The sequence below is a fragment of the Rhinoderma darwinii genome, chromosome 1 (assembly GCF_050947455.1).
Source record: "Rhinoderma darwinii isolate aRhiDar2 chromosome 1, aRhiDar2.hap1, whole genome shotgun sequence".
NCBI lineage: Eukaryota > Metazoa > Chordata > Amphibia > Anura > Rhinodermatidae > Rhinoderma > Rhinoderma darwinii.
Window position 1 is genome coordinate 657,103,984 of NC_134687.1, and position 71,563 is coordinate 657,175,546.

The 71,563-nt window shown below is 43.3% G+C and overlaps 2 protein-coding genes across 2 annotated transcripts; one reads left to right on the forward strand and one right to left on the reverse strand.

Annotated features, from left to right (window-relative positions):
* Positions 1–19,247: 19,247 nt before the first annotated feature.
* LOC142664236 (zinc finger protein 266-like) lies at positions 19,248–26,799 on the reverse strand. The gene is made up of 2 exons (XM_075843250.1): positions 26,528–26,799; positions 19,248–20,390 (listed from the first exon to the last, which is right to left on the reverse strand). Exon 2 carries the CDS (start codon positions 20,250–20,252, stop codon positions 19,890–19,892), a length of 363 nt encoding a protein of 120 aa, XP_075699365.1. The 5' UTR covers positions 20,253–20,390; positions 26,528–26,799; the 3' UTR covers positions 19,248–19,889.
* A 2,975-nt stretch (positions 26,800–29,774) lies between these two features.
* LOC142664042 (uncharacterized) lies at positions 29,775–60,132 on the forward strand. The gene is made up of 4 exons (XM_075842937.1): positions 29,775–29,931; positions 30,843–31,019; positions 31,104–31,227; positions 58,988–60,132. Exons 1-4 carry the CDS (start codon positions 29,854–29,856, stop codon positions 60,043–60,045), a joined length of 1,437 nt encoding a protein of 478 aa, XP_075699052.1. The 5' UTR covers positions 29,775–29,853; the 3' UTR covers positions 60,046–60,132.
* The last annotated feature ends 11,431 nt before the right edge of the window (positions 60,133–71,563 follow it).

Here is a 71,563-nt window from a genome sequence, read left to right on the forward strand (position 1 = left end):
TTTCAAAAGCGTATCTGACTATTTGGGGGATTTTGAACCACTCTAACCTTCTATGTGTTGAAAGATGGGAGGCGGATTTATCTTTGCCTCCGGGCAGTGTGGATTGGGATGCCACTTTTTCTCTGGCCTCTCAGTTGTCCAACTCCACTCATCATTTAGAAGCCTCTAGGAAAGTACTATATAGATGGTACCTGACACCTCACCGCCTTTCCCTCATCTATCCTAATTCCTCCAATGTGTGCTGGCGATGTTGCGCGGAAGTGGGTACTCTTAAACATATTTTTTGGTATTGTTCAGCTCTTAGACCCTTTTGGAAGAAAATAGATAAATTATTATCCAATGTCCTACAATTCCCACTAGAGTGTACCCCGGAACTGGCCTTACTTAATGTGGGATTGAGTGATTTTCATTCTCATGATAAGACAATAATCTTCCATGTGTTGTGCTCCGCAAGAATACTTATCACTAAGTATTGGAAGAAGACCTCCACTCCTACGCTGCCTGAGGTGATTCAATATGTTAATTTAAATTGTATCATGGAGCGTACGATTCTCCAGCAGAGAACCCTTGCAGTACAATGTCTTCCTTGGGACAAATGGACCGATTCTCGCTACTATGTCGACTCTCTTCACACATAAGTCATCTATCCTTACCAATATATGATCCTGTGAGTTAGGTTTAGTTTTGTTTTGTTTAATTTTATTTGGTTCTGTTTGTTTCTTTAACTGGATTTTTATCAAAAATTTGGTTGCATAATCTTCCTTCTAAGGGAGTACATATGTTTTCAGTCTTTTAGAATTCATTGACCATCCAATACACAATGCTTTGTATGCCTAAGTATTACAATTTTGTATGTTATGACTAACCTTGAACGTTATAAAGTATGTTCTTTCTTTATGGTTGTCAGTGGGGGTTGTCCCGCTATACATTTATATATTGCAATGTATGTACACCATATGTTTTTCTCAATAAAAATCTTATGTTTTAAAAGGATGAATGTGATGTGTGTGATTTGCACAGAAATTACTATACGCACTGTTTTTAACACTTTCAGCACTCACAGGCACCGTGTTTATCCATTGTTTATATAAATATCAGGAATTAGATACCAATCGAAAAGAAAAACTGCCAGTCGCCTTGAGAAGTACAGGGCATAAAATTGGGGGAAAATTGTTCTAAAGATTTTTCTTGGTGGCGTGCACAGTACCCTCAAGAGATACGCCAAAATTGGTGATTGACCATGACGGGCAACCTTGTATGACCAAAAAGCAGGCCAATTTTATCAGCGTGTATTTCAAACGTGACAGATTCAAAACAGCTTGTCAGATTCATGCTGCTCTGATGGAAATGGGGAAAAAAAATCTGTATCAATTGTGATTGTCAAATGCCGCATTGTGGCTTGAAGGGAAACCGTTGCTTAGGCCTATTAATAAAAAGTGGCTATTGTGGGCTGTAACGATGGCGCTCTGCACTCCTTGACGTACTACCTCTCCCAGGATACCTTTGATTCACATACCTATAGGTGATCCATATAATGTAATGATGGTTTAACCCCTTGAGTACCCAGCTCATTTTGGCCTTGAGGACCAGACCCATTTTTTCAAATCTGACATGTGTCACTTTATGTGGTAATAACTCTGGAATGCTTTTACCTATCCAATTGATTCTGAGATTGTTTTCTCGTGAGCATATTGTACTTTATGTTAGTGAAAAAATTTGGTCGATAAATTCATTGCTTATTTGTGAAAAACACGAAAATGTAGAGAAAATTTGAAGAAATTTGGATTTTTCCAATTTTAAATGTATCTGCTTGTAAGACGGATAGTAATACCACACAAAATAGTTACTAATTAACATTTCCCATATGTCTACTTTATGTTTGCATGGTTTTTTGAACATCCTTTTATTTTTCTAGGACGTTACAAGACTTAGAACTTTAGCAGCAATTTATCATATTTTTGTAACGACGGGGGTAGGGAAACGAACAAGTGAGCCCTAATCTACCCGCCACTCTGTCCCTGCCTACTTGCAACGACCCGCCCTAGGCGACGGGGTACAACTGGGCGGCAGTCCCTACGCTCAGTAAGTGCACGAGACAAACATACAAGGGAATACAAAGCGAAGGGAAAGGGGCAGTTGCCCACGGCAACACCGTGAGCAACAGAGTGGTGAACGAGCCAAGTCAAACCAGGAGAGCACGAGGTACCAAACGCAGAGCAGAAGAGTAGTCAGTAAGCCAGGGTCAGTATGGAGCAGGATCAAATAGTTAGGAGCTGTAGCTGGGTCAGGAAACCACACGGAAAGAATCACAAGCAAGGGAGAAACAGGAAAGGCAGGTATAAATAGACAGAGGGCGGGAGCTAGCTCCGTCTGGCCAGGCTGCGATAGGCTCTCCCACTCCTAAGCCTGCCATCCTGAGTGGTGGAAGAAGGAGTCAGTCTCAGAGACGTAGATTCAGGTGTAGACTGATTACCTATGGGAGTTAACCCCGAAGCTGTGCCTGGCAGATCCTTTACAATTTTTAAGAAAATTTCAAAAAGCTATTTTTTTCAGGGACGAGTTCAGTTCTGAAGTGGTTTTGAGTACCCTATATATAAAACACCCCATTTTGAAAACTGCACCCCTCAAAGTATCCAAAACAGCATTCAGAAAGTGTTTCAACCCTTTAGGCGTTTTACAGGAATTGAAGGAATGTAGAGCTGAAATTTTCAAATTTCTTTTTTTTTTACAAAATTCATTTGTAATAAAAAAAAATCTGTACCACAGAAGGTTTTACCTGAGAAACGCATCTCAATTTTTATTGCCCAGGTTCTGCAGTTTTTATAAATATCCCACATGTGGCCCTAGTGTGCTAATGGACTGAAACACAGGCCTCAGAAGCAAAGGAGCACCTCGTGGATTTTGGGGCCTCCTTTTTTCAGAATATATTTTAGGCACCATGTCAGGTTTGAAGAGGTCTTGTGGTGCCAAAACAGTGGAAACCCCCAAAAGTGACCCCCATTTTTTTAACTACACCCCTCAGGGAATTTATCTAGGGTTATAGTTAGCATTTTGACCCCACAGGTATTTTGCTATATTTATTGGAGTTAGTCTGTGAAAATGAATATCTAATTTTTTTCGGGAAAAACTAATTTTTGCAAGAAATAAAGGAGAAAAAGCACCCCAATATTTGTAAAGCAATTTCTCCCGATTACGGAAATACCCCATATGTGGTAATAAACTGCTGTTTGGACCTACAGCAGGGCTCAGAACGGAAGGAGCGCCATTTGGATTTTGGAGCTCCGATTTTACTGGAATGGTTTTCGGTGCCGTGTCACGTTTGCAACGCCCTGGAGGGACCTAAACACTGGAATCCCCCCAAAAGTTACCCCATTTTGGAAACTATACCCCTCAAGGAATTTTTCTAGTGGTATAGTTAGCATTTTGGCACCACAGGTTTTTTGCTGAATTTATTGGAATTAGTCTGTGAAGATGAAAAGAGACTTTTTTTTTGGAAAAAAAACCTGAATTTTCTTATTTTTATAAGGAATAAAGGAGAAAAAGCACCTCAACATTTGTAAAGCAATTTCTCCTGATTACGGTAATACCCCATTATGTGGTAATAAACTGCTGTTCAGAAGGGACGGAGCACCATTTGGATTTTGCAGCTCAAATTTTGCTGAATTGGTTTCTGGGGGCCATGTCGCATTTGCAGAGTCCCTGAAGTACCAGTACAGTAGAAATTCCCCAGGTGTGATCCCAATTTGGAGACTATACCCCTGAAAGAATTAAATTAGAGGCGTAGTGAGCATTTTGAGCCCTCAGGTGTTTTATAGATTTTATTAGAATTGGTCCGTGAAAATGGCATAAATTTTGCAACCATCAGAACCCCGCGATTTTTCACGGGGGGGGGGGGGGCAATGGGGTGCAGAGGGAGCCCCCGCCCTCTGTATCAATCACTTAAATGCCGCTGTCGCTATTGACAGCGGCATTTAAGGGGTTATACTACAGCGATCGGAGAGGACAGTGATCGCTGTAGTTGCAGTGGGATGTCGGCTATATATTACAGCCAACGCCCGATGAAGATAGAGCTAGCACAGCTCCTGTGCCCGCTTCATCCTCAGGGTGTTACTATACGCCCATTTTCGGGAAGGCGTTAATAAAAATAGTGGGTTTTTTTTTCTTACACAGCTTTCTCTGATCTCCTCATGGATCTCACAGAAATGAGGAGATCAGAGAAAGTGACAGGAGCTTTCTCCTGTAGACGACGTCACAGACGGCTGTGATTGGTCAGTCTTCAGAGACTGACCAATCACAGCAATCGCCAGCATGGGGGACTGCTAATTGGTCCCCAGGCCGGTAACATAGACGGTTAGCTGTCAATGACAGCTGCCGCCGCTGTTATATCACTATGTGATTTCACATAGTGACAGTTTATTCCTTCTCCGCAATAGTACGGCGAAGGTACGCTGCAATGAGCGGCCTGCGATGTACTATTGCGGAGAAGGTACGCAAGGTGTTAAACTCCCAAGCATATATCAAACCAAATAAGACCCACATAGGAGCATAGAAACCAAAACAATCTTCATGAATATATTTAATAATTAGTAATTTTAATTCCACATCGTTATAACAATATAAATACAAAAAATATATAAAAAATGTGTAGCAGAGACAAAGTCAACGAGAAAAAAGCAGGAGGCTTTATTTGTTTTGCAGAAGGGAATAGATCTATTTGCGGAATGTCCCATGGATGATATCGACATAGACCCCTTGGTTTAAGGGCCACTCTGCTGGATCCAGAAGGCGTGTGATGGCCTCCAGAGGCGCAGTACACACGCAAAAACCATTTAGCTACAGAAGTAAGTAGGTTCTTGTAACGTCTGCGGTCCGTCGTCCTTACTCATCCAACGGCCAAGACCCCAGACCTGTGTTCTGGCCAGGGTCTCCCTCCTAAGAGATGCCAGCACTCGCGGCCGCTCTGTTCGGCAGTGTTCTCTATGGTGAAAATAATTACAAATTATCCCCAGATCAACCAGGACTATAAGAAGGGCTCTGCCCTTCCACTCCTTGCCTGAGCATTGTTGTGTATTCCCATGTTAGTCTTAGAAAATGGTTCCTTAGTGTTATCCTGTTCCCAGTGTTCCCGTGCCCGTTTACATGTATCCTGTTTGTTCCTGTGCCTCTTCTAGTGTTGGAGCCACATCTGTTGTCATACACCACGTCTGGTGTCATCTGCCACGCCTGGTATCATCCGCCTTGTGTGGCGTCATCTACCTACAAGTTCCATCTGTGCCTAAGCCTCTGCTACTGTCTGGACTATTACAGATACTCTTGTGCTAGGACTTTACATAGACTGTTGTTTGGCCTATGAATGAATACTACTCAAACCCCTACTGGAGGATCTGGAGCAAAACATTTTGGTATGGAAGAAACTCCCACTGTCAATGGTGGATAGATTAGCTCTTATTAAGATAGTGCTCCTGCCAAAAATCTTGTTTATTTCTAACACACCAATATGGATAAAGAAGAATTTCTTTAAAATTATAAACTCCATATTTACAACTCTCATTTGGAAAGATAAGAAGTCTTGTATGGCTCTTAAGAAATTATATATGGGAGGTGCAGATGGCGGTCTAGGGGTTCCAGATGTTAAACGTTACTATCCTTAAACAAGTAAAAGGTTTGGGGGGGGGGGGTGTCTATGAATATATACTTTTTGGATCAAATAGTACCTATAGGATATAGTACTATATTTCAAATTCGGGATTCAAATTCAGAGTCTGGGATTACGCCCATAACTTGGCCAAAAATGAACGTTTTTTTTAAAAAAACACGTTGCTGTTATCTACATTGCAGCGCCGATCACATGCAATAGGAGATATACTCTCCATTATAGAGCGGGTCTCATTGATTCACATACAGATGTCCCTAATAGATATATGTAGGATATGTCTGTAGAGTTTTTGTACATAATCCAGCAACAAAGATGAATTATAAAGGAAAGAAGACAGACCGCTGTATTAGATGTCCTAATAGTGCTAACCTAGTGTTTGCAATAGCACCCCCAGAGCAGCATCATGAAGTCTCTATTGTGGGGGAAAGGGAGAGCAAAAGTAACAGAAAGTAACCATGAATTATCGGGTGACTCGGGGACATGTTCATTTGCATACAGTGATATATCTTTTGGGTAATATCAGAAATTATATCACGTATAGTTTACTTTTAATTCAGGCCCATTTGTACATTACCAAAGAGCCTATTTGAGAATTTACAGGTTAAAGAAGCTGTCACCAGTTTATAAGTGCCCTATCTCCTACTTAATCTGATAAGCGCTGCAATGTAGATAACATTTGTTTTTTTTTAGTTGTTTTTTAAAAAACGTTTATTTTTGACCGAGTTATGAGGATTTTTCGTTTCATGCAAATTTGTTCTAAATGCCCAACTGGGCGTTTTATTTTACTTTTGACCAAGTGGGCGTTGTAAAGAGAAGTGTATGACGCTGACCAATCAGCATCATACACTTCCCTTCATTCATGTCCAGCTGTATTCACGAGATGACGCTGTGCTGTCACTCCCACAGTAACTTTACCGGAGTATGACCAGCTGGGCATGAATGAAGGGAAGTGTATGATGCAGATTGGTCTGCGTCATACACTTCTCTTTACAACGCCCACTTGGTGAAAAGTAAAAAAAACGGCCAGTTGGGCATTTAGAACAAATTTGCATAAAACTAAAAATCCTCATAACTCGGTCAAAAATAAACGTTTAAATAAAACAAAAAAAAACTGTTATCTATATTGCAGCGCCTATCAAATGAGGTTGGAGATAGGGAACTTATAAACTGGTGACGGAGCCTCTTTAAGCTAAAAAATAACATACAACATGAAATACTATAATATGCAATGAATAATCACATTACACCCACATGGGGTTTTGCCTGTGCTCACATGTTTTTTGGCATGGTACCTATAACAAAGAAGATTTATTTTTTATTCTTTCTGTTAAACTATATGCACAAAGGGAAAAAAAGAAATAAATATATACACTACGAAAAAAAAAACATGGCCTCTGATATCACCTTAATAACAGTCTCAACATGCTGGGAGTTGTAGTTCTCTCCTATTATACTCCTCTGATATAACATAACAGCCTAGACATGCTGGGAGTTGTAGTTCTCTCCTATTATACTCCTCCCTGTAATGTCCTTTGATATCACATAATAACAGCCTAGGCATTGTAACGTCTATGGCCACGGTCCGTCGTTCGGTCGTTAACCTCGACGGCTGTGGCCATGGACATCTTACCTCGCTGCAGCGTCGTCCTCCTGTGAGGCGCCGGCACTCACTTCCGGACTTCGAGTGTCTCCCCGTGGGCGCGCGTGTACGGCCTTTGCGTGCATTTTTGCAGGAAGTCTGCAATCTAGCCCAGGATGCCCTGGGCTATAAAAAGGGCTCTGTCCTCTTGCTCTTTGCCAGAGCGTTGTTTGTTACCCATCGTTTGTCGTGCTTATGGTCTCCAAAGTGTCTTCCAGTTTCCCAGTGTACCTTGCTCCTGTATGCCGTATCCTGTTTCCGTGCTACCCTGTTCTAGTGCCGTGCTATTGCCGTGCTGTGCTACAGTCTACGCTTGATCTGCTACGCCTCACCTGACGACTTCCCAACACCTGGTCCTGGACGTGCCTGCCTCGCTACTGCCTACGATTACTTCAGGTACCCTCGCTGAACTAATTGAACGCTGTACTTACCTATTTGGCCAGTGGCTCCACGTCCCGCATCGTGACAGACATGCTGGGAGTTATAGTTCTATCATATTATACTCCTCCCTGTAATGTCCTCTGATATCACATAATAACAGTCTGGACATGCTGGGAGTTGTAGTTCTCTATTATACTCCTCCCTGTAATGTCCTCTGATGTCACATAATAATAAAACTTCCCTCAATGCTATAATAAAGACTATCCATCCAATATAGCACAAAAATACAAAATTCTTTATTAACCCCTTAATGACCAGCCTATTTTAGACCTTAATGACCAAGCCATTTTTTAAGTTTTTCCATCGTCTCATAGACCTATAACTTTTTTATTTTCCGTCGACATAGCTGTATAAGGTCTTGTTTTTTGCGGGACAAGTTGTAATTTTTAATAGCACCATTTTGGGGTACATAGATTTTATTGATTAACTTTTATTAACTTTTTTTGGGAGGGGGGGGGGAATAGAAAAAAAAACTACAATTTCGCCACACTTTTTTGCGTCCTAAATTTACGCTGTTTACCATGTGGTATAAATAACACAATAACTTTATTCAGCGGCTTGTTGCTATTGCAACGATACCAAATTTATAGATTTTGTATGTTTTACTACCTTTACTTTATCAACAATTTTATTAGAATATAAAACAGAGCATATAAAACATCTCACATCATTTCAACATTTTGCACGCAGTGCAATAAAAACAAGCTGTATAAAGACTTTTACAGAGACATAAGAATAATTGTAGGATGTAGCCTCCCAGACATAAAAAAAAGAACAACATAATAATAGCCAATAGCAAGTAGCGGCACAATAACCATAACCAAGAGTAGTGCAATATGTAGGGAACCAGTCCCAGAAAACGAATGGCAATGACATTTTAAGTGTTAAATTTTATACAAAGTTACACAAACACAGAGACAAGACAACAAAGGGAAACACAAACAGACAAAAGCGGCATAGAATTGGCGATATGAGCGTTCAAAAGAGGCCATCCAAACAGAGAGTAAAATCAGCACCACCCCGAAACCCTGACCAAGTTTAAACAAATATTTTGGATTTACCCCGATCAGCAGACATCAACTCATCCATTCTCATAATCCCGTTCATTTCAGTTACCCATTCCTGCAAAGAAGCCACATTAATGGACTTCCAATGACGTGGTTTGACAGTTCTAGCTGAAGTCAGAAATGCCTAAGGGTATGTTCACACGATGAGAGGCATTTACGTGTGAAAAGACAGACTGTTAACAGCTGCCTCGTTTCACAGGTAAATGCTCCTCCTCGCATTTTGCGAGGCGGCTGAGACGCTCGTAAATCTTGAGCTGTGCTTCATTGAGTTCAATGAAGAACAGCTCAAATTACGTGGCAAAGAAGTGCCCTGCACTTCTTTGCCGAGGCAGTCCATTTACGCGTCGTCGTTTGACAGCTGTCAAACGACGACGCGTAAATTACAGGTTGTCTGCACAGTACGTTGGCAAACCCATTCAAATGAATGGGCAGATGTTTGCCGACGTATTGCAGCCCTATTTTCAGACATAAAACGAGGCATAATACGCCTCGTTTACGTCTGAAATAGGTAGTGTGAACCCAGCCTAAAGATGCCCTTTTTGAGGTGTGGGAGTGATCCAGGAACCATTGAAAGCAATCCAATAGAAGTAGAAGTAGGAACATCAGTGTCAAAAAGATGGTTTCCGAGATCAAACATTTTTCCCCAAAAGGGACGGAGCTTAGGGCAATCTCACCAAATGTGCAACATGGTTCCAGGAGCCTCCCCACACCTCCAACAAACAGCAGAGACATCAGGAAATATCCTATGTAAAAAGGAAGGGCAACGGTACCATCTTGTAAGAATTTTATAATTTTTCTCTTGAGCAAAACAGGAAGTCGGCAATTTATGGGCCAAGAGGAAAGAAGTCCCCCAATCCTCCTCAGAGTGTTGAACCCCCATTTCCTCATCCCAAGCCGTGGTGAACGCCAACTGAGAATAAGAATAACCAGGTTGGAGGATCCCATGTAGATAGAACAGCATATGAGAAGAAGCAGAAGACAAGGACAGATAATGTTCCAAAGGAGTCTTATCCTGTAGCAACGTAAGACAATCACCCATGGAAGAGAAATATGACCGCAACTGAAAATAATACCACCACATTGATCGTCTCCCCGGGCAGGCCTCAGAGATAACAGCAACAAAATTTCACCATCAGGTGTAAGTGTCTGAGCCATGTATCCATCCTGTCTCCCCCAACAGAGGAATGTGTCCACACCCACCGCCAAAGGGAAGGAAGGGTTGATCAAAAAGAGGAGTAAAAGGACCCGGACGGTGAGCAAGGTTCAGAGCACCAATGATCCTTTCCCAAACTACACGAAACTGACGTGTGAAGAAAGGCAGAGAAGACATTGGTCGCTGTGAACCAGTCAACCAAGGCAAAGAGGACAATGCAAGAGAGGACATACCTTTCTCAATGCGCACCCATTGCTTACTCGCATCTGAGCAGAACCAGTCCACCAATCTAATGAGGATCGCAGCTTGATCGTAACGTTTAAAGTCCGGCAAACCCACCCCCCGCTCCAGTTTAGGCCGGCTAAGGACAGAAAATCTAATGCGAGGCTTAGATGAGCCCCATACAAATTTGGTTATGACCCTATGTAATGTCCTGAAGAAGACAGCAGGTACCACAATAGGGACAGTCTGAAATATGCACAAAAATGTGGGTAATATATCAATTTTAACGGCGTTAATACGCCTAAACCACGACATGCGCCCACTCCCATACGCCTCCAAATCTCACAAGGTGTACGCTGTAGGACAGGGGTGTAATTCAGGGTAAATAGATCTGACAAATGTGTGGGGATATGTATCCCCAAATATTTTAAAGACGTGGACTGCCACTTAAACGGGAAAACCTGAGTGAGATGAGCAGCAAGAGGAGCGTCTAGAGATCTATTCAACGCCTCCAATTTAGAGTAATTGACTTTAAAATTACTCAAATTACCAAATCGCTCAAACTCCACAGTCAAAGATGGCAAGGAAATCATAGGATCCGTGATGTACACGCAGGGGTGAACCTAGCCCGTCTGCCGCCTGAGGCGAACTATAAAAAAGGCGCCCCCCCCCCCCCAAATCTATCAGAGTTTTCTCATTCCTAGCTGTACACATCAAACACGCAATATATACATTTTTTAAATAGGAAAACATTTGATGTTTATTTGTTAGGCCCTGTTCACACAGAGTATTTTGACGAGTTTTTGGGCACGGAAACCGCTCCGCAAAACTCGACAAAAACCGGCCGAAAATGCCTCCCGAGAAAGAAGGGACATGCCCTATCTTCGCACGTTTACGCCTCTGACCACCTATTGACATCAATGGGAGGCAGAGAAATGGTATTTCGCAGAGTTTGTTGCCCGTAGCACTCAATGGCCGTGAGCGAAAAACGCGGTGAAAATCGCGGCAAACGACGTGCAGGAAGGACAAAATCTGCCTCAAAATCCCAAACAGAATTTTGAGGCAGAATTTTCCTCCTGCAAAAAACTAAGTGTGAACATAGCCTTAGGCTATGTTCACACGGAGTATTTTGCCGAGTTTTTTGACGCGGAAACCGCGTCGCAAAACTCGGCAAAAACGGCCCGAAAATGCCTGCGAAAAACTCCGCGAAAATCGGCGTGCATGGAGAGGAAAATCTGCCTCAAACTTCCAAACTGAATTTTGAGGCAGATATTCCTCCTGCAAAATACTCCGTGTGAACATAGCCTTAAAGTGCTGTTTGAAGTATGGAAAATATTTAAAGAATTATTCTTACTGCCAATCAGTGCAGTGCAAATAGTAGTCTGCACGGCCCCATATCTTTCCTCGGCAGCCAGTCTCATTTGCGGCGTCACTCTCTGCAATTACATTCAGGCCAGTCCAGGACGGATCGCGCTTAGCGCTGTTTTGAAGCGGCACATCCTGGGCCGGTTTCTTTTCTCTACCTGCTGTATTGTTGTGGTCTGCCTGTGCTGGCTCGATGCCAGTGGTGGATTAATATGATCCTAGGCCCTGGGCTGTACACAAGTTATGGGCCCACATCCCACACGTAAGTCTCACCTACATGTCAAAGTACATCACATGCCACTCTGCAGACTGTCTCTTAGCCTGATCATCTGCTGCCACTCACACTTCCCCACAGACCCCACCACAGTAATTTACATAGATTGTAAGACCAAAATTACCAATAATACCTCCATACTGTTACTGAATAATACCTCCATACTGTTACTGAATAATACCTCCATACTGATACTGAATACCCCCATACTGTTACTGAATAATACCTCCATACTGTTACTGAATAATACCCCCATACTGTTATTGAATAATACCTCCATACTGTTACTGAATAATACCTCCATACTGTTACTGAATAATACCTCCATACTGTTACTGAATAATACCTCCATACTGTTACTGAATAATACCCCCATACTGTTACTGAATAATACCCCCATACTGTTACTGAATAATACCTCCATACTGTTACTGAATAATACCTCCATACTGATACTGAATAATACCTCCATACTGTTACTGAATAATACATTTATACTGTTACTGAATAATACCTCCATACTGTTACTGAATAATATCCCCATACCGTTACTGAATAATACCCCCATACCGTTACTGAATAATACCTCCATACCGTTACTGAATAATACCGCCACACCGTTACTGAATAATACCCCCATACTGTTACTAAATAATACCTCCATACTGATACTGAATAATACCCCATACTGTTACTGAATAATACCTCGATACTGTTACTGAATAATACCCCCATACTGTTACTGAATACCTCCATACTGTTACTGAATAATACCCCCATACTGTTACTGAATAATACCTCCATACCGTTACTGAATAATACCGCCACACTGTTACTGAATAATACCCCCATACTGTTACTGAATAATACCCCCATACAGTGACTGAATACCACCTCCATACTGTTACTGAATAATACCCCCATACTGTTACTAAATAATACCTCCATACTGATACTGAATAATACCTCCATACTGTTACTGAATAATACCCCCATACTGTTACTGAATAATACCTCCATACTGTTACTGAATAATACCCCCATACTGTTACTGAATAATACCTCCATACTGTTACTGAATAATACCTCCATACTGTTATTGAATAATACCTCCATACGGTTACTGATTAAAACTACCAAACCATGATCACATATTACTACAACATTGTGTCAGAAAAACCCCACCATACTGTTAGTGAATAAATCACACTATATATAGACCAATATTACCACCATATAGTGACCTTATAGAGGTAGATGCCAGTTATACACAAGATATCTGCAAACTATATAAGTGATTACAGTATAGTTATATTGAGTGACTATTGTGGCAAATTTTTAAGTTTTTTAAAAAAAATGTAAAATTTTTTTTGGTAGGTTCCGCTGGAGCGTTTGGACTACGTCGTAGATTCATTGGACTACTCCGATGATCTACTTTTAAAAAAAAATATAAAATGGTGAAAGAGGATTGCATGGGGGAGTTTAGATTTCAATAAAAGTTTTTCTTGTCTGCTTGCTTGTCTGTTGGCCTTAGTAATGGCTGCTGTCTGATTGAGAGCGTCCATTACTAAGAAGGGGCTTAGTGTTAGCCAGGAAAAAGGCTATCACTAACCCCTATTATTACCCCGGTTCTCACTGCCGCGAGGGGAGTACGATCCAGTACCCAACCATCTGAAGCGCCGGTAAGGCAGCAGGGCGGTCACAGGCTGGTTTTACCAGGCTGGGAAGGGATAAAAAAAAAAACGTGGCCCTTCCCACCCTGGGGATGCTAGGCTGCAGCTGCTTTATTGTATCTGGCTGGTTGTGAAAAATAGCGGGAACCCCACATCTTTTAAAAAAAAAAAAATAGAAAAAAAATTACATGAGATCCCCCTCCATTTTTCATAACCAGCCAAATACAATAAAGCAGCAGCAGCCTAGCATTACCAGGGTGGGAACTAGCATTACCAGGGTGGGAAGGGCCATGGTTTTTGGCCATTCCGAGCCTGATATTACCAGCCTGCAGCCATGCCAGTACCCACCCTTCTCTTCAGTCGGGTGCTGGATCGTACCCAGCTCTTCCCGGTACTCCTGGTGGCGGTGGGTACCGGGGTAATAATAGGGGTTAGTGATAGCCTTATTACTGGCTAACACTAAGCCCCTTCTTAGTAATGGACGCTCTCAATCAGACAGCTGCCATTACTAAGGCGGTAATGAAGTATTCAAAAACAGATTGTAAGTATGGCCTTTTTCGGTGTTTTTTTTATTCAAAAACAGAGACAAAGAAATTTATTTTATTGAAATGACAACTCTTCCACACAATCCACTTTAACCATTTTATTAAAAAAAAAAGAAATAAAGCTTAAATCAGCGAAGTAGTCCAACGAATCTACGACGTAGTCCAAATGGTCCAGCGGAACCTGCAAAACAAAAATTAGCAGTATGAAAAATAAAAATAAAGCTGGCTGCCCCCACAGACGTACAAACATATGAATAAATAGCTCCCTTCGGGAACAGATTAAAATAATTAGAAAAATTAGGCCCATAAAATAAAACATATCAAATAAAAAAAAATAATTAGAACACCTTTCTTTTAAAGAGAACCTTTCACCTCCCCATACATGTGCAGCTGAGTGCAGCTGAGTGCAGCATGTAATGGGGAGGGCCGCACAAACTCTGGGGCACTTTACATTTTTTTCCTAGCCTCCTTCGTTATTTAGATATCGGCGCTGTAATATTTGGCGCCCGATATTTAAATAACCCCATGAACTGTCAATGGGGAGGTAATTGGCAAGGGGGCGTGTAACATCGCTGTGACACTGTCCAATCAGCTACGGTCAGCGTTACAGCAAGAGCTGGAGAGAGCGCGTGCGCGCAGCTCCGCCACCACTAAGGAACACAAGAGGAGAAGAAGAGTGTGAATTCTTCTTCTTCTGTTCCATGGCATCGGAGCTGTGCGCGCACGCACGCTCTCACTCTTTAGCTCTCGGCAGACAAGGACGACAAGACTGATCTCTCACCTGAGATCACAGTCTTGTACTTGCCTGCCGAGAGCTGAAGAGTGAGAGCGTGCGTGCGCACATGATCTCCTCTCTCCAGCTCATGCTGTTGACATTGTCTGTAGCGGATTGTGTCACAGCGATGTTACACGTCCCCTTGCCAATTACCGCCCCATTGGCAGTTTATGGGGTTATTTAAATATCGGGCGTCAAGTATTACAGCACCAATATCTAAGTAAGGAAAGAGGGTAGGACATTTTTTTTAAAGTGCCCCAGAGTTTGTGCAGCCCTGACCATTACATGCTGCACTCAAATGCAAATCTGTGGGCAGGTGAAAGGTTCTCTTTAAAGTGTAACAACTTTTTAAAAAACTTTTGACATGTCAGAAGTTTTGATCAGTGGGGTCCGAACACTGAGACCCCCCACTAGTCGCTAAAACGAAGCAGCAGAAGTGCTCGGGTGAACGGTGTGCCGCTTCAATTCTGTTTGGCTTTCCTTGGAGCAGTGTATGGGCTCAATAGAAAGTCTAGGAGTCCGTACACCGCTCACTCGGCTGAAAGTCGATCATAAATGAAGCGGCACAGCGCTCACCCGAGCACTTCTGCTGCTTCGTTTTAGCGATTGGTGGGGGCCTCAGTGCTCGGTCCCCCACCGATGAAAACTTCGGACATGTCAGTATGATATATAAAGATATCTATTATTTCGATTGGTGCAAGTTTTAATTACTTTTTATTGAAAATGATTTGCACTTTTTGAGATACAGCTGCTTTGTATCCTGTATACAGAGCAGCTGTATATTGCGCTGAGACCTGAATCCATTAGGTCGCCTATTACCGATCACATCTAAGTTATGAACTTAGATATGATCGGTAACAGCTCGATCCTGCAGGACTCGCTGATACTGAATCAGTCAGTCCCACTGACCTGACGGATACAGGATACAGCGCTATATACATTATATAATATATTTATTTTAATTAGCGGGGGCAGGTTTATGGGGAAGGATTAGGGCCTGTTCACATCAGTGTTGGCTTTCCGTTCCGGGGTTCTGTGGGAGGTTTCCGTCGGGTGAACGCCGCAACGGAAAGTCAAACTGAAACCACAGCTTCCATTTCAGTCACTATTGAAATCAATGGTGACGGAAACATTGCTAATGGTTTCCGTTCGTCACCATTCCGGCAGGTTTCCGTTTTTGTGACGGAATCAATAGCGCAGTTGACTGCGCTAATGGTGACGGAAACGGAAGCTGTGGTTTCAGCTTGACTTTCCGTTGCGGGGTTACCTCCAACGGAACCCAAGAACGGAAAGCCAACGCTGATGTGAACAGGCCCTAAGGCTTCTTTCACACTAGCATTAATATACGTTTACCTCTCTTCCGTCAGAGGAAGAGAGGATCGATACGTTAAACGGAAAGCAACGGTTCCATTAGAATTACCATTGCTTTCAATGGTAATTCTTTTGTATCAGTTGCTTTCCGTTTGTCTCCGTTCGCTAAGTTTCCGTTTTTTTTAAAGGAAACAAAAGTGCAGTCTGCAGAACTTTTATTTCCGTTCAAAAGAACGGAAACCTAGCGAACGGAGACAAACGGAAAGCAACTGATACAAAAGAATTACCATTGAAAGCAAAGGTAATTCTAATGGAACCGTTGCTTTCCGTTTAACGTATCGATCCTCTCTTCTTCTGACGGAAGAGGTAAACGTATATTAATGCTAGTGTGAACAAAGCCCAATACAAGATATAAAAAAAAAAAAAAACAGCTGGGATTTGAACCAGCAACCTTCATGTGTAAGGCAGACAAGCTAACCACTACTCTATAGAAGCTGTCATAGTCAATGCCTGTGAAACTGTAGTAGTTGAGGGTTTACTATCAGTCTCTCCTGTCTCTCTGCTGCGTGTGGGTGGTGACTGGTCAGAGACTCACAGTCAGACTGGCTGCCACAGCTGCTGCATGCAGTGTGCACTGGGAGTGACTGTGAGACTCACCAGTCACAGCCCTGATTGTAGCTTTCCCACGCTAATTAAGCACAGGAAAGCTACAAAGCCTAAAGCTACAAAGCCAGGAGTATACTGCAAGGGGGGGGGGGGGGGGGGGGGGGGCGTTTTACTGACAGCAGAGGGCTCTATAGGGGGGAATTATCCCCCCACCATAGAGCCCTGACTAGTTACTATACTGAAAGGTTAGGGGGGTCTGAGCATCTGACTGACTGCTCTAAAGGGGGGGGGGGGAGAATCCCCCCCTATAGAGCTCTCTGCAGTAAGTCAGACGCTCAGACCCTCCCCCACCCACACTAATCGTTGCATTAAAGTGATGTGAGGGCTCTATGGGGTGGATTATTCCAGCCCCATAGAGCCCTCTGCTGTCGGTAAAATGCCCAGACACCCCCTTGCAGTATACTCACGTCACGGGTCCCGGTCCCAGCAAGGCAGGAACTTACCTCGTGCTTCTGGTGCTGCTCGTCGCTCCTCCTGCAGACTTGCTCCTCTCTGGCTGCATGTGCTGTGTACAGCGTCAGAGAGGAGGAGTGTTACAGACGTTCGGCACGTCTGCTATGTGCGTCTGCATGGCCCCTCCCCCCGGTCCAGTCCGCCCCGGGCTGAAAATGTCGCCCCCCCCCCCTTTGGGTAGGTGGTGCCGCCTGAGGCCGTCGGCTTACCTGGCCTCATGGCAGATGCGGCACTGTGTACACGAGAAGATCAGCAGCATAGAGTGCTAACTTGTCATGTCGTACACCAACACAAATGCCATTAATCATAGGGTTATTCCGCAGTGCCACAGCCAGGTGCTGCCTGACAAACATATAACAGAGGCGAGAGTGGACACCCCTGTCTCGTATCATTAGTAACAGGCAGTGAGGCAGACAAAAGACCATTAACTCGAACCCGAGCTGTAGGCCTGTGATATAGTGCCATAATCTTATCCACCATGTTAGAGCCAAATCCAACCTGAGTCAAGACACTACGGAGAAACACCCAGTGAACCCTATCAAAAGCCTTTTCGGCATTAACAGAAAGTAAACTCATCGGTATCTTGCGTGTCTGGCAACATGATGTTAAAAGAAGGGTCTTGTTAGTATTATCCCGGGCTTCTCTACCACATACAAAACCCACCTGGCCATCCATGCCCAAGTCAGTCAATAACGGAGAAAGGCGAGAGGCAATCAATTTCGCAAAGAGTTTCACATCCACATGAATCAACGAAATGGGCCTAAAGATTGCGCATGTCGTTGGATCCTTACCCGGTTTTGTGTTTTACTACTTTTACACAGTGAAAACACTTTTTTTCAAAATTATTTGTTTTGGTGTCTCCATATTTCAAGAGCCATAACTTTTTATTTTTTCGCCGATGCAGTTGTGTGAGGGCTTTTTTTTTGCGGGACGACTTGTAGTTTTTATCGGTACCACTTTGGAGTGAATGCGACTTTTTGATCACTTTTTATCACATTTTTTTTTTAAAGGCTGGATTCAAAAGAAAACAGCAATTTTTGCATGGTTTTTTATTTTATTTTTTACGACGTTCACCATGCGGGTTAAATTATGTAATAACTTTATAGTCGGGGTCGTTATGGACGCGGCGATACCAAATATGTGTAACTTTTTTTACTTTATTTTTATTTTTTATAATAAAGCAGCTTGTAAGGGGAAAAAGTGGGCTTAGAATTATTTTTTTTCCACTTTTTATGAAACTTTTTTTTTACTTTTTTGCTAGTCCCATTAGGGGACTTCACTATGTGATCACCCGATCGCATTTATAATACACTGCAATACTTTTGTATTGCAGTGTATTATGCCTGTCCGTGTAAAACGGACAGGCATCTGCTAGGACATGCCACAGGTATGATCTAGCAGGCATACACTAAGGGCAGACCTGGGGGCCTTTATTAGGCCCCCGGCTGCCATCAGAGACACAGAAACTTCGCGATCTTATTGCCGGGTGTCAGTGGGATGAGAGGGAGCTCCCTCCCTCTCTCCAAAACCACTCAGATGTGGCGCTCACTATTGAGCGCTGCATCTGAGGGTTAAACAGGTGATATCAATACTAATATCGATCTCACACGTTCGAGCATGGATGCCCCCAGCCCTCAGCTACCTCTAGTAGCTGAGAGTAGCGAGATTTAATGGCTCCCTGCTCCGTTTATTTATTCCGATGCAGCGCAGTAAAAAGGCTTATGAATCGGAATAAAGCCTGTTAGTGGCCGCCGTAAAAACACTATGGGGTGGTCACTAAAGGGTTAAGACACAAAACAGTTGTACATACCATTTAAATAGAAGCCATAGAACCAAAATGTACATAAAATAATACAAAAAGAGGACAGTGTATAATCGTAAAGCAGGATATATATCGTGGTAACATAGGTCAAGATCACTCAATATCATGACTCTTCAAACACAAAACTGAGTCTTTGAGACAAAATGGATTCCAAATATCCAAGATGGAGTCCACACAATGTACTTATTTAAACATATGTTAATCACTTTCCCATACACTTAATTATAAGAACGCAGTGACAGATCATTTCGGTTTCCTTAGACTTAATTCTTCTTTTGCTCTTCTGGTGAAATAACGAGAAGCAGATCAGCTAGGGCAATTATATCCCTGACGAATAGGTCCGTTCTGTCCCTGAAATGCGTTGGAGCTTTATTGTCCATGCCGATACCCCATACTACTATCTTTTACATTACAGTTTAGTTTTTGAACACTAACTACACCAGTTGGGGTGCCACCACAGTACAAGCAATCCTGTAAAATCAACAAAGAACCAGGATGTGGTGCCAACTCCTGAGCATGAGAGAATAGCCCAACCGATCCTCAACAACATGCCCAAGAGGCGAGTTTTCTGGTATCTTATTATTTTTAGATGTATTAGCTTGCTTACCTACTGCATGAAATACTTAGTGAGTGAAGTTGTGTGGACTGTAGGACTTTGACAAGATGAAGTATCCCTTTTTCCTGGTCCATGGTGTAGGACTGTCCCCTGGATGAGCAATCCCTAGAATCTTATTTCTCACATTCCAAACAAGAATATGGTTTGTTTTTAACTTCTCTGCGTTTAAAAAAACGTATTTCCTTGTAAAATATATTCCACATATAGAGCATCAAAACAGCTTCTCTCCGGTGTGACTTCTCTGATGAGACCTAAGTTTGCCTTTAGTAATAAAACATTTCCCACATTCCAAACATGAATACGGCTTCTCTCCTGTGTGACTTCTCTCATGTACAGCAAGATGTGATTTTTGTGTAAAACATTTCCCACATTCTGAACATGAATATGGCTTCTCTCCTGCTTGAATTTTGTGTGTAAAAATACCTAAGATATTTGTGAACTGTTTACCACAGTGAAACCTTTTACCCCCTTGCTGAGCTGTACTTGTGGGTAACAATCTGTGATTGGTCAGAAGGTTCTTCGTGATTAGGGGAAATATATGATAGATCTGTACTGTGAAGTACTGGATGTACATCAAGGGTAATGAACTCCAGAAGATTGCTGCATGATATCTTCATCTTCTACTTTATAATTTATCGATAGAATGAAGTTTCCCTAAGACTTCTTGCTGGAGTTTTCTGTTAGGATTAGGATGAATTTCAATCATCTTTTTCTAAACCACAAAGTAGACAAAATTGATAACATTTATTTCAGACAAACACAAATGCAGTTTTGAGGCAGTTTTTTTCTTTTTTTAAATTAAAGCCAAAAGTGGATCAAGCTGGAAGAAGTATAAGTAACTGGTTTTGATTCTACTCCTGGCTTTGGCTTAAAGAGAAAAAAATTGATGACAAAATAAAATATATCGATGATAAAGTCCAGGTTTCTGGTCTATTCCTAGTCACCGATATTATTACATAAACCTTAACTTAATAAAACAAAAATGTGAGCGCCACCTTACCTGGCAATCAAGCCTTTCTTCTACCAACACATTTGGTCCTTCAATACCAATTAGAAATCACTTTAATACTACAACTTAACCCCTTAGTGACCAGCCCATTTTAGGCCCTAATGACCAAGCTATTTTATTCGTTTTGCTATAGTCGCATTCAAATCGCTAGAACTTTTTTATTTTTTCGTCTACATAGCTGTATGAGGACTTGTTTTTTGTGGGATTAGTTGTACTATTTAATAGCACCATTTTTGGGTACATATAATTTTTTTATTAACTTTTATTAACTTTTTTTGGGGGATTATAAAAAAAAAACTGAAATTCCGCCATTGTTCTATGCTTTTTTAAATTGACGCCGTTCACTGTGCGGCGTAAATAACACGTTACCTTTATTCTATGGGTCGGTACGATTACGGCGATACCACATATGTAGAGGTTTTTTATGTTTTACGACTTTTGCACAATAAAAACACTTTTGAACTAAAATTATTTGTTTTTGCATCGTTGCTTTCCAAGAGCCGTAACTTTTTTATTTTTCCGTCAATGTAGTGATTTTTCCGACTTGTTTTTTGCGGGACGAAACGTAGTTTTGATTGGTACTGTTTTGGGTGCATGGGACTTATTGTTTCATTTTTATTATGACTTTTTTGGGGGGCAATGGAAAAAAATTGCAATTTCGCCATAGTTTTTTGCGTTTTTTTTTTTACGGTGTTCACCTTGCGGTTTAAATTACATATTAACTTTATTAATGGAGTCATTACGGTCGCGGCGATAGCATATATGTGTACTTTTATTTATTTTTTACACTTTTACTAAATAAAACCACTTTTTATGGAAAAAAAATGGATTTTTTTTTTTACTGTAATTTTTATTAATAATCTTTATTTCACTTTGATGACTGATTTTATTAGTCCCACTAGGAGACTTTACTGTGCGATCTTCAGATCGCTGCTATAATGCTCTGGTATACTTCGTATACCAGAGCATTATTGCCTGTCAGTGTAAATCTGACAGGCAATCTGTTAGGACGTGCCTCCGGCGCGTCCTAACAGGCATATGTCCAGGGCAGACCTGGGGGCTTTTATCAAGCCCCCGGCTGCCATAACACCCCATCGGAGACCCGCGATTGCATTTGCGGGCCGCCGATGGGTGACAGGGGGAGCTCACTCCCTCTGTAAACAAAGTTAAATGCCGCGGTCGCTATTGACGGCGGCATTTAACGGGTTAAACGGCCGCGATCGAAGTAAACTTTGATTGCGGGCGTTGGAGCAGGAGCTCAGCTGATGACAGCTGAGCCCCGGCTCCAGCCTGCACGAGAGACCCGTGCAGGACTTAGACTAGGCAAACGTGAAAAGGCGTCAGCCTAGCCTAAGGCCCCTCTGTCTGTTAGTGTCCTATGACCCTTAGTCTTCTCCATCTAAACTTTTGGTGAAATTTACCTCTTTGGTCTTGATGTTCCCTCTCTGCTATTTAGAGTGTATAACAGTTATCTCATCCTTCACCTCCCGCTACCTAAGGATTAACATGGAGCAAACTGAATTATCTTTACCCCATTTCACTCACCCCCCCCCCCCTTACCAGAACTATCAATCACAGTTAATGGCTCCACACTTTTCTCCGTCTCACAGGTCCGCTGCATTTGGATAACCCTTAATTTCAAATGGCACAGCCAAGCACTTCTCACTTCTTGCTGCCTCCACCTCATAAACCCTCTAGAAGTCAGTCTTTCCTCACCCTCGAGCAGACATAAATAGTAGTACATATGCCCTCATCATCCACCGTCTAGACTACTCCACCATCCTCCTCTGTGGCTTTCCATCTAACACTATTACACCCTCCTACCCATTCTCATCTCTGCTGGGCGGGTAAATCTACCTCTCCCCTCATTCCACCTCTGTGGTCACTGGCTGCCCATTACCTACTAAATTAAGTTAAAAATATTAAAAATGACATGCAAGACTGTCAACATCCTGTCCCCTCCATACATCTCTGCCCTAATCTCCCGATACCTACCCAGACGTAATCTCCAAATACATACACAGACGTAATCTCCAGTCCACAACCTGTCCCCTCCATACATCTCTGCCCTAATCTCCCACATATCCGTGACCGGAGCATCTACTTTCAGCATGGACGTCTGGTACCCGGAGGCAGCCGGAGCGGATGATCGGTGCAGACCGGGTGTCAGACCCCCTCAGATCATATACTGATGACCTATCCGGTGGAGATCATCACTTGTCCTATGTCCCCTATAATGTCCTAGGAAAGAGAAAAAACAATTGTGGGCTGGAATAGCGGAAAAAGCAGCGATTCCTGTTGTTTTTTGTTTTGTTTTTGCGGCGTTCACCATGCGGTAAAAATGACTTGTTACCTTTATTCTCCGGGTCAATACAATTACGACGACACCAAATTTATATATTTATCTTCCGTGGGGGGTTTTATATTTCCGGTGATTGCGCGGTGTGGGGGGGTTATATTTCCGGTGATTGCGTGGTGTGAGGGGTTTTATATTTCCGGTGATTGCGCGGTGTGGGGGGGGGGGGTTATATTTCCAGTGATTGCGCGGTGTGGGGGTTATATTTCCGGTGATTGCACGGTGTGAGGGGTTTTATATTTCCGGCGATTGCGCGGTGTGAGAGGTTTTATATTTCCGGTGATTGCACGGTGTGGGGGGGTTTATATTTCCGGTGATTGCGCGGTGTGAGGGGTTTTATATTTCCGGCGATTGCGCGGTGTGAGGGGTTTTATATTTCCGGCGATTGCGCGGTGTGAGGGGTTTTAGATTTCCGGCGATTGCGCGGTGTGAGGGGTTTTATATTTCCGGTGATTGCGCGGTGTGGGGGGGGGTTTTATATCTCCGGTGATTACGCGGTGTGAGGGGTTTTATATTTCCGGTGATTGCGCGGTGTGGGGGGGGTTTATATTTCCGGTGATTGCGCGGTGTGAGGGGTTTTATATTTCCGGTGATTGCGCGGTGTGAGGGGTTTTATATTTCCGGTGATTGCGCGGTGTGGGGGGTTTATATTTCCGGTGATTGCGCGGTGTGGGGGGTTTTATATTTCCGGTGATTGCGCGGTGTGAGGGGTTTTATATTTCCGGTGATTGCGCGGTGTGAGGGGTTTTATATTTCCGGTGGTTGCGCAGTGTGAGGGCTTTTATATTTCCGGTGATTGCGCGGTGTGAGGGGTTTTATATTTCCGGTGATTGCGCGGTGTGAGGGGTTTATATTTCCGGTGATTGTGCGGTGTGAGGGGTTTATATTTCCGGTGATTGCGCAGTGTGGGGGGTTTTATATTTCCGGTGATTGCGCGGCGTGAGGGGTTTTATATTTCCGGTGATTGCGCGGTGTGAGGGGTTTTATATTTCCGGTGATTGCGCGGTGTGAGGGGTTTTATATTTCCGGTAATTGCGCGGTGTGAGGGGTTTTATATTTCCGGTGATTGCGCGGTGTGGGGGGGGTTTATATTTCCGGTGATTGCGCAGTGTGGGGGGTTTATATTTCCGGTGATTGCGCGGTGTGGGGGGGGGGTTTTATATTTCCGGTGATTGTGCGGTGTGAGGGGTTTTATATTTCCGGTGATTGCGCGGTGTGAGGGGTTTTATATTTCCGGTGGTTGCGCAGTGTGAGGGCTTTTATATTTCCGGTGATTGCGCGGTGTGAGGGGTTTTATATTTCCGGTGATTGCGCGGTGTGAGGGGTTTATATTTCCGGTGATTGTGCGGTGTGAGGGGTTTATATTTCCGGTGATTGCGCAGTGTGGGGGGTTTTATATTTCCGGTGATTGCGCGGTGTGAGGGCTTTTATATTTCCGGTGATTGCGCAGTGTGAGGGGTTTATATTTCCGGTGATTGCGCGGTGTGAGGGGTTTTATATTTCCGGTGATTGCGCGGTGTGAGGGGTTTTATATTTCCGGTGATTGCGCGGTGTGAGGGGGTTTTATATTTCCGGTGATTGCGCGGTGTGAGGGGTTTTATATTTCCGCCCATTGCGCGGTGTGAGGGGTTTTATATTTCCAGTGATTGCGCGGTGTGGGGGGGTTTTATATTTCCGGTTATTGCACGGTGTGGGGGGTTTATATTTCCGGTGATTGCGCGGTGTGAGGGGTTTTATATTTCCGGTGATTGCGCAGTGTGGGGGGTTTATATTTCCGGTGATTGCGCGGTGTGAGGGGTTTTATATTTCCGGTGATTGCGCGGTGTGAGGGGTTTTATATTTCCGGTGATTGCGCGGTGTGAGGGGTTTATATTTCCGGTGATTGCGCGGTGTGAGGGGTTTTATATTTCCGGTGATTGCGCGGTGTGAGGGGTTTTATATTTCCGGTGATTGCGCGGTGTGAGGGGTTTTATATTTCCGGTGATTGCGCGGTGTGAGGGGTTTATATTTCCGGTGATTGCGCGGTGTGAGGGGTTTATATTTCCGGTGATTGCGCGGTGTGAGGGGTTTTATATTTCCGGTGTTTGCGCGGTGTGAGGAGGTTTATATTTCCGGTGATTGCGCGGTGTGAGGAGGTTTATATTTCCGGTGATTGCACGGTGTGAGAGGTTTTATATTTCCGGTGATTGCGCGGTGTGGGGGGGGATTATATTTCCGGTGATTGCGCGGTGTGAGGGGTTTTATATTTCCGGTGATTGCGCGGTGTGGGGGGGGGTTATATTTCCGGTGATTGCGCGGTGTGAGGGGTTATATATTTCCGGTGATTGCGCGGTGTGAGGGGTTTTATATTTCCGGTGATTGCGCGGTGTGAGGGGTTTTATATTTCCGGTGATTGCGCGGTGTGAGGGGGTTTATATTTCCGGTGATTGCGCGGTGTGAAGGGTTTATATTTCCGGTGATTGCGCGGTGTGTGAGGGGTTTATATTTCCGGTGATTGCGCGGTGTGAGGGGTTTATATTTCCGGTGATTGCGCGGTGTGAGGGGTTTTATATTTCCGGTGATTGCGCGGTGTGAGGGGGTTTATATTTCCGGTGATTGCGCGGTGTGGGGGGTTATATATTTCCGGTGATTGCGCGGTGTGGGGGGGGGTTATATTTCCGGTGATTGCGCGGTGTGAGGGGTTATATATTTCCGGTGATTGCGCGGTGTGAGGGGGTTTATATTTCCGGTGATTGTGCGGTGTGAGGGGGTTTTATATTTCCGGTGATTGCGCGGTGTGGGGGGGGGGGGTTTATATTTCCGGTGATTGCGCGGTGTGGGTGGGGGGGTTTATATTTCCGGTGATTGCGCGGTGTGGGGGGGGGTTATATTTCCGGTGATTGCGCGGTGTGGGGGGGGGGTTTATATTTCCGGTGAGATGTAGATTTTGTGGGTGACATTTTGGGGACTTTTTATTCCATATGTTGGAGAATCGCGGCGACCAAAAACAGCGACGTTCAGATGTGAATTATTTCTGCCGGTTATAATTTGATACTTTAATAATTTGGACATAACGGATGCGGCGATTACGTTACTTATTTTTAACATTTAGATCCTTTATTGTAAAAGAAACAAAACAAAAAACGTCTTACAATGTATTACTATGGTAACCGGTCGACATCGCGCAGTTTCTTCGGAGGACAGAGGAAGCCGCTATCTCTAACTGATCAGATGTCGCGGTCGCTATTGATCACGGCATCTGAAGGGTTACACGGCTGGGATTGCGCGGTCTTGGCGGCGGTCAGAAGTCCTGTACGGTGCCGGCTCCGCTCCTTCTAGTGTGACGGCGCACGTCCAACATAATACTATAGATCTGATGTCACCAAGGGGTTAAACCTCCTGTATTTCATATTTACAGCGCTAATAATAAATAATAATAATCACCAGCACTGTGCCAGACAAAAACGCACCAAAACCGCAAAGAAACGACCTCATGTAACCTTACCTTACTACTGCACCACGGGAAATACACGGAAACAGCTGAAGGACCTGTGAAGATGTCACCACCATGTGACCGGGACTTCTCTCCGCCTCTCATGCCACGTTAGGTCCTTCATACATCCTCAATCTTTCCACTTCTAAGCTCCGCCCCTGATGCCGCAGTCACGTGGTCCTGATATAATCACAGGGGATTCATATGTCCTCAAACTCTCCACTGATAGGCTCCACCCCTTCTGATCTGGTCACATGGTGGTGAGGTCGTCATCACAGCTGATTCATCCACCACGTCTCTCCACTGATAAGCTCCACCCCTCCTACCCCGGTCACGTGGTGGTGACGTCATCACAGGTCCTTCAGCTATTGCCGTGTATGAGGTAGAGAGCAGCGCTGGCCGCGTGTTCTCTCTGTTATCAGTCATCCCTGTATGAGTGTGTATACAGAGAGCTGTCAATCATTGAGTGACCCCGCCCACTGGACTCCTAGCCGGGATTTAACCCCTCCAGTGCCGGCCTCTTTGGGGTAAATTGTTATTTCGGATGTTTTGCGGGACGAGTCGTGTTTTGTAATGACATAATATTCGGGACATACAACTTATTCACTGACTTTTATACATTTCTTGTTAATGTCGTTCACCGTGCGGTTTAAGGGAATGTTCACACGCAGCGAATACGACCCACAACACGCAAGGAAATCCCCCCGAATATTCACCCCAAATGGTGGACGTATAATCCTCCCGAATATCTACTCCAGAAATACAACAAGGCCGATCCTCACCTCTCCCAGCGTTACCATAGCAACACGTCCCTGCTCTTCCGGCTGTGTCCAGGTGACCCCTATAATGACATGTGACCTCTCCGGCCTGTGATTGGCTGCAGGGGTCACATGACGCCTTCTTTTTTATATAAGTGTAACCTGCAGCGTTGCTGTGAACACGCGGTGGAGCCGCAGAGGATTCTGGGAACAATGGCGTTTGTTGCGGAACTTGACTTTCCCATTGAACTTAATGGGGAAATTCTGCAACAAATGCGCAGCGAATCCGCGGTATAAATCGGATATCCTGCGTGTTTATAATCCGCAGCGCCGGTTAACCCCTTCACCACCAGGCCAGCTTCTGTTTCCGGTCCCCCCTCCGTCTTCTCTGATCTATAACGTTTTTATTATTCCGTGGATGGCGCGGAGTGAGGATTAGATTTTGCGGGACGAGTTGTAGATTTTGACATTTTTTTTAGACCAATAAACAGCGATTGTAGTGATTGTTTGTTTTTTATTGTGTTGGCCGTGCGGGTAAATAAAGTTGTAATTCTGACTTTTACGGACGCCGAGATTCCAGTTTTGTTTATCATTTTGTTTTTTTGTTGCTTTAGAGAAAAAATGGGAAAAGGTTTTATTAAAAAAAAAAAAAAAAAAAAATCTAATTTTTATTTTTTTTGTACATAACTAAAAAGTGTGACTACTTTTAACAAATTGTATTACACTCCTGGGGGACGTGAACCGGTGCTGATTAGATCGCTGGTACAATACACTATAATACTAATGTATCGCAGTATATCGTGATTAAGATTAAGGGGTTAATAGGAGCAGAAAGATGGCGGGCCTTCATTACCCCCCAGGCTGCCATGACGACCATTCCTACCCCGTGATCGCGTCGCGAGGGGCCGATGAGCTGTCAGAGAGGACCCCCCTCTTTCTTACAGCTTAGATTCTGCAGTGACGCTTGATCGCAGCATCTAAGTAGTTAAATGTCCGGGATCGGCGTTCTCTCTGATCCTGGCGGTTAGTGCGAGTGGTCAGCTGTAATACACCCGCAGCGTGTAGAGCGGGCTCAGCCTGTAAACCCTCTCCGTACTTCTCCCCCCGCACTATGACGTTCAGTGTTGTCATGGGGATGGCCGCCTTTGGACATGACTGATGGATTACTGGCGTCTTTCTTGTTACTCTCTAGAAGAGGTTTATGTATTCGCACCATTAATGTTGTACAACCGACATATTGACCCTGACATTGTAGAGAGCGGATGAGATAAATGACGTGATGTGTTATAATCTATATCTGTCTTACTAGGGACACCCTGTTATCTGTACAAGACGAATAACTATTTGTAGCTTTGTTATAATTCCAGGATCGGCTTTTTATGACCACGGTGGAAATAACCTTCAGTGGTGAGACAAGTCTGACTCCGTATTTCACTCTCACATAAACTCGGGGGAGACGTTGTCCTCGTGTTGGGGTCTCTCTGGAATAACTCGTACACCATCCCGAATAATGTCATCCAGTCCTGACCGCAAATGGGAAGACACTTTACAATAATGTTTCTGAGCTCCTTATACTTCACGCCGAAAGAAGTCGTAAAATATCATCATTTATAAGTGAAATAGTTAATCGTTTATAGTTCAAAAACATCCAGAATAAAACGCTTTGTAAGGTGAAGTTTTTATCACTTCAAAAATAATGACCGGACTTATAAATGATGATATTTTAGGTTTTATTTTTTTTTACACAATTGAAATTGACAACTTATCATAAATCCACAATCTCGAGGTGAGGATGATCTTACAGAGGAGCCCCCTCCCAAACACTTAGGTGAGAAGAGATCACACTGCATGTTCTCTATATAATGTCACCTCAGCTGCTGCAGAACCTCACAGTTCATATCAAGCACTGACTGCATAGTGTGCACCACGTCTTGTCAGATGTCATCAATGTCACCTCAGCTGCTGCAGAACCTCACACCTCATATCAAACACTGACTGCATAGTGTGCACCACGTCTTGTGAGATGTCAGCAATGTCTCCCCGGTATCCGCCATGTGTCAGGAGTCAGGTCTTCATTGTCTGGGGGGAAATGTCTTCATTTTACTCTTCTCACCTGAGAGATGTGCCATAAATGTCTGATATATGGGGGTCCCACCTCTATGTGGAGAACTGGGGTCCCCCGACCCGCCTAGTGAGGTGATGACTACATCCAGGTGGAGAGTGAATGGAGAGGTGACCACACATGTGCACGACTCTCTCCATTCACTTGTATAGGAGTTCCAGAAACAGCCGAGCACGGCCAGAGGTGGAGCCGCATCTATCAGACATTTCTGGCATATCCTGGGGAGAAATGTCCGTGTTGGGAATACCCCTTTATTCCATGTGGTGACGGCTCTGAGAAGATGTTTCTCTCTATGATGAATAAGTGAGGTTCTGTATGTCACACATGATGTTATCCCCTGTATGATTTCCATCTTCTCCTCTCTTCATAAAGACGTCTGCAGTACTAGATCCTGCAGTTCCTCCAGTTTTCTCATCTTCTCCTCCACAACGTTCCTTCTCCTGAATGACCCACCAAGGATGGACAAGGACAGGAATGAGATGAGCAGAAGAATATTAGACTTCACCTTGGAGATCATCTACCTGTTGAGCGGAGAGGTAAACTTTTCTACATTATAGAACAAGTCACACATAGGGAAGGGACAATACATAATAGGAAGAATCCAGTGTCCTGTATAAGGGTATGTTCACACGGCCAAATTTCAGACGTATACGAGGCGTATTATGCCTCGTTTTACGTCTGAAAATACGGCTCCAATACATCGGCAAACATCTGCCCATTCATTTGAATGGGTTTGCCGACGTACTGTGCAGACGACCTGTTATTTACGCGTCGTCGTTTGACAGCTGTCAAACGACGACGCGTAAAAATACAGCCTCGTCAAAAGAAGTGCAGGACACTTCTTTGGACGTTTTTGGAGCTGTTTTCTCATAGACTCCAATGAAAACAGCTCCAAAAACGGACGTAAAAAACGCCGCGAAAACGGCGCGAAAAACGCCGCGAAAAATGCGAGTTGGTAAAAAAACGTCTGAAAAGCAGGCTCTGTTTTCCCTTGAAAACAGCTCTGGATTTTCAGACGTTTTTGTTGACTACGTGTGAACATACCCTAACAGCGTCCAGACCTTCCAAGTGACGTCAAGAAGTCAACAGCAGAAAAGCTGAAGGTCAGCCACCAATATGGTCAGTTATGTGTCATGTCACCAATGCAGCAATAGTAATGATGTAGAGCAATGAGAATGACCAGGAACCAGGAGGATCAGGATGACCTCTATATAGAAACATAGAAGATGACGGCAGGAGGAGAGCACATGGTCCATCTAGTCCCCCCAATATTATTTCCTTCTTAGTTTTGGCCTCGTTCTATTTTCTCAATGTCTTTTTGTAGGTGAGGTCTCCAGTATTACAGATGTGGGGTCACTAGAGCTCTATACAGCGGGGTCACAATCTCCTTCTTTCTACTGAGGGGGGAATACTGTGTTCAGTTCTCTGTGTCTCTCTCCATACACAGGAGTACACAATAGTGAAGAAGACATCGGGTGACTGTACGACTCCCATCATCCATGAGTCAGGAGGAGGATGGAGCAGTAGTCAGAGCCCCATCACAGAGCCTCCCCCTCACTCCCGGATACATGAGAAGAAGATCTTAGAACTGATCTACAAGATGACTGAGCTGCTGACTGGAGAGGTGACACTGCTGGGAATGCTGGGAAATTCTACAGTAACAGCACTGGAGGTGTCTGGGTGATGACTGTATCATTGTGTGTGTCAGGTTCCTATAAGGTGTCAGGATGTCACTGTCTATTTCTCCATGGAGGAGTGGGGGTATCTAGAAGGACACAAGGATCTGTACGAGGAGGTCATGATGGAGGACTACCGGCCGCGCACATCACAAGGTAAGATATAGATATATCATTTATATATTATTATTTCTTTGTTGAAGTGTTAATATCTTCATGTGCAGTATATACAGACATGTGATTCCTGATCTCCGATCACACGTTCCTCGCTTTGCTGCAGTCAGTGGTGTAGCTATAGGGTTGCAGTGGTCGCAATTGCGACCAGGCCCCGAAGCCAGGGGGCCTTCGGCCCCCTGCACAACATTAATAAGAAAAAGTTACTATAGTAACTCTGTCCGCGGGCCCCTGTTACTATAGTAACTGACAGTACTTACCTTCCTGGTTCTGGAGCGCAGCAGTGGTCCTGACGTCACAGCACTTTGCGCAGCGCACGACGTCACAACGCTATGCGCCGCGCACAACATTGTAATCCTGGATAGAGTCAGGACAGAACTTCCGCCACGGCTGAAGAGCAGGGTAAGATTACTATCCCTGTCTGCTGAATCTGATTGGCGGGGTCCGACTCCCGGGAGCACGCCAATCAGCTGTTTTGAAGGGGCCGCAGCACTCATACGAGAGCTGCTTCCCCTTCATTCCGGTCACTTCATTCGGTGTCGGCGAGTGCTGCGGCCCCTTCAAAACAGCTGATTGGCGACTCCCGGGAGTCGGACTCCGACACATCAGCTATTGATGGCCTATCCTGAGGATAGACCATCAGTGTTTAGGGACTGGACAACCCCTTTAAGCCTACGATGTAGCAGGCTTAGAGGGCCCATGAGACCGGATCACAGATTGTGTGATGCTGTCTGCTGGGCCCCGTATTTAAGCCAATCACATGGTTGGCTTAGATATATGGCCCATGTGTGATCCTGTCTGATGGGCCCTGTATTTAAGCCTACCACACGGTAGGTTTAGATACGGGGCCCCAGCACACAGTAACCTTGTGGTAGGCTTAGATACAGGGTCCCACAGACAGTATCACACATGGGCCCTGTATCTAAGCCTAACACATGTAAATCGTAGTAAATCTTTTTTTGGTGTTTTCTTACAGGTTCTGTCATTGGACTATGTCGGATTCCAGGACTACTTCGATGACTGCTTTTTTTATTATCAATAAAATTGTTAATGAGGGTTGTGTGTTTTTTTTTTATTTCAATAAAATGTTTTTTCTATGTCTTTGTTTTTTGTTTTTTTAAACTACCTGTATATTACTTACGCCTTAGTAATGGCCGCCGGCTCATAAACAGCATCCATTGCTAAGGCGGGGCTTTATTGTTAGCCGGTGCAGAGGCGAACACTAACACCCATTATTACCTTGGTAGCCACCGCCACCAGGGGTGCTGGGAAGAGCCGAGTACGATCCAGTACTTGACCATCTGTAGTGATGGTTGGGCAATGGGGTGGCCGCAGGCTAGTATTATCAGGATGGGAAAGACCAGAAACAGCAGCCCTTCCCATCCTGGTAATGCTGCCTGCTGCTGCTATGTTCTATCTGGCGGGTTTTGGGGGGGGACCCCACGGCATTTAAAAAAAAATAATAATTGGAAAGAACGATGTGGGGTCCCCCCCTAATTTTCATAACCAGCCAGATACAACACAGCAGCAGGCAACATTACCAGGGTGGGAAGGGACACTGTTTTTGGCCTTCCCCAGCCTAATGCTACCAGCCTGCGGCCGCCCCGGTGCCTAACCGTCACTACAAATGGTCGGGTACTGTTTCGTACCTGGCACCCCTGGTGGCGGTGGGTACCGGGGTAATAATGGGCGTTAGTGTTAGGCCTTATTCACACAAACGTGTCCATTTTGCGTCCGCAAAAAATGCTGCGTTGTGCAAATGTTCAGTGTGGCATCTGTATATGGTGCGTGGCTGCGTGATTTTCGCGGAGCCGGCATCATTATGACACTTTGTTTTTAAGTTTACAAACAAAAACAGGAGGTGCTTTTCTGTTTTCATTCATTTCTTTTACTACAGTAGTGCCTCCGTGTGCCGAGCGCGATTTTCACGCACCCATTGACTTCACCCATGACTTCAATGGGTGCGTGCTGCGCGAAACACGGGCAAGTATAGGACATGTAGTGAGTTTTACGCAGCGGACATACGCTGCGTGAATATCACGACCTGTCAGAATGGCCCCATTGATTTATAGAAGTCTGTTCGACGCGCGTGATTTCCACGAGCGTAGCACGGACCTAATACACGTTCGTGTGAATAAGGCCTTAGCCTCTGCACCTGCTAACATTAAGCCCCACCTTAGTTATCGAGGTTGTCAATCAGCCAGCGGCCATTACTAAGGCGGTAATAATAAAGTTTAAAAAAATACAAGCACATAGAAAAAATATTTTATTGAAATAAAAAAACAACCCCCATTAACCATTTTATTGTGAATAAAAAAAGCGCTGTCATTAAAGTCGTCCTCGAATCCGACGTAGTCAACAACTGAACTTGTAAAAACACAAACACACAAAAACAATGAGTAACACATAAAGAAACAACACAAGTATTATTCTTACCTTTCCTGGGTCCAGCGCTGGAGCCGCAATGTCAGCGAGCTGGGCCCTGTATCTAATCCAATCATGTGTGATACTGTCTGCTGAGTGCTGTATCTAATCCAATCATGTGTGATACTGTCTGCTGAGTGCTGTATCTAATCCTATAATGTGTGATACTGTCTGCTGAGCTACTGTATCTAATCCCATCATGTGTGATACTGTCTGCTGGGCCTTATATCTAATCCTATCATGTGTGATACTGTCTGCTGGGCCTTATATCTAATCCTTTCATGTGTGATACTGTCTGCTGAGCCACTGTATCTAATTCTATCCAAAGTTTATAGGGTCATAGTGCTATAGATATTCTGTCTCCTATACACACACACACACATTTTCTTGGGGGGAACATATGTATTGGGGCTATTTCCCCTGACATTTTAAGTCCTTAGTGACGCCCCCGGCTGCTAGTGCTGCATTGTTGGGTCACTTAGGAGACCCAGCGATGCAGCTGAAAGCTGCGGACCGTCGGCCATGAGAAGTTTGCGGGTGGGGGGATAAGAACGTTTGCATCGGGGCCCATGAGCCTTTAGCTACGCCCCTGGCTGCAGTGCTCCACTAGGCGATGGTCACAGATTTGTTGTAGAAGTTTCCATATAACTGAATGTTGTTGTTTCTGCAGCAAGTACATGAATTTCTACTAACCACAATCAGTTGAGTGGGACAGTCACTTCTGGGTGTGAACATAGTCTTATATAACCAGTGACTGATCTGCGCTGCTCCTATAATCTCTCCAGCTGAGTGTAAAGTTCTACCACAATCATCTGGAGATATAACAAGGGTTAAATATCTTCCTTGTGAGACACAATATACAGGGTCACTGGTAGTAATGTAGAATGTGGATCCAGGAGGGGCGTGGCCTGACCTAGCATGTAGCCGGACGTGTGCTGTAGGAGCTCCCGCCATACATCCTGAATACTTCTACTTTCTACTTACCAGAAGCTTTCTTTTGGAGATTTACTGTTCTATACCGGCTTTCTGAGTGTCTCTGGGACCGAGTCGTGCAGTGCCTTTCTCGTTTGCATACTTACCTGCTGTGCTGTTTGTCTCGCCCTGCTGCGGGAGTTGGAGTAGTCGGGCACCATCTTGCAGCCACGAGGTGTGGCAGTTGCTGTTCGGTCCCCTTCTGTGCCTGGACGGACTCGGAGGGTCTTTGCCTCTGTGCGGTGCTGCTGACTTGTGCCGTGTCTACATCGTTTACTGGATGTCTTGTCAAGAGGAGATCCTGAGTACATGCTATCCCTGCTAACACCAGGAACGAGAACTCGACGTGGCTCTATAGGAGGGTCTCTCCTCAGTTCTCGTAGCTACCATATCTCCCTTTCCAGTTTCACACAGGACATTGATATGTCTATGAAAAGCAGGGGTGGACAGAGTGCTAGGGAAAAAGGCATTCCAGAGGGTAGCTGTGGCTGTTAAAGAACCCAGGAAGCCTGATATGCAACGGGAGATTGAAGCCTGTCTTGACCAATTTGCTCACTCTTTGCCTGTACCATTACCTGATGAATCACCTATGGATGCTGTTAACCCTGTAAATGTTGATGCTTTGCCTGTGGGTCTGTTGGTTGAGGACAATATATCTGGAACTCAGGCAGTTGCACAGGGATTGATAGAAACTGCTAGTATGCCGCGTGCCGAGACTCCTACACAACCTGAGGTTATTGCTGAACCTACGCTTACAGATGTGTTCATGGCGGTCAAACAATGCAATTCTGTGCTTTGTACCCTTCAGCTGCAAGTGAGGGGCATTTTGGAATCTCTGGCTATTACCAAACATGACATACAGAAGGTCACGGAGCGTACGACAGCAATGGAGGGTCGGATATCAGTGCTGGAGGATACTGTGACGCCATTGGTCAGAGAGACTTGACAACATGCACAAGAAATTGCGGCGCTGAAGGCGAAAGCTGATGATCTTGAGAACAGGTCGCGTCGTAACAACATCAGATTGGTGAGCGTCCCTGAAAGAGCTGAAGGTACTCAGCCCGACGACTATTTCCTGGTTGCAGGAGAAAATTGGCCGCACTAATTTGTCGCCGTTATTTGCCATTGAAAGGGCTCACAGGGTCCCGACCAGGCCTTTACCACCAGGGGCTCATCCTCGTCCCATTTTAATCAAAATGTTGCATTACAGGGACAGAGACATGGTCTTACGTAAAGCACCTGATCACGCTGATCTTACTATCCAAGGTGCTAATGTATCTATTTATCCTGATTACTCAGCGGATGTGCAGTGCAGAAAAGCTATGTTTCTTGAAGTCAAACGCAAATTATGTCTTTTAAATGTGACGTATGGTATGTTATATCCGGCCAAGCTACGTGTTGCTGCTCTTGGTGAGACTCACTTTTTCATTACGCCAGGAGAGGCGATGTCCTGGATTGAGCGGCATGAGAGACGGCTGTGCCAAGACAGAAGAGAAGATCCTTGAAAGTGTACTTTACATGACGTTTTTGCTGAAGCATGTTTTCCTGCTCAGTGATGGAGTAAATTGGTCCTGGACTGTGGAAAGCTTCACTTCTACAAGCTGGTTGCTGAACTGAGTTATTTTGCAAATTATATTGTATTATATGCTTGTTATTTTGTATACTGAATGTGCGATACTGGTAGTTCGTATCCTACTGATGGTGAGGGAACTGCATTGGACCTATTGTCCTGGTTTATGTTTCGCATGTTTTTTGATACTAGCATTACAGATTTACAGTGGGGTGGTTTATGGCTGCTCTGTTGCTTTATATTCCTAGATGCTGGTTCGTCTGGGGTACTGCACTGTTTCAAACGCATGGTCGCTGGATATGGCTTTGTTTCAATACCCCCCGCCTTCTCGAGTAGAAGGCTGAATTTGATGTCTAATGTTTTTTTTTTCTTGTTGGGTCTGTTTGTCGGGGGGGGGGGGGGATAACTGGGTTTGCTGGGAAGTACTATGCACTTATCGGGAAATTATTGCTTGTCTCATTCGGAGATAGGGATGTCCTTTGCTGGCCACTTTCTACCTGTTTCTATGGCGGGAAAAGTTAATTTTCTAACGTGGAATGTCCGTGGCTTAAATGATACTATAAACGTTATGCAATCTTTACTACCTTACGGGACTATCTGCCCGCTCTATGTTTACAGGAAAAGCATCTGTTGCCTGACTCTGTGCACTTACTTAAACGGACATGCATTGACCATATGTTTCATTCCACGTTTTACTCCTATTCGAGAGGTGTTAGTATTCTAGTTTATAGAAGTCTGCCATTTGAATGTCTCAGGTCGGAAGTGGACAAGGAGGGAAGATATGTTTGCCTATATTTTAAAACTTTATGGGATTCTGTGTAATGTCATTGCCATTTATGTTCGACCACCATTTTCAGGTGCTCTAATCAGCTTTGGGTTTCCTGGTGGTTGCTCCGGAGGCTCTATTGGTCATCTTAGGTGATTTTAATACATTTCTTGAACCATTCTTAGATAAGTTCCCGATGGTGGCTGCGCCTATTTCCTCCGGGGCTACTAGATTCGGTCATTTCTTACGTGAGTTGGATCTGCATGACCTCTGGAGACTCCGGGCGCCGGACCTGCGACAGTATTCTTGTTTTTCTGCTTCTCATAATTCATTATCTCGTATAGACCTGTGTTTGGGAAATACTCGCATGTTGCCCTATGTTGAAGGTGTTAGGTATCTTCCGCGCTCTTTATCTGATCACACTCCTGTCTTATTAACTTTGGGGTTACAGGTTGTAGCTCCTAATAGGCGTCCAGGCTGGAAACTTAATCCATTCTGGTTGAAGTTGGTGGGCGGGGGTATACTAGATGGATTGAAGGAGTATTTCCAAGAAAATGTGGGCTCTGCGTCTATACTGGTGGTTTTGGATGCCATGAAAGCCTTCTTACGGAGACTCTATACAAGAGGTGTCTAGAGTTAAAAGGAAGACTAGGGAATTAGGAGTGCTGAAACAGTCTTGACTGCAGGAAACAGAGGGGAGATATATACTAGACCCTACGCATGAAAATTTGAGCTCATGGAGGGAGGCGCAAGATGCACTCACGGCGCATGATAAACAAAGAGCAGAGAATAAACGCATGTTTATGAGACAGAGATACTTTGAGGAGGGGAGCGTACTGGACATCTGTTGGCTATTATTGCTAGAACGCAGCAGGCCGCTAATTTTGTGGCAGGTATTCGGAACGGGCAAGGCGAGCTTTTCACTGACTCAGGTATTTTGACTCAAATTTGTGAATATTATAGGCTGTTATATGCTTCCAAGGTTGTGGTCTCCGACGAGGCTATCAATAGTTATGTCAATGGTATTACCTTGCCGTCTTTGTCGTCGGAGCAATGCGGTTTCTCTAGAGTCGCCTATTACGCTGGAGGAGTTAGAGGAGGCAGTATCACAGTTGGCTAATGATAAGGCTCCTGGGCTTGATGGGTTCCCTGTTGAACTTTACAAAACCTATGGTGCCTTGTTATTGCCTCAGATGTTGTCAATGTTGCAGGTGGCAGGAGAGGACGGCTGCCTGCCCTATTCAATGATGGAGGCGCTCATAGTCATTATTTTAAAACCGGATAAAGATCCAGAGTATCCTGATTCCTATCATCCCATATCTCTACTTCCAACTGATATTAAAATTTTGGCTAAAGTCCTGACGCTCAGATTGGGAAAGGTGGTAACATCACTTGTACATAATGATCAAGTGGGCTTTATGCCATCTACACCGCATTCCAAATTATTATGCAAATGTTATTTTTCGCTGATTTTGCTATATAGTCGATGCAAATGACAGTCAGTATAATCTTCAAGCCATCAACCGTTGGAGTATAATGCTAATTTTATTGAACAAATCTCCTAATGATAACAGATTTTATTTTAGAAGTAAAAAACTCAAAATGCACTGTTTCGAATTATTATGCACAACAGAGATCAAAACCTTTTAAAGGTTGTAAAGAGAACTAAAATTGTAATTTGTTGAATTTGCAGCATCAGGAGGTCATATTTACAGAAATCAAAAGCTCATCCAATAAAAAAAAACTTAACAGGCCAAGTTACATGTTAACATAGGACCCCTTCTTTGATATCACCTTCACAATTCTTGCATCCATTGAATTTGTGAGTATTTGGACAGTTTCTGCTTGAATATCTTTGCAGGATGTCAGAATAACCTCTCAGAGCTTCTGTTTTGATGTGAACTGCCTCCGACCCTCATAGATATTTTGCTTGAGGATGCTCCAAAGGTTCTCAATAGGGTTGAGGTCAGAGGAACATGGGGGCCACACCATGAGTTTCTCTCCTTTTATGCCCATAGCAGCCAATGACACATAGGTATTCTTTGCAGAATGAGATGGTGCATTGTCATGCATGAAGATAATTTTGCTACAGAAGGCACGGTTCTTCTTTTTGTACTACGGAAGAAAGTGGTCAGTCATAAAATCTACGTACTTTGCAGAGGTCACTTTCACACCATCAGGGAACCTAAAGGGGCCTACCAGCTCTCTCCCCATGATTCCAGCCCAAAACATGACTCCGCCACCTCCTTGCTGACGTCGCAGCCTTGTTGGGACATGGTGGCCATTCACCAACCATCCACTACTCCATCCATCTGGACCATCCAGGGTTGCACGGCACTCATCAGTAAACAACACGGTTTGAAAATTAATCTTCATGTATTTCTGAGCCCACTGCAACCGTTTCTGCTTGTGAGCATTGTTTAGGGGTCCCGAATAATAGCTTTATGCACACTTGCAAACCTCTGGAGGATCCTACATCTTGAGGTTCGCGGGACTCCAGAGGCACCAGCGGCTTCAAATACCTGTTTGCTGCTTTGCAATTACATATTAGCAGCTGCTCTCCTAATCCTATTAATTTATCTGGCAGAAACCTTCCTCATTATGCCTTTATCTAAACGAACCCGCCTGTGCTCTGAATTAGCCACAAATATTTTCACAGTACGATGATCACACTTAAGTTTTCTTGAAATATCCAATGTTTTCATACCTTGTCCAAGGTATTGCACTATTTCACGCTTTTCGGCAGCAGAGAGATCTATTTTCTTTCCCATATTGCTTGAAACCTGTGGCCTGCTTAATAATGTGGAACGTCCTTCTTAAGTCGTTTTCCTTTGATTGGGCACACCTGGCAAACTAATTATCCCAGGTGTCTGAGATTGATTACAATGATCCAAAGAGCCCTAAGACACAATACCATCCATGAGTTTAATTGAAAAACTAATAATTAAATGTTTATGGCACTTAAATCCAATGTGCATAATAATTTGGAACACCGTGTAAATTCACTGCGATCAATGTTAGACATCTGTTCCTGAATCTCCAGGCGGTCCCGGATAATCCTGGGAACAGAGTTGTGTTATCTCTAGATGCTGCTAAAGCATTTGACAGTGTGGAATGGGCTTATCTGTGGGCCATCCCGGAGAGGATGGGATTTGGACCCCAATATCTCTCCTGGCTGAGATTACTGTATAATATGCCTAGAGCTCGTGTAAGGGTTAATAATTTGGTGTCTGATGTTTTTACTCTGAAAAGGGGTATGCGACAGGGCTGCCCATTGTCACGTTTGCTCTTCGCGCTGGCAATTGAACCTTTGGCTAGTAAGATTAGGATGACTCAGGAATTTGTAGGGTTTAAATATGGGGGGTTGGAAAAGAAGGTGGCATTATATGCTGATGATATCCTCTTGTTTCTGGGGGATGTGCAGGAGTCCTTGTCTCAGGCTGTTCAAACTATCACTATGTTTGGTGCTTACTCTGGTCTTGCTATCAATTGGACTAAGTCAGCCCTACTTCCAGCGGATCCGTTGGTGGATCCTTTGCTGCCTGATATGGCTATGGTCCCGGTTACAACACCGTTTAAATACTTGGGGATACAGATTACTCGAACAGTAATGGACTTCATTCCTCTGAACATCTTGGCGCCCCTGGGCAAATTTAAAATGAAGACTAAGGCCTGGGATAAATTGCCATTGGGATTGGTGGGCAGTGTTGGCTTAATAAAAATTATCTTGATGCCACAACTACTTTATATTTTGCATAACTCTCCAGTATGGATTCCCAAATCTTTGTTTCACAGAATTAATCAAATCTTTAGGGGGTTCATTTGAGGGTGGGGAACTCCTAGAATTAAGTTGGGGACTTTGCAGTTGGCTACTGATGAGGGAGGTCTGGCGGTCCCTAATCCTCAAATATATTTTTTGGCGGTGCAATTGCAACATTTTAAAGGTTGGGGAGGTTCAGATCATGGGAGTTTGGGCGGAGCCATATTGTCTCATTTGTTAGGTCAGGGGACCTTATTGTCCCTGCTTGAAGCACATCGTTTTAGACTTCCTCCCAGTCCTATGCCGACGGTTTCTTTGCTTCATAAGATTTGGTGGAAGACCCGGGATTTACAAATATAACGGGGATTACTAAATTCACCCCTCTGTGGCATAATGTGCGGTTGTGGGAGTTGTATCACTTACAGGGGTTTGACCTGTGGGATAATCTTGGGGTAAGGGTATGTTGCGCAATTATATAAAGATGGTGTCCTTAAGTCCTTTCAACAATTGCAGGAGGAGTTTACTTTACCCAATTACTTTACTTTTTATCAGTATTTACAATTGCGACATGCCCTAAATGCACAATATGGTGACTCTCCTCCGGAGGTACAGACTTTAGTAGTTATACGCGTGCTTGAGACTGCAGGTAGTGTGAAGGGTGTCATTTCGTTCTTGTATGGTCAATCTGCCTTCTGTGTCGCAATCACCTTTGGATAAGTTGAGAGTGAAGTGGTCGCGTGATGTAGGCCCTATCTCTGAGGAGGTTTGGAAAAGTATTTTAGCGGATGTCCCGTTGATTTCACTTAATGAGGCTCACCGCAGGTCTCCGCTCTTTTTACTTCATCGAGTTTATCGCACCCCGGTGCTTTTGCAGAAAATTGGTCTCCGGACTGATGCGGGGTGTCCAAGATGTTCGGAGGAACAGGCCGACCTTATCCATATGATGTGGGGCTGTCCTGCTTTGCAGAGGTATTGGGAAGGGATTTTTGTATTGATAGAGGGGGTGTTTAGTCTCCAGATGTCACGGGATCCACTGATAGGGGTTCTGGGTTCTGTGGACGATCTCAAAGCTACTGCTCTCCAAAATTTGGCCATTAAAAAAGTACTGTATCCGGCTCGTAAGCTGATATCTACATGGTGGTTGGACTCTTCTGCACCTCCTTATGGTGAATTAGTTAATAATATGAATAGAATTATACGGATGGAGAGGGCAATTTAAAACGTAAAAAATTTGAGGGTCAGTGGACTGAGTGGTTGCGGACACCAGGGTTGCCATCGATGTCTCTTCTGAATACGGTATCTGTAGGGCTAGGGGGGCTAGGTTGGGTATTATTTTGTTAGAGGATGACGGGTTGGTAGTGGAATATTGGAATGTTCAATGTAAGTTGATAAGATGATAAAGTGCATAGTACTCTTTGCCAGGGGGTGGGATGGGGCAGGGAGGTGGGCGGGGTGTTCATGTTTCATGTGATTTTTGTTTGTTCTATCTGAAAATTTGGTTAATAAAAACTATTTGATTAAAAAAAAAAAAAGAATGTGGATCCAGGGATCTGTCCGATTGTCAGCCGGGGCAAGGAGGTATTTTTCACTTTATGTAGAATTGGGTCTCTGTCTTGTGGTGATTGGTTTTTACCTTCCTCTGCATCTACTGGGATTCGTTATGTATATTAAGTACTTTTGTTTCCCATATCTTAACAATTATAAATCACCTTTTCTTAGAACTTTGCATTGCGCTGTTCCTCTATTATTACTCCTAGAAGCGTATGAATTATATGACATCTAGGTGTTACCAACTGTCACGTAGGGTTCGTGGACCCACTGGGCCGTACCGTCTTGGCGGTAAGGCAGCTGGCCGACAGGACGTAGGTCAAAGTCTAGAGTTCATATAGGGTACCTGTGGCAGATCGGACAGTAGCAAGGCAGGAACTTGACAGCAGGTGGACGTCAGGTGTGGAGAAGCAGGACAGGCGTTGAATACAGCACACTACGGCTACAGCTAAGCACGGCACTAGGATATAGGTTACAAGAACAGGAAACACTGGGAGCAGGAAACACTAGGGGACCATTTGCAAGACAGACTAGGAATACAACAACAAAGCTCATACATAGAACTAGGGAGCTGGACCCCTGTTATGGTCCCTACGGGATCCGGCAGTGGTGAGTAGACGCGAGCGCTGGCTTCCCCTGAGGAGGAGGCTGGGGCCAGCGCTTGCCGACTCGTGGCTGCGGCTCTCAGCGGGAGAACGGAGCTGACAGCCCACAGCCACGGACATGACACCAGCCAGGGGCATGACCATACAGTCTGACAATGTCCAATCAGTGCTGAAAATATCAGAAGGTGTAAGGACACGACTCTTTTACAAGCAGAATGGTAACACTCTTTTCTCAATTTAATCTTACATTTCCAGTAAGAATAACAGAGGAACGGCATAATGCAGAGTTCTAAGAAAAGATGCTCCAGAGTTGTTGATTCATGGGGAATACAAGGATTTACTATACAGACGTGTGAGGAGAGCCGACAAGTCCTCTATAAAGAGTGTTTTTTGCCTTCCTCTGGATGAACTGGGGTTTGTAAGTCTAAAAAGTTTGAACGTGATGGACTTAGACCTTGTTTAACCTACTAACTATGTAACTATGTAAAATGTCTCTCTCTGCCTATCCCGATCAGTCCTAACATTAACACCACCTGCCTAATATTGTGTAGGTCGCCCCCGTGATGCCAAAACAGCTCTGACCCATGGAGACATGGCATCTCCATGGTATGTGGCACAAGACGTTAGCAGATCCTTCAAGTCCTGTAAGTTGTGAGGTGCGGCCCCCATGGATCCGACTTGTTTTTCCAGCACATTCCACAGATAATCGATCGGGTTGAGATCTGGGGTATTTGGAGCCAAGTCAACCCCTTGAACCGTTCCTGATCAATATTTGCAGTGTGGCGGGGGCATCATCCTGCTGAAAGAGGGAACTGCCGTTAGGAATAACGCTGCCATAAGGGGCTACTTGTCTGCAGCAATGTTTAGGTAGGTGGTACCTGTCACATTTACATGAATGCCAGGACCAGCAGAACATTACCCAGATCATCACATTGCCTCTGCCCGCTTGACTTCTTTCAATAATGCATCCTGCTGCCATCTCTTCACCAGGTAAGCGACGCAGCCGGCCGTCCACATGATGTAAAAGAAAACGGGAATTATCGGACCAGGCCAACATCTTCAATTGCCCAGTTCTGATACTGCCTATTGTAGGTTCTTTTGGTGGTGTCAGCATGGGCGCTCTGACTGGTCTGAGGCTACACAGCTCCATACGCAGTAAGCTGCAATGCTCTGCGTGACCTGACACCTTTCTATTACAGCTAGCAGTAAAATTTTCAGTAATGTGTTATACAGTAACTCTTCTGTGGGCTGGGACCAGATGAGCTCCACACTCACATTGAGTCTTGACCGCCAATCGCCCTGTTGCCGGTACACCGGTTGTCCTTCCTTGGAGCACTTTTGGTAGGTACGAACCTTTACATACCAGAAACACCCTACAAGACTGACAGTTTTGGGGATGCTCTGATTAATTTGTCCCTTGTCATTTTATACTTCTCCATGTTTCAAACACATTAACTTAAAGAACTGACTGTTCACTTGCTGTCTAATATCCCCCCCCCCCCCTCTTGTCAGGAGCCATTGTGACGAGATCATCAATGTTCTTCACTCCACGTGTCAGTGGTTTTAATGTTACGGCTGATCGGTGTGTATATATGGAGGAGGACAGTAGGTGTTGTCTCTCTCATGGTGCTGTCATGGTCTCAAAGAAAACCAATTACCGGTAAATGTACTGATAAATATTATTTTTGATATAATATTATTCGCCATAACAGCACCAGGGAAAGGAAACTTGGAGTTATATAACCGTAGAGCTTCCTCCAACACCTCAGTGGTTTCCCATCCCCTGTAGAGAGGAAACTTGGAGTAGTTGTTTTCCTTACTACATGTACTTTGTCTGACTGTGGGTTCCCTCCCGTAAATTTTTTAGCAGGGGGTATTGTTCCTGGGCAAAGACCTGGTACACTTTTAGTTGGCATGGGGCTCTTATAATAGGACCCTTGCGTCCTGCCGATTTCACGTGTATTCACCACCTTAGGATGCAATTGAGTGCTATGGTGGATCAGAAAGCCGTTAGTTCCCCACCATTCACTCTGGTAGGCCATAATAGGCCTGCGGCTTACAGGGTGCAGGAACAGCGGCACAGGCAGTGAGGACCTCAACATTGTAATTTCGGCTCTGATCAGTAAACATAGAAGTGTAGCTTGAAGTGTCTGATATATAGACAGATATACAGTAGAAATGTATTCAGTCACTGTGTGTTTCCTACAGATGGATCCAGTAGAAGAAATCCACCAGAGAGATGTCCCAGTCCTCTGTATTCCCACGACTGTCCAGAGGAAAATCACAATGTCCCAGAGAATCATAAGGTAGATGAAGCTGAGCCCTATACCAGATCTATATAGGGGGTGTGGAGCTTTTTGGTGCTGCGGTCATAGATTTTGGTGGTTTCTTATATTGATCTGTTAGATTCTTCGCCTTCTCTGTTGTTGTAACGGCAGGGGGTAGGGAGACGGACAAGTGAGCCCTAATCTACCCGCCACTCTGTCCCTGCCTACTTGCAACGACCCGCCCTAGCGACGGGGTACAACTGGGCGGCGGTCCCTGCGCTCAGTAAGTGCACGACAAACACGACAAACATACAAGGAACACAAGCAAGGAAAAGGGGCCGTTGCCCACGGCAACACCGTGAGCAACCAGAGTGGTGAACGAGCCGAGTCAAGCCAGGAGTGTGCGAGGTACAAAACGAAAAGCAGAAGAGTAGTCGGTAAGCCAGGGTCGGTATGGAGCAGGATCAAAAATAGCAGGAGCTGTAGCTGGGCCAGGAACCACAAGGAAAGAAACAAAAGCAATAACAAGCACCGAGGGACAGGAAGTGCAGGCTTAAATAGACCGAGGGCGGGAGCTAGCTGAGTCTGGCCAGGTTACGATAGGCTCTCCCACTCCTAAGCCTGCCAGCCTGAATGGTGGAAGCAGGAGTCAGTCTCAGGGATGTATTCTCAGGTGCTGACTGATTAGTTCTGGGAGTTAACCCCGCTGTGCCTGGCAGATCCTTTACAGTACCCCCCCTTTTATGAGGGGCCACCGGACCCTTTCTAAGTGGACCTGGCTTACTGGGGAAACGCAGGTGGAACCTCCTGACCAATACCCCAGCGTGAACATCCCGGGCGGGTACCCAAGTCCTCTCCTCGGGCCCGAATCCTCTCCAATGGACCAGGTACTGGAGGGAGCCTTGGACCATCTTGCTGTCCACAATCCTGGCCACCTCGAATTCCACCCCCTCCGGGGTGAGGATGGGAACAGGAGGTCTCCTCGAGGGAGCCAAGGACGGGGAGCAGCGTTTGAGGAGGGAGGCATGAAACACGTCGTGTATCCGAAAAGACGGGGGTAACTCCAGCCGGAAGGAGACAGGATTGAGGACCTCAATGACCTTATACGGCCCAATAAACCGGGGAGCAAACTTCTTGGACGGAACCTTGAGACGCAAGTTCCTAGACGACAACCACACCAGATCCCCGACCATAAACAGGGGGTTAGCAGAACGTTTTTTATCAGCCTGAGTTTTTTGTACGCTCTGGGACACTTCTAGGTTTTTCTGAACCTGGGCCCAGACTGTGCACAGTTCCCGATGAACGACCTCTACCTCAGGATTGTTGGAACTACCAGGTGAAACGGAGGAGAACCGTGGATTAAACCCAAAATTACAAAAAAAAGGAGAGACCCCTGACGAGTTACTGACCCGGTTATTAAGGGAAAATTCGGCGAGGGGAATGAAAGAGACCCAATCAAATTGACAGTCAGAGACAAAACACCTTAAGTATTGTTCTAGAGACTGATTAGTCCTCTCCGTTTGGCCATTGGTTTCAGGATGGAAGGCAGAGGAGAAGGACAGATCAATCCCCAACTTCATACAGAAGGCTCTCCAAAACAATGAAACAAATTGTACCCCTCTGTCCGAAACAATATTGACAGGGACCCCATGGAGACGCAGGATGTGTTTGACAAACAAGGTAGCCAACGTTTTGGCGTTGGGTAGTTTCTTGAGGGGCACAAAGTGGCACATCTTACTGAAGCGGTCCACCACCACCCACACCACCGACTTGCCTTGGGATGGAGGCAAATCGGTGATAAAATCCATGGAGATATGTGTCCAAGGTCTCTGGGGAATGGGCAACGAACGCAGTAAGCCCGCTGGTCGGGACCTGGGAGTCTTGGACCTAGCACAAACCTCACAAGCGGCGACGTAGGCCTTAACGTCTTTAGGCAACCCAGGCCACCAATAATTTCTGTTAATGAGGTGTTTGGTACCCAGGATGCCTGGATGGCCAGATAGTGCGGAGTCATGATTTTCCCTAAGTACCCTTAGCCGGAATTGCAGGGGAACAAACAGCTTGTTCTCAGGAAGGTTCCCGGGAGCTGCACCTTAATCAGCAGCAATTTCAGAGACTAAATCAGAATCGATCGAGGAAATGATTATACCTGGAGGCAAAATACAAGCAGGATCTTCCTCCGAAGGAGGGCTGGCCATGAAGCTACGCGACAGTGCATCAGCCTTAATATTTTTAGACCCAGCCCTATAGGTAACCAAAAAATTGAATCTGGTAAAAAATAACGCCCATCGAGCTTGTCTCGGGTTTAGCCTCCGGGCAGATTCTAGGAACACCAGATTCTTGTGGTCGGTAAGGACCGTTACCTGGTGCCTAGCCCCCTCCAGGAAGTGGCGCCACTCTTCAAATGCCCATTTAATGGCTAAGAGTTCGCGGTTGCCAATATCATAGTTACTTTCAGTTGGCGAAAACTTCCTGGAGAAGTAGGCACAGGGGCGGAGATGAGTGAGGGACCTGGTACCCTGGGACAAGACAGCCCCCACTCCCACCTCAGATGCGTCAACTTCCACGATAAATGGCTCCATTTGGTTGGGCTGAACCAGCACCGGGGCCGAGACAAAGCACTTCTTAAGGACCTCAAAAGCCTGGACAGCCTCAGGAGGCCAGTGGAGGAGATCAGCACCTTTGCGAGTGAGGTCCGTAAGGGGCTTAGCGATGACCGAGAAGTTAGCAATAAATCTCCTGTAATAATTAGCAAACCCCAAAAAACACTGTAACGCCTTCAGGGAGGCAGGTTGGACCCATTCCGCCACAGCCTGAACCTTGGCGGGGTCCATGCGGAATTCATGAGGAGTGAGGATTTGACCCAAAAATGGAATCTCCTGTACCCCAAACACACATTTTTCGGTTTTGGCAAACAGTTTATTTTCCCGAAGGACCTGGAGCACCTTCCTGACATGCTCCACGTGGGAGGACCAGTCCTTGGAAAACACCAGTATGTCATCAAGGTACACTACCAGAAAAATCCCCAGGTAATTTCTCAAAATCTCATTTATGAAATTCTGGAAGACCGCAGGGGCATTACACAACCCAAAGGGCATGACGAGGTATTCGAAATGGCCTTCGGGCGTGTTAAACGCAGTCTTCCACTCATCCCCCTCTTTGATGCGAATAAGGTTATACGCCCCCCGTAGATCCAATTTAGAAAACCATTGGGCCCCCTGAACCTGATTAAAGAGATCAGGAATCAAAGGAAGGGGATACTGGTTCCTTACCGTGACCTTATTCAGGCTACGGTAGTCAATGCATGGCCTAAGACCACCATCCTTCTTCCTCACGAAGAAGAAGCCAGCACCTACCGGAGAAGAAGAGGGACGAATGTAACCCTTGGCCAGGGATTCCTGGATATACACTCTCATAGCTTCACGTTCGGGACAAGAAAGATTAAATATCCTACCCTTAGGAAGCTTAGCTCCTGGTACCAATTCGATAGCGCAATCGTATTCTCTATGTGGAGGTAACACTTCGGAGGCCTCCCTAGAGAAAACATCAGCGAAGTCCTGAACAAACTCGGGTAGCGTATTCGCCTCCTTAGGGGGAGAAATAGAATTAACAGAAAAACATGACGTACAACATTCATTACCCCATTTGGTTAGCTCCCCAGTATTCCAGTCAAACGTAGGATTATGCAACTGCAACCAGGGAAGACCTAGAACCAAATCGTACGATAATCCCTGCATCAACAGTACAGAGCATTGCTCCAAATGCATGGAGCCAACAAGGAGTTCAAAAACAGGGGTATGCTGCGTAAAATAACCATTAGCAAGAGGAGTGGCGTCGATACCCACTACCGGGACAGGTTTAGGCAAATCAATAAGAGGCATAGCAAGGGACATAGCAAATTCCACAGACATGATATTAGTAGAGGACCCTGAATCCACGAAAGCACTGCCGGTAGCAGACCTACCACCAAAAGAGACCTGAAAGGGAAGCAAGATCTTAGTACGTTTCATATTTACGGGAAATACCTGTGCGCCCAAGTGACCTCCCCGATGATCACTTAGACGCGGAAGTTCTCTGGCTGCAACCTTACGCTTAGGACAGTTGTTCACTTGATGCTTGTCGTCCCCACAGTAGAAGCAGAGACCATTCTTCCTGCGGAATTCTCTACGTTGTTGGGGGGACACGGAGGCCCCGAGTTGCATAGGTATCTCTGAATCTTTCGGGGAGGAACGAAGCAACGGAGCTTCGGGAGACATCATGGGGGAGTCGGAGGAGAAAACACATAAACGTTCACGTTGTCGTTCCCTGAGACGTCGGTCAAGTCGTATCGCTAAAGCCATAACCTGGTCTAGGGAGTCAGAAGAGGGATAGCTAACTAGCAGGTCTTTCAGGGCATTCGACAGACCCAACCTAAACTGGCACCTTAAGGCTGGGTCATTCCACCGAGAAGCTACGCACCACTTCCGGAAGTCAGAGCAATACTCCTCAACAGGTCTCTTACCCTGACTTAAGGTCACCAGCTGACTCTCGGCAAAGGCAGTCCTGTCAGTCTCGTCATAAATAAGTCCGAGAGCAGAAAAGAAACAATCAACGGAGGAAAGTTCAGGGGCGTCAGGAGCCAAGGAGAAGGCCCACTCTTGGGGCCCTTCCTGGAGCCGGGACATAATTATACCCACCCGCTGGCTCTCAGAACCTGAGGAATGAGGCTTTAAACGAAAGTAAAGCCTACAACTCTCCCGAAAGGAGAGAAAAGTCCTCCGGTCCCCTGAGAACCGGTCGGGCAACTTGAGGTGGGGTTCAAGAGGTGCGGTGCGGGGAACTACCAGGGTAGCATCAGGCTGGTTGACCCTCTGAGCCAGGGCCTGGACCTGTAGGGAGAGACCCTGCATTTGCTGAGCCAGGGTCTCACGGGGATCCATAGTGGTGTCAGGGACCAGGGGTAGACTAGGTATGGGCTTGTTATTATGTAACGGCAGGGGGTAGGGAGACGGACAAGTGAGCCCTAATCTACCCGCCACTCTGTCCCTGCCTACTTGCAACGACCCGCCCTAGCGACGGGGTACAACTGGGCGGCGGTCCCTGCGCTCAGTAAGTGCACGACAAACACGACAAACATACAAGGAACACAAGCAAGGAAAAGGGGCCGTTGCCCACGGCAACACCGTGAGCAACCAGAGTGGTGAACGAGCCGAGTCAAGCCAGGAGTGTGCGAGGTACAAAACGAAAAGCAGAAGAGTAGTCGGTAAGCCAGGGTCGGTATGGAGCAGGATCAAAAATAGCAGGAGCTGTAGCTGGGCCAGGAACCACAAGGAAAGAAACAAAAGCAATAACAAGCACCGAGGGACAGGAAGTGCAGGCTTAAATAGACCGAGGGCGGGAGCTAGCTGAGTCTGGCCAGGTTACGATAGGCTCTCCCACTCCTAAGCCTGCCAGCCTGAATGGTGGAAGCAGGAGTCAGTCTCAGGGATGTATTCTCAGGTGCTGACTGATTAGTTCTGGGAGTTAACCCCGCTGTGCCTGGCAGATCCTTTACAGTTGTATTGTACTTAATTGTTACATATGTGAAATCAGGGGCAAGATCTGACTAATAATAAAGCGGATGATGAAGCCGAAGAACAGCGGTTGAGGGGCGATCAACCGTGTATTCCAGGAGGTGTTACCACAGGTCAGTAATAATGAATTTAGAAAGTGAATTGGGAGGTTTGGTAAGGTGGGGTTCCTCCTTAGTTCTACATTACAGTAACACGTCAGACAATGTGTTATACATAGTGCAGGACCTGAGGGAGCTATGACTGCACATAGAAGTTCTCTACAAGGTGATCTATGAATCCGGTCATGTACTAGGCTTAGTGTCAGATTTCGGGGGGCACCAGCTGCGATTAATAGCCGAGATCTGAGAATACTAAATGTAACTACTTGAGCACCCTAGTTCAATGCTGATAGGCGGCTCTCGATGACATTTCCGGCCTTGCACTGTGTGTGAAACCACCCTCAGTGGCGTTTTTCCTGACTTATTTGTTTTTTCAGGCAGACGTTACACGACAGTTTATAGTAAAATATAAAATGCACCGCACACAATGGCTGTTTTTTATTTGTGTTTTTTTCTGCTCTTTTGGTGAGTGTTTTGCTTCCGTGCCATTTATTTTTCAAAACGCAGCATGCTTCTCTATAGAACCTGAAAAACGGCAGAAAAAAAAATAGGTTACAAATGTAGGAATCAAAAAAACTAAAAAAAAAACTTCAGATGAGTCGCTTGTAAAACACGCATGAAATTCATGGCATTTTTTTACAACTCAAGAATTGACACGCAGCAAATTTGTTGCAGAAATGTCTGAGACTTTTTCCATTCATCTGTATGAGGTTTGCAGAAATTCAAGCACAGAAACTTTTCTATTCACGAGTCTCATCTGCAGAAGTTTCTGTAACAAATCTGCCACGTCTGAATTTACTATAAATGTCAGTACGTTGTGGAGGAACTATATACCGCCAATCACTTCACGTTTTGCAGGAAAGGGTTAAACATAATTTTGTTATAGTCAACAACAAAAAACATACATTTTGGTACTTTTTAAATTTATTTGGTTCAACCGTAACAAATCCCCGAATAATAACGTCTGAGAAGAAAGATCCTCATTATAGATCTATATTTAATATGAGACTGGGACAAAAATTCTGAAACTATTAGAAAATACACAAGGTCCCCATGACAACTCTGCTCACAAGTCATAAGGGGAGATGTTTTTTTTTCTATTTGGGGGTAATCTAATCTTCCAGATCCATGATTATTAGGAAGCTCGTATTTCACATGTAATTATTGTACATACAAAGACGTATTAGTGATGATCACCTGCACTCAGAGGCCACTTCACTAGGACCACCTTATTAGTACTTGATAGGACGCTCTTTCCCCTTAGAACATCCTGAATTCTTAGCGGAATGATATAACAATGTACTGGAAACCTTCATTACAGATTCTGATTGATAACCTCACTCTGTATATTCCACTACATCCTAAACATGTTCTATAATACTGAGATCCGGTGACTGATCAGCCATTAGGATATACAGACCTCATTGTCATGTCCGTGAATTCAGCAGGAGATGTGTGCTTTGTCTCATGACGCATTATCTGTGGCCAAGATTAGATTGTCAATGACAATATTAGGTTCTTGTAACAAAGTGATTCCAAATTGGTGTTAAAGGGTCAAATGTGTTTGCAGAGGACAGGTAGGATTGTCAGACAGGGTAATGGTTTTTTAACCCGTTAGTGACCGCCCATAGGTGTTTTTACGGCGGCAACTATCGGGCTTTATTCCGATGCAATTGCCTTTTTTCGGCGCTGCATCGGAATAAATAATCACTGCCGGGAGCAGTTAAATCTTCCTGCTCTCAGCTACTGGAGGTCTGCCTCTACGGTCTCGTCCGTTTAACCTCCTCAGATGCGGCGCTCAATAGCGAGCTCCGCATTTGAGTGGTTTTGGAGGGAGGGGGCTACCTCTCTCACTTCACTAACACCCTGCGATAAGATCACAGGGTGCCGGTGTCTTCTATAGCAGCCAGGGGCCTAATAAATGCCCCCAGGTCTGCCTCTAGTTAATGCCTGCTAGGGATACCTGTCCGTTTTACACGGACAGGCAGTAATACACTGCAATACAGAGGAATTGCAGTGTATTATAAAAGCGATCAGGTGATCGCACAGTAAAGCCCACTAGTGGGACTAATAAAAAAGTTGAAAAAGAGTTTACTAAAGATAATAATAAATAAATAAAAATTCAAAGTGAAAAAAAATTAAAAACCCACTCTTTCCCCTAACAAAATGCTTTATTAGTAATAAAAAATTAAAAAAAGTTACACATATTTGGTATCGCCGCATCCGTAATTACCTCAACTATAAAGTTATTGCATTATTTAATCTGGTCGGTGAACGCCGTAAAAAATCAAATAAAAAAACAATGAAGTATTTCTGTTTTCTATGTATCCTGCCTTGTGTTAAAATGTGATAAAAAGTGAATAAAAAGTATGTACTCCAAAATGGTACCAATAAAAACTACAAGTCGTCCTGCAAAACAAAAAAAGCCCTCATACAACTGCATCGGCTGAAAAATCAAAAAGTTATGGCTCTTCAACTATAGAGATACAAAAACAAATTATTTTGAAAAAAAAGTTTTTCGTGTGTAAAAGTAGTAAAACATAAGAAAAGTATATAAATTTGGTATTGTCACAATTGTAACAACCCACTGAATAAAGTTATTGTGTTATTTATACCACACGGTAAACGGTCTAAATTTAGGACGCAAAAAAGTGTGGCGAAATTGCTGAGTTTTTTTCTATTCCCCTTCCAAAAAAAAGGAAATAAAAGTTAATCAATAAATTCTATGTACCCCAAAATGGTGCTGTTAAAACATACAACTTGTCCCGCAAAAAACAAGACCTTATACAGCTATGTTGACGGAAAAATAAAGAAAGTTATAGCTTTTTGAATGAGACTATGGAAAAACTAAAAAAATAGGCTGGTCACTAAGGGGTTAAATATATGTTTGTTTTATCAAGTTAAGGTTTATGTAATAAAAGTGGTGACTGGGTGTAGGCCAGAATCCTGGACTTCATCATTGATAGATTTTAAAGCGCACCTATGTTTTTATCCAAAAGTTAAAAATAGTCACGCTCCTCAGTCTCCAGCGATGTTATGAGGTCTTACTCGCATTTTAGAGCTTTGAAAATTCTTGCAAATAAAAGCAAAACCGTACAAATTTTCCATGTTTTTTGTGAAGCCACGAGACAATGCCACAATTTCCTGAGATTCTCTGCAATAGACAAACTTTTAGCGTGACGTGAGGACCCTGTACCGGCAGCTTTTCAGTTATTATTGAGAAATACTTGCAGCAAACATTAACCCCTTCCCGCCATTTCACGTACAGTTACGTGATGGGAGATGGTCTTTTCCCGTAACTCCACGTAACTGTACGTGAAACAGATGGAGCTGGCTCAGGAGCTGAGCCAGCGACATCACCGCCGGGTGACAGCTGTATGTTACAGCTGGCACCCTGGGGTATCGGCCAGGACCGGAGCTAGCCTCCGATCCGACCGATTAACCCCTCACATGCTGCGTTCGATAGAGATCGCAGCATGTGAGGAGTTTATAGACACCGGCACCCCAGCAACGTGATCGCTGGGTTGCCGGTGGCTGCAAAGGCAATTGGAGGGCTAATGCTTACCTCCCGGTCTGCCAGTAAGGGAATCCTCCTATGTCCCGTCGTCGGCGGGGCCCAGGAGGCTTCCGGTACCATCGGCAAGATGGTGCTGGCTCAGCTTCCGGCTCAGAAGCTGAGCCGGCGTCATCAGCAGTGGGTGTCCGCTGTATGTTACAGCGGACACCCTGATCTATCGCCAGGAACCGGAGCTAGCTCTGATTCCTGGCATTAACCCCTTCGATGCATCCATTGTGATCGCTGCATCCTAGAGGTTTGTAGCAAATCGGCAGCATTGCCATGCGATGGCAAGGCTGGCGACTGCTACTATGGCAACAGGAGCCCTAACAATGGCCTCCTGTCTGCCATTACATAAGCTGATTAGGCCCCGCCCGGAGGTGGAGCCTGATCGGCTTGCTGTCAGTGAACAACTGACAGTTCTAATACATTGCACTACATAGGTAGTGCAATGTATTAGAACATCAAACAAACTGTTGGACTAAAGAAAAGTTGTAAAAAATACAATAAAAGTTTCAAATAATAACACAATACACAATCGCCCTTTTTCCCTTATCAAGTCATTTATTATTGAAAAAAAATAATAAAGCCATACATATTTGGTATCGCTGCGACCGTAACGACCTTAACTATAAAAATATAATGTTATTTATTCCGCACAGTAAACGGCGTAAAAAAAAACGAAAAAATACTGACATGATTGCTATTTTTTGGTCAGTTTGTCTTCCAAAAATTGAAATAAAAAGTCGCATGTACCCAAAAACTGTGTCTATAAAAACTATAACTCGTCTCGCTAAAAACAAGCCCTCATACAGCTCCGTCGACGAAAAAATTAAACCCGTTATGGCTCTCACAACTAGGCGACAGAAAGAATCCATTCTCTTTACAAAAGTTATTTTATTGTGCAAAAAGTTGTAAAACATAAAAAGTGCTATAAATTAGGTATCGCCTGAATCGGACTGAATAAATGTAACATGTAATTTATAACGCATGGTGAACGCTGTATAAAAAGAATTAAAAAATATGACAGAATTGCTGTTTTTTTGGTCACGTTGCCTCCCAAAAAAAAAGGATAACAAGTGATCAAAAAGATACATGTACCCCAAAATGGTACCAATAAAAACTCCAGCTCGTCCCGCAAAAAAAAACAGCCGTCATACCACTACGTCTATGAAAAAATAAAATTAGTTAAGGCTCCAATAAGCCAGGAAATAAAAATATGCCGTTGTGCCAGCCCGATGGGAACGTTTCGTCTGTTTCAAGTGGCGAATTATCAAGACCCCTAAAATTAGGGAACCAGGAAGGGGAGGGCCCAAACATATCTGCTGGAAGGGTGCCCGTATTATACCAGGACAACACTTCCCAGCAAAATTCCTGAAACTGCAAAGATCCCGAGTGTGGACCAAAAGGGGAATAAGTAAAGACCATTTATTAGTGCGACACCGGCCTGTGCAGAAAGGATTGTGTCACAGCGTAACACACATCTATGGATCATTTTATTGTTTTAATTACCCCATTATTATACCACCTGACTATGCCCCTTATATACTCCGCCCGGCTTACATGTACCCCCACATTATAAACGGAAACACCAGTAAGACTCCAAACAAAACTACTACAAGCAAAATCCACGCTCCAAAAGCCAAATGGCGCTACCTCCCTTCTGAACCCTACAGTGTGCCCAAACAGCAGTTTACTTCCACATATATGGCATCAGCATCGGGAGAACCCTTTTAACAATTTTTGGGGTGTGTGTCTCCAGTGGCACAAGCTGGGCGCCACATATTGGCATATCTATGGAAAAAATCCCATTTTCACTCTGCAACATCGAGTGCACACCAATTTCTGCCAATCACCTGTGGTGTTAATATGCACAGTACACCCCTAGGTGAATACCTTTAGGGGTGTAGTTTCCAAAATGGGGTCACTTCTGGGGGGATCCACTGTTTTGGTCCCACAGGGACTTTGCAAATGCAACATAGCGCCCAGAAACCAATCCAGCAAAATCTGTACTCCAAAAGCCAAATGGCGCTCCTTCCCTTTTGAGCCCTACTCTGTGCCCAAACAGCAGTTTATGACCACATATGGGGTATTGCCGTACACAGGAGAAGTTGCTTTACAAGTGTTGGGGTGCTTTTTTTCATTTATTTGTTGAGAAAATGAAAAATTTTCAGCTAAAACTAGGTCTTATTGAAGAAAAAGGATTTTTTGTATTTTCACTGCCCAATTCTAATAAAATCTTTGAAATATCTGTGGGGGTCAAAATGCTCACTACACCCTAGAAGAATTCCTCAAGGGGTGTAGTTTCGTGAATCGAGCCAGTTTTGGGGAGTTTCCACTGTACTGGTACCTTAGGAGCTTTTCAAATGTGACATGGTGTCAAGAAACTAATCCAGCAAAATCTGTGCTGCAAAAGCCAAATGGCGCTCCTTCTCTTCTGATCCTTGCCGTGTGCCCAAACAGCAGTTTATGACCACAAATGGGGTATTGCCGTACTCCAGAGAAGTTGCTTTACAAATGTTGGGGTTCTTTTATTCCTTTATTTGTTGAGAAAATGAAAAATTTTGAGCTAAAGCTACGTCTTATTGGAAAAAAAGGATTTTTTTTATCTTCACTTCCCAATTCTAATAAAATCTATGAAACCCCTGTGGGTTCAAAATGCTCACTACACCCCTAGATGGATTCTTCAAGGGGTGTAGTTTCCTAAATGGAGTCACTTTTTTGGTGAATTCACTGTTTTGGTCCCTTAGGGGCTTTGCACATGCGACATGGTCTCCGCAAACCATTCCTGCTAAATTTGAGCTCCAAAAGCCAAATAGCGCTCTTTCCCTTCTAAGCCCTGCCGTGTGTCAAAACAGCCTTTTATGACCACATGCGGGGTATTGCTTTACTCGGGAGAAATTGCTTTACAAAAGTAGTGGTGCGTTTTCTCCTTTTAGTCCTTGTGGAAATTAGAAAAAATTAGCTAAACCTACATTTTCTTTGAAAGAATGTAGATTTTCATTTTCACGGCCTACTTCCAATAATTTCTGCAAAAAACCTGCGGAGTCAAAATGCTCACTATACCCCTAGATAATTTCCTCAAGGGGTATAGTTTCCAAAATGGGGTCACTTTTGGGGGATTTCCACTGTTTTGGCACCGCAAGAGCCTTTCAAACCTGTCATGGTGCCTAAAATATTTTCTAATAAAAAGGAGGCCCCAAAATCCTCTAGGTGTTCCTCTGTTTCTGAGGCCTGTGCTTCAGTCAATAAGTGCACTAGGGCCACATGTGGGGTATTTATAAAAACTGCAGAATCTGGGCAATAGATATTGAGTTGCGTATCTCTGGTAAAACTTTCTGTGTTACAAAAAAAATAGATGAAAAATGAATTTCTGCAAAAGAAAAAAAAGAAATTTGAAAATATCACATCTACTTTGCCTTAATTCCTGTGAAACATCTAAAAGGTTAAAAAACTTTCTAAATGCTGTTTTGAATACTTTGAGGGGTGAAGTTTTTAAAACGGGGTGACTTATCAAGGGTTTCTAATATATAAGGCCCTAAAATCCACTTCACAACTGAACTGGCCCCTGTAAAAATAGCCTTTTGAAATTTTCTTGAAAATGTGAGAAATTGCTGCTAAAGTTCTAAGCCTTGTGATTTCATAGAAAAATAAAAGGATGTTCTAAAAACAATGCCAATCTAAAGTAGACATATGGGTGATGTTAATTAGCAACAATTTTGTGTGGTATTACTATCTGTCTTACAAGCAGATACATATAAATTTAGAAAAATGCAAATTTTTGCAATTTTTCGATACATTTTGGTGTTTTTCACAATTAAATACTTAATGTATCGAGCAAATTTTGCCAGCAACATAAAGTCCAATGTGTCACGAGAAAACAATCTCAGAATCGCTTGGATAGGTAAAAGCATTCCGAAGTTGTTAGCACATAAAGTGAAACATGCCAGATTTGAAAAAATTGGCTGTGTCCTGAAGGTCAAAACAGGCTGTGTCCTTAAGGGGTTAAACATCTAGGGCAAAGTGCACATGGGAGTCAGAAAAAAATGTATAACAAAGCAGAGAGAGATGCAAGAAGCTACTGCAAGGATTACATGAGAGTTCAGGCAGGCTATGGGTACAGGAAGCTTTAGCAGAGAGAGGCGCTCCCATTTTCTGCAGTCTGTCTACTCTTCTCTGTAACTAGAGACTGAATTTGTAGGACAACCGAGAGTAGACAGCAAATTATAGAAAAGGAGTCACCTAGTGGCAGTAACTTCATACAGACTTTGCAAGGATAAAACAGACATTTTTTTAAGAAATCAAATATCAAAATTGCTAGATATCAGGTATACTATTAGATTAGCACCAGTTTTTAATGAAAAGTTATTGTCCATTTAAAGTGTTTTTCAAAGATTTATCAGGCTGGAATTAGGCATTCCGTTTTTGCGGCAGTATTTGGTACAGTTTTTTGAGCCAAAGCCTGTGGTGGTTTTGAAAGGAATGGCTCAAACCTCTCCATCCAGCTGGATCCACTTCTGACTGACTATAAAAAAAACGGCATGCAGCCTTATATGTTATAAATTTGTCTACTGTGTGGTTTGAAAAATATAAAAATCAAAAAATCTATTTTTAATCCTAACAGAAAATGCCAGTAAGAACACTGAGGGAAACGTCATGTTTTCAATAAATGATGAAGTAGAAGATGAAGATATCATGCAACAGTCTTCAGGAGAAACCCACACTACCATTAATGTACATCCAGGACTTCACAGTAAAGATCTATTATATAATTCCCCAAATCATGAGGATCCTTCTCCTAACCAATCCCAGATTGTTACCACAAGTAAAGCTCAGAAAGGGGCTAAAAGGTTTCAATGTGATAAACAGGTCACAAAAATCTCAGGTCCTTTAAAGCATGGAAGAATTCACACAGTGGAGAAGCTGTATTCTAGTTTAGAATGTGGTAAATGTTTTACACATAAATCAAGTCTTACTACACACAAGATAAATCACACAAGGGTGAAGTCATATTCATGTTCAGAATGTGGGAAATGTTTTACAGAGAAATCAAGTCTTGTTAAACATTGGAGAATTCACACACGAGAGAAATCATATTCATGTTCAGAATGTGGGAAATGTTATACAGAGAAATCAAGTCTTGTTAAACATGAGAGAATTCACACAAGAGAGAAGCTGTATTCATGTTCAGAATGTGGGCAATGTTTTACACAGAAATCAAATCTTGTTATACATGAGAGAAGTCACACAGGAGTGAAGCCATATTCATGTCCAGAATGTGGGAAATGTTTTACAGAGAAATCAAGTCTTGTTAAACATGAGCGAATTCACACAGGAGAGAAGCCGTATTCATGTTCAGAATGTGGGAAATGTTTTACACAGAAATCAAATCTTGTTAGACATGAGAGAAGTCACACAGGAGAGAAACCGTATTCCTGTTCAGAATGTGGGAAATGCTTTACACAAAAATCACATCTTGTTAAACATGAGAGAAGTCACACAGGAGAGAAGCCGTATTCATGTTCAGAATGTGGTAAATGTTTTACAGATAAATCAAATCTTGTTATACATGAGAGAAGTCACACAGGAGAGAAGCCGTATTCATGTTCAGAATGTGGTAAATGTTTTACAGATAAATCAAATCTTGTTATACATGAGAGAAGTCACAGAGACAAACCATAATCATGTTCAGAATGTGGGAAATGCATTTTATGAAAATCAAATCCTGCTAAACATGAGAAAACTCACAGAGGGTAGAAGTTATTTTGTTCTATGTATGGAAAATGTTTTACATGAAAATAAAAATGTTAAATTCATCAAAAAATCTGCATAAACAAAACCTGTATTCTATTTTGGAATGTGGGAAAAGCTGTAGGAGCAAAAAATTATTTTGTAACTCATCAGGTTATTCACAGACAATAACACCTTGGCTACGCAGCCAATTATTGCCTCACACAGAACTATTTTTTTAAAATCTGGTGTGTCACTTTGTGAGATTATTTAAACGTCCTTTAACCTTTCCTGATATCTGCCATGTAGATACAGCAATGTTGGAAAAGCATTTCCACAAACCACTGTACAGGTATGACGGAGAGTCTGCACCATCACCAGTGGGTGTCAGCAGTATAGTCCTGGCCAAAAGTTTTGAGAATGACACAAATTTTGTTTTTCACAAAATTTTCTTCTTCAGGTTTTATAGCGGCAATTTATATTAACTGTAGATTGTTTTTGAAGAGTAATCAGATGCATTGTAATTAATTACAAAGTCATTGCTTGCCATGAAAATTAACTTAATCACAAAAACCCAATTTCAACTGCATTTCAGCCCTGCCACAATATGACCTGCTAACATAATTTCACTGATGTTCTCATTAGTTCAGGAGAACGTTTTAACGAGGACAAAGCAGATGATATCATTCTGTTATGCTGGTTGAATTATAAGAGCAGACTGGTTGCTTTAAAAGGGGGGTGGCTTTTAACATGTCCCTTCTGCCCATTAAGGCGGTGGCGTGATGACATAGGAACGTCCGAACTCATGTGCGACTTTGCTCTCCCCGCGATCCTGTCTCTTCCATGCTGAACACCGCCGATGTCGTGCACTGCTAGCCTCCAAAAGCCACTGCTGTAGATTCTGGGATGACCCCTGGAGTGTGTGGTAAACTTGAGCGGGATTGACCGCCCTGACCCTGAATTTGTCCTCTCCCTTCTTTAAATGTATTTGGTGCCATTCTGCTGTAACACCACAGATATTTTGGCTGGCCTGCTGTGATACTACTGCTAGTGTGCTATTGTCTCTGTTCTGCTCCACCTGTACTGCACTGTACTGCTCCATCTGTGTTGTCCCACCTCTGATATTACTCCTGGCCTCCTTGTAGCTGGGGGATTAATCCATTTTAGGGGCCGAGTTTCTGCAAATGCTCCTAGGAGCTCTGGAGTGCCGTGGACTGCATATGAGGGATAGGTTGCTTAATCTGAAAAACAAGCCACTAGATAAGCAATATATGAAATCATTAGGAAATGGTTGGCTGAATACTTGTGATAAAATGTGCAAAAGCGAAAAAAAATCCTCAGCACATCCAACATTTAAGAATGTATAAAAAAGAAAGCTTTATTCGGACATATCAATAAAAGTCCAGAAGGACACAGGCAGGCATGTTACCGCTAACGCGTTTCGAACGAAGAGTTCAAACCATGTGTTTTAAAATCAACATAAGTCAATCCTGACATAGTAAAAAACAGAGCAAACTCCACCTATAGAAACGAATTAGTCAGCAGGATTTCAATAATTGCCGATTGCATGTGTTTAAACAGGAATTGTATATCTCCTCGAAACTAGAAATAAATTTGTAATGCAATATATGACCTAGGTTATTAAAACAGAATGACACATAATGATCTACAATATGGACTAAAATGCAGCGAATACAAAGTAAGTTATCATAAATTATTTGTGTGTCTTGAAACCTACTGCATGAAAAACGCAACTAACGACACATGAATTTTACTAGTAACTGCTGCACCTACGGTTTAAAAATTCCATTTTTCGTTAGAGAAAAATCATATCAAATGAAAAAAAGAAAGTATTGGCTATTATTTGGGAGATTTATAGAGAAGGGACTAACAATACACTAAAGATTCTCAACCACAATGTATGCGTTAGAGCATTGATAATATACATTTAAAGAAACATCGTAAGAAAATATAGCAACAGGAATCAGAAGACATATATGAATAAAGATGGTACATATCTTGTATAGAATCGCTTGCTCCAAAAAAATAAAACTAGAGAGCAAGACCACAGAAAAAAGACACTTCTAGGCATCAAATATAATGGAAGAATGATACTGAAATGCCTCTGTATGCCAGTCTCACATTCAGTCACATGACCATGCTTCCGGTGTTTGTCGCTGACTAGGGTGATGCTCTAAATACTTGGTTATCTCCCCTTCACCTTCCTGTAGAATATGATGTCATACATTATATGCCTCTTATTTCCACTGCTTCTTGCTCGCCCCACCTCTTCCTATCTCTGGCGGGATTTTGTTTAAAATGCCGGCGCAAATGGATCCTACCATTTTGCCATTGACCTGGTAACCAATTCTACTCCTCCTCGGGGCAGGGCAGGGTATTCTCTTTGTCTGTCCCTGAGACAGAAGCTATATCGCAATACATTAACAAAAAACTAGAGAAAGGTTGTATCTGCAAATCCTCTACTCCTTGCCCCTGACCTAAAGTTCCCAAAAGATTTCAGAGGCAATGAGCGAAGTATAAGCTGTGATGGCCGAGTGGTTAAGGATAGAAATATCAATCCTTGGTAAGTGGTTGGACTTGAAATCCAATAGAGAAGATAAAAAAGAAGAAAGAATGGGTATTTTCCAGGTGCTGTCGATCGGAGTGTCATCCGTGATGAATACGATCCATTTGTCTCATGGATGAAGACAAGGTAAGTAGTTGAAAGGTTTATTAGTATAAGTACATAAAACAACAGCAGACTGTTTAACAGCAAATTTTTTGACTGGCAATTATTATATAATAAATAATGATTAAGATTTTATTATTTTAGTTAAAAATGATATCTTAAAAAAATTTATGTATATTGATTAAAAGGTTAATTAAAACATCTATAAAACGATCTAAATCTATTTCAGTCGGCTGTATATTAAAAGTAAAATTTATCCCCCAAGTTTTGTTTTTTAGTGTCTGACAGAAAACTGTAGCTGTTGCTATATCACCTTCCCAAATCAGGAACAGGTCGTCTATATATCTCCTAAATAATAAAATGTTAGTGGTTGCCCACGGATGTTGCCAGATGTGTTCTTCCTCAAACATTCCCATGAAAATGTTTGCATAACTGGGTGCTACTCGCGTCCCCATAGCTGTAACTTTTATTTGATGGTATAATTTCTGGTCAAATGTAAAGATATTATTTTTTAGGATGAATTCCATACTCTTGCATAAAAAGTTGGTTTGTGCAGAGAGTAGTTCAGTATCTCTCTCTAGTCTTGTTTTCAGGTTTTCCAGGCCTAAAGTATGTTCAATATTGCTGTAAAGTGAAGTCACATCTAGTGTGATAAACAGTAAATTTTCTTTGATCGAAATTTTGTTTAGGTCCTTTATCAGTTGTGTTGAATCTTTGAGGAAACTAGGGAACTCCATCACATACTTTTGTAGAATTAAATCCAGATAATGGGAGAGATGGCAGGTGGGAGATTACATACCTGATGTAACAGGTAGACCCATTATAACGTTCAAAGAACGACTAAAACACGAGAAAACCTTCTTATCATGATATTTCATCCTCCAAACGTCTGATAATCCTACCTCCTCACAGAATATTGCAAGCCGAGATTTCCCCTGACTCCTGCCGGCCTGAACCCCCTGACGGCTAAACCGATCCATACGACTATCCATAACATTATTCAAATCACCAATAACCAACATCGGACAGTCCTCATGATCATTCCTAAACTTTACCAGATCACTTAAAACATCTAATGAGAAAGGGGGGGGGGATATAAACAAAAGCCAGAAGGCAAGTACGCCGCTCCAGCTCTCCATACAAAAAAACAAACCTTCCATCCCTATCTATCTACTTTGAGGAGACCTGAAAATTAATTTTATTATGAATCAAGACGGTGACCCCACGAGAAAAAGTGGAAAAATAAGAGTGAAACTCCTGACCCACCCAACCCCTATTAACTCATGACTTATGTTCTGCAATTAAATGAGTTTCCAATAAACAAATAATTGCTGGGAGATGTTTATTAATAATATCAAAGACCACCACCCTCTTAATTCTGTCTACCAAACCTCTTATATTCCAAACCATTATTTTAGTCGCTGCCATTTATAGTAAGAAAAGAGAAGGTGAAAAAAAAAGGGCTCCTCCACTCTTTCCCCTCCCCCACGACCTCCCCACTGACCCCCCATTCCTCTATTGACCTGCGATAATTCAGATCGCAGCTCCCTTCCTAGATCACACCTCACTCTCCCCAATCACCCCGCCCCGGCTACCCCGATGTACAGATAGTACCCAACTCAACCCAAACCCTTGGAGTCCAGCCAGACCCCAACTTTCTCCGCTGAATCAAAAAAGAACGTTTTTTCTTGGTATATAACCCGGTGTTTTGCAGGAAACAATAATGAATACGCCAGACCGGCCGAAATCAGCCGTTTCTTGATTGCCTTATAGCTACTCCTTTTCTTTTGGGTTTCATATGAATAGTTCGGATATAGTGCCACCTCTGCACCATTAAACATCAGTGTGCCCAGCTCTCTTGTACTCCTCAGAATAATGTCCCGGTCTCTTGAACAAAGAAGCTTCATCAAAATAGTGCGTGGGTGGGCGCCCGGGACAGGTCTTTATATATATATATATATATATATATATATATATATATATATATATATACATATATATATATATAAACATTAAATTAGTCTCCTCAGCTTAATACTAACGAACCTGTGTAAGAAATTTAAGAACAAAAGACTCAATTTAATCGAGTGGAATTCAGAATTTAGTATAATTCCAGCAATAATTGAAAAACAGGATGATACTCCATTTGTATGCCGAGTTTTTTCTATGACAACCGCGGATGCTAAATAAGTAAGACTGTAAACTACAGCTATATTCTCCTCTTAAACCATTAATATAATAAGATTTTTATCATAGATCTTTTTATAGATGTTTAAATTAACCTTTTAATCAATATACATACATTTTTTAAGATAACATTTTTAACTAAAATAATAAAATCTTAATCATTATTTATTATATAATAATTGGCAGTCCAAAAAAATGTAAACGCCAACACAAACACATTTTATTTAATTGTTTGCAATTATTCGTACAATTATTTGGATTTATATGTATGTTTACCAGACTTGACCCGTATACCTGACCCGGTAGTTTTAACCTCAAACCGACCTTTAACTCGGTTATTTAACCGACACCCCATCCACCTATTCATTTGTATTCTACCTGAGGAAGAAACCGGTCCGGTTTAGAAAAAGTCTGCTGTTGTTATATGTACTTATACTAATAAACCTTTCAACTACTTACCTTGTCTTCATCCATGAGACAAATGGATCGTATTCATCACGGATGACACTCGACAGCGCCTGGAAAATACCCGTTCTTTCTTCTTTTTTATCTTCTCCATTTCAGCATTGAGAATTCCTGCTAAGTTCTCAAACCGGGTCCTAGGCTGCAACCGAACCTTACCACCACTATACCATCGAGGTATCCTGGATTCTGCTCTACTGGATGTTATGCTCCCAGCATAACCGCAAAAGGTTAGCATAACTCGAACCCAGTTCATACTCGTATATACAGTTTCATGCACTATTGTGCGCTTTGTTGTTTTTTTTTTCTGTCATTGAAATCCAATAGGGCCTCCCTGCACAGGTTCAAATCCTGTTCACAGCGAAGCATTTTATAAAGAGAGAAAAAAATAACTTTCCCAATAAACATGAAGTGCTTTAGTTTCACTTTGAGCCTTTCCTGTCTCATAAATCTACTAAAACTGTAAAATAACTAAAATGAATCATGCTGCAGTTTCCCAGGAAAAAAACAATATCCGTCTTCCTCAGAAAACTAAGATCAGACCTGTCACTTTCTGTAAAGCAATTTGCCACTCAGAGCCCTACCCCACAGCTCTGTCCATAATCAGAAGCCGAATCCTACATTCTAAGCCCTAACCCTGAACTAATTTTCCCAAAAGACGTCAGTAAAAAGTAGCAAGTGTAAAATATGTGTTGGACAAGTGGATAAAGGCCTTTTTAGTCTTTACAAATTGTGTGCAAATGGTTTAACTGCAGTAAGTGTAGTCACTTACTAATAAACAGTCTGTAGCTGAAATGCCTCTGTATGTCAGTCTCATATGCAGTCACGGATATATCCGTCGTTCACTTTAACTGTTACTGTGTGTAAACACACAGTGAAAAATCCCTGGCAACAGCTGTCAAAAACAGCTGATCGTGACAGGGAGCCGTCAGGGGACCATTCACAGTGGTGCACTGAGTCAACGGGAACGCCGTGCAATTAACAAGAGCATGGTTCTAAGATAGTGTACCACTATGAGTTACATACTACAGTTCTGATTGGAAAGTGGCCCTAATGTCCTAATTAAACACATGTTTTTTCATGTTTGATTATATGGTAATCAAGCATATATTTTTTTATTTAATGTTGGAATATGTTTTTTTATGTTATGTATTTATCACATGTACACTGCTATTACAAACACATTTCATGAACTGAGTTTATTATGTACTCTTATGGATTTTAGAATTTGTACAACACAATATTGAAGGTTCATTATGTAAATGATGCACATGCTATTTATATCACTGTTATCAATGTGGCACCATGCTTGAAAAAGTTCCTAAGGTTGGACAGAAACGTTGCATCCTGTTTTGCTGAAAGTAGAGAAGGGAGGAAACCTCCAGCTCACCGGTTCTGCGTCTCCAGACACCTCGCTCGGATCCCCGCGACGGTCCGCAGTAAGAAATGCATAAAAAAAGAAGAGATGATCCAGCGCTGTGTAGAGTTAAAAGGGAAGTACTATTCCCACTTTTATTATCAAAAAAAATGTTTTGGATTAAAAATTAAAGAGAGACGCAGTGTCAAGGCAAAGAGTAGAGCGGGTTGTTACCCGAGCCTACGCGTTTCGAGCATTTGCAGTGCTCTTAGTTATGGCAGAGAATATGACTAAGAGCACTGCATGTGCTCGAAACGCGTAGGCTCGGGTAACAACCCGCTCTACTCTTTGCCTTGAGACTGCGATTCTCTTTCATTTTTAATCAAAAAATTTTTTTGCTAATAAAGGTGGGAATAGTATTTCCCTTTTAACTCTACACAGCACTGGATCATCTCTTCTTTTTTTCTCCATCCTGTTTTGCTGTTTGAAATAAATCACCTTTATTTGCCATACCGGAGTGCTGCGGGATTTCTTTCTATATATATTCATTATCCTTGGATCAGGATTACTTGCTGGGCACCCATATCCATTTTGGAATTTATCTTTGAGTGCTGCTATTTTCTATTATTGTATATAAACCAAACAAATCCAGCAGCACCGGTAATGTGTGGGTGCAAGCCCCAGTGAACAGACCAAGATCCCAGTTATATATTATTCAAAAAATAGGCAGCACTCCGCAGTAAATGTGAAAAAGGTTGGTACTTTATTGCCCAATTTGCAACGTTTCAGCTCCGTCCTCTAGAGCCTTTCTCAAGCAATTTACATGTGATTTAATCAATGTATATAACAAGGTGTCAATCAACATTACAAAATTAGTACAATCAGGCAAAAAATGCATAACAACACTGGAAACATTGTACAAAAAGTACAGTATAAAAAAGTGCATGAACAGCAAACACATTGTGTCATAGTCAGTTGGATAGTGTAAAGCCTATATCTTAAAGATAGCAACAAGCTTAAAGTATCCAATCATATCAAGTGACAACATGTGTACAATACATGTGTATATGTTAAAACAGATTTTAAAAAAAATCACCTCGTGGGACCGTACTGTCACGGCGCCGCCATAACAGCGAGCAGAAAGCGCTACTGCGCATGCGTGAAATTCTGACAAATTCAGGGTATCATGGATATCCGGCATGCAATCGCGCATGCGCAATGAAGCGGAGACGCGATGCGGCCATCTTTGAAATGGGAAAAGTAAGTTAAACTAACTCTAGTGAATCTATGTGGATATAGCTAGAGACAAGGTTTAAGATTATTATATTAAGTTGTCCCTGGTGTTAAGTAAAAACAAAAAATACTAAAATACCTGAAAAAAGTGAAAGTGTACACCGGGATGTCTATTCATACTGTCTATATGGAGACACTTCTATAGCAACCTGAAGGAATAGGGAAAAGAACGGCGGTCCCCTCTTATTTTAATTATGTAACTGAGAGTGGAGTGGAAAGAGCGGTCAATGGGCATTCTATAAATGTCCATCCCCACCCACCTACAAGGTCGAAACTGGCACCATAGACATGCCATGTATCCATGTGCCTTAGTGTCCCCTAAAACTCCTAAAATAGCACATTCCGTGCTTAAATATATAAGTGAGGGGCACCATCCCATTGTTTCGTGTCATAACCTCAAAGACAGTGTTAGAATCGCCTGCACATACCGATGTTATATACCCTATTCAGGTATCTACAAAGATGGCAATAAATTGGCAAAAATTACTCATAATGGATGGAATCACATGGTACCCAAAAATGTAAAACCAGCAAAATTTCATGTCAATTTTATCTTCTTCGCATATTAATTAAAGAGTCCGTGGTGACTTGTATCTGCAGGGGTGATCTTCAAAAGGGTATGAGAATCATCTACAAAGAAGAAAACAAGTATTAATATCTCAAAAGTAGTAAAACATGTATATATATTGATGTTGGTGTCAAAAACTAAACACTAATGGGACGTCACGGAGTAGGAAGGGAGGAAAGGGGAGGGGGGAAAAAGTGGGAGGGGGGAAAAATGGGGATGGGGAGGGGGAAAAAAGGGGGAGGGGGGAGAGGGAGAAGGTATTTCCATCTACACCAATCCACTGAATGAAAAATCTACATTGAGCCCATTTGGCTTAAAGGGAATGTGTTGCCAGAAAAACATGTTTTTTTTTTTAAATGTAAACATTTAGTGTGTGGGTGATTAAACATTGTTCAAATTTTTTTTTTTTTTTTGGCACGAGCCAGGAAATATTATAAATTATTTCTAATTTATAATACTACCCATTTTTGGCCACTAGATGGGGCTGTTCCCAAATTGCAGCATTGCAACATTGGGTTAAAAGCCCTCGCTCTAGTGAGCTCTCAGCATCCACCCCTCCTTTATCCTGGCTAGTGCCGGGATAAACGAGGGGTTTGAAAGGTTTAACCTCCTACACTGTGTGTCGCCATTTTTTGAGGTAACCCACAGTGTAGTAGGTTTACATACAGTAGTAAACACACACAAACACTAACATACATTGAAATCTCTTACCTGCTCCTGCCGCCGCGGCTCCCTCCGGCCCGTCCGCTCCGTTTGCTGCCGCTGTTCCATGTGCACAAGTCCGGAAGCCGCGACCGGAAGTAGTAATATTACTGTCCGGCCGCGACTTCCGGTCCACAGGAAAATGGCGCCGGATGGCGCCAATTTCGAATAGGACTGTGTGGGAGCGGCGCATGCGCCGTTCCCACACAGACGCCGTACACGGCAGTCAATGGGACGGGAGCCATTCGCAGTCCCTATGGGACTGTGGCTGCCGTATTCCATGTCTGTGTGTGTCGTTAATCGACACACACAGAAATGGAACAAAAAATGGCAGCCCCCATAGGGAAGAAAAAGTGTAAAAATAAGAAACAGTAAAACACAAACACACAAATGAATATAAACGTTTTTATTAAAGCACTAACATCTTTAACATATAAAAAAATTATTTGCGATGACACTGTTCCTTTAAGGGTATTGAGCCTACCTATCCACTGCAACTCTCTTGTCTTAAGTAACTTGGTCCTATTCCCACCCCGTCTCAGGGGGGGAATGTGATCTAAGATCCAAAATCTTAGTTGCTGTTCCGTGTGACCCATATCTGAAAAAGGTTTGGAAACCGGTAGGTCAAGGCGTTTTTTTCTAATGGTGTATCTATTCTGGTTCAACCTAGTTTTTAGGTCAAGTGTGGTTTCACCAACATATAAAAGATGACACGGACATTGTAAAACATAAACAACAAAGTCAGTGTTGCATGTGAGAAAATGGCTAATGTGAAAACTCTTTTTGGTAATAGGATGAATAAGAGTAGAGCCTTTCAACATGAGACTGCAGTTAATGCAGCCCAAACATCAACTGCAACTTGCAGCCCAACTTAGGTTTTGCCAGATATGTCTGTCTATCAGTTTTCAGAGAACCTATATCAGCCTTCATCAATCTATCTCTCAAACTTTTAGATCTACGGTAAGAGAGTAGAGGATACTTGTTAAATTCAGGAACATGTGTCAGACAATTGCCTAACATAGGCCAATGTCGCCTAATGACATTTGATATGGCATTGCTTTGGTCTGTAAAAGTAGAGACAAAAGGGATACGATCTATTTTTGATCTAGTGTCTCTAGGTCTAAGGAGTGTATTCCTATCAATCTGTCCCAATTTGGATCTATGTTTAATTAATAGTCCCCTTGGATATCCCCGAGTACGAAATCGATTGATCATGATATCAAGAGTTTTAGTGGCGGTATCTGTCTCGCTAACAATTCTTTTAACTCTCATTAATTGACTCGAAGGTAAGCTTTCAATCATCTTACGTGGATGATTGCTGCTGTATAGAAGTAAATTGTATATGGGTTTTGTATATAATTCGGTAGTAAAGCCATCATTTTTTATTTTAACCAAGACATCCAAAAATTGGATATCAGTGTCAGAGTGTACCAACGTGAATTTGACCTTATCGTCAAACATATTTATGCACGAAAAAAAGTCTAAAAGTGTCTCAGTTATTTTCATTGTGCACAGAGAAATAAGTATTTCATCCCCTACCAACAATTAAGAGTTCAGCCTCCTCCAGACCAGTTACACGCTCCAAATCAACTTGGTGCCTGCATTATAGACAGCTCTTACATGGTCACCTGTATAAAAGACTCCTGTCCACAGACTCAATTAATCAGTCTGACTCTAACCTCTACATCATGGGCAAGACCAAAGAGCTTTCTAAGGATGTCAGGGACAAGATCATAGACCTGCACAAGGCTGGAATGGGCTACAAAACCATAAGTAAGACGCTGGGTGAGAAGGAGACAACTGTTGGTGCAATAGTAAGAAAATGGAAGACATACAAAATGACTGTCAATCGACATCGATCTGGGGCTCCAGGCAAAATCTCACCTCGTGAGGTATCCTTGATCCTGAGGAAGGTGAGAGCTCAGCCGAAAACTACACGGGGGAACTTGTTAATGATCTCAAGGCAGCTGGGACCACAGTCACCAAGAAAACCATTGGTAACACATTACGCCGTAATGGATTAAAATCCTGTAGTGCCCGCAAGGTCCCCCTGCTCAAGAAGGCACATGTACAGGCCCATCTGAAGTTTGCAAATGAACATCTGGATGATTCTGAGAGTGATTGGGAGAAGGTGCTGTGGTCAGATGAGACTAAAATTGAGCTCTTTGGCATTAACTCAACTCGCCGTGTTTGGAGGAAGAGAAATGCTGCC

Excerpts from the sequence above, each read along its gene's own strand:
- LOC142664042 (XM_075842937.1), top strand. The coding sequence starts at position 29,854 with ATGGACAAGGACAGGAATGAGATGAGCAGAAGAATATTAGACTTCACC. Across the intron at positions 29,932-30,842 it reads TCTACCTGTTGAGCGGAGAG|GAGTACACAATAGTGAAGAA; the intron begins GTAAACTTTTCT and ends CTCCATACACAG. Across the intron at positions 31,228-58,987 it reads CCGGCCGCGCACATCACAAG|AAAATGCCAGTAAGAACACT; the intron begins GTAAGATATAGA and ends TAATCCTAACAG.
- LOC142664236 (XM_075843250.1), bottom strand. The coding sequence starts at position 20,252 with ATGTACATCCAGTACTTCACAGTACAGATCTATCATATATTTCCCCTA.